The sequence below is a fragment of the Pseudopodoces humilis genome, chromosome 4 (genome assembly GCF_049639895.1).
Source record: "Pseudopodoces humilis isolate 2021_Gansu_Grassland_sample_001 chromosome 4, ASM4963989v1, whole genome shotgun sequence".
Lineage (NCBI taxonomy): Eukaryota > Metazoa > Chordata > Aves > Passeriformes > Paridae > Pseudopodoces > Pseudopodoces humilis.
Window position 1 is genome coordinate 12851521 of NC_142203.1, and position 72089 is coordinate 12923609.

A 72089-nucleotide genomic window follows, 5' to 3' on the forward strand; every position below is an offset into this window, starting at 1 on the left:
ATTCCTGCATCATATTCAGTAGGTTTGTGAGAAAAATTGATTCCCTTTCAGACAAGTTGTGTGACGCTACACTCTCTTTTTAAAGAGGGGATTTACAGAAGCAAATTGTCTCTTCAGCAGCTGTTTCTGTGGGAATTGCTGTGGGAACAAAGTAGTATCCCAAGACTGAGATGGGAGATTTTGTTGCTAAGGATCCCCTTAGCAACCTCCTTTTGCATACTCAGATCTGAATTGCCATCCGTCTGTCCATCCATCCATCCATCCATCCATCCATCCATCCATCCATCCATCCATTCATCCATCTATATGTCTGTTTATTCCCTGACTCCAGCAGAACTTCTCCCCCAGGGGATGTGTTGTGGCACACAGTGGAGTGCACTGAAGTGTGCCCATGCCCTGCTGAAGGCCAGTGCTGGAGGAAAAGGCTTCTGCATTCCTCACCTGATCCATGGAGTGATATCAGTCCTGGGCCACTTGGAAGCAGCTTTGATGCTGTAACTGGAGACTGAACTACTAAAGGCTTCTAAAATTCAAACTCTGCTCCTGGTGGATCTCCAGCTGTCTTTGCTGTGGTATACCACATGTCCTGCCCTCTCAGGGGCTGTATGCTGCCCTAGCAGGAAGGGAATTTTAATGGAGCAGGGGAAAACACAATACACCCTTTGATTTACCTGCTTTTGTTCTGTTTCTTTACTAATGTCTATGCCCTCCTGCCAACTGTCAGACTTTCTAAATAGCCTTTCTGCTGATGATGAAGACCCTACTTCTACATATTCCTCTCTCTCTATGCATAACTAATTTGCTAGAATGTAAGGTATATTAGTCTTAAAAAGTTCTAACGTTATTTTCTATATATCTATCTCTAAACATTTTGTCTAACTTATCTGTATTATAAAAAGTTTTAAAAGTATATATTATAAACTTGAGTAAAATATAGGATACACTATACTTAACTAAAAGGCTAAAAACTTATAAAATAGATACTGCAGTTTTTCATTAACAAACATAAGGCACATGCGATGACTAAGTGTTATTCTTAGAGCATCTACTGTCTTTCTACAAACAGGATGCTGACTCTTTCTAGGCAGCTCTTGAGAAAAGACACAAGCCTATTTAAAACACACGGTTTTTCAATTATCTGCAAGTCTTCATCAATTGTCATTTGTAGCTGAGACAGTCTCTGTTGTTGTGTCATGATGGCAGAGACACCTGTGGCAGCACCACAGGTGCTCCCAGGCTAAGCAGCATCGCTATGGTCACAGCTGTCACCAGTTCTTTTTCTGAAGTTGGGTGAGTCTCTCCGCTTGCAGACTCAACTCTTCATCCAGGTGGTACAGGACCCTGGGAACAATCACAACTTGCACACAAAAATCATTAGAAACACTGAAGTTATAAACTGATAGACATAGGGTAATCATTGCCTGTGCTTATCAGCTGTTGCAGGCTGGAGCCTTGCAGTTTAGGATTTATTGGTGAGTGAACTCTCTGTCTCCCCTCTGTTACCTGGACTGGGAGTGGTAGCACAGTTGAAGGAACCCAGCTGGCATATGCAGATTTTTTCTGTCCCCAGACTGTGAGTATCTTCTCTCAGTTCTTTTTTAATGTGGAGGGGGGTATTCTTGTTTATCTTTATTGTTTCCTCTTCTAAGGACTCAGCCTCTGACCGTTTGCCTTCACTAGTGTATCTGTCGGAGACAGAACTTGACTGGCTGGCCATTTCCTGTTTCCCATGCCTTTTTGTTGGGCTCTGGCCCTGCCTTCCACCCCTGTGGGCGGGCTGTTCCCTCCCTCCTGGCTCTCCCCACCTTTCAGTCCACCCTCCACTCCGCCTTTTACCCCACATTTCACTCCACCCTTCACCCCACCTTTCACTCCGCCCTTCACTCTGCCTTTTGTTCCTCCCTCTGCTCCCCCTCTCCCCCTGTCTCTTACATTCCTATCGTTCTCCCTCCGTACACTTCCCCCGCATCTTTCTTCTTCACATTCCTTATCTTTCCCAACCTCTCGACTGTGCTCATCTCTCAATGCCAGTGCTTGTTCTTTGTTTTCACTAAGGATATTTCTTTCCTGCCCCGTGTCTTTTTGCTCAGCGCCATTTTTAGGCACCAGGGAGGATGTTTCCCTCCGGGCTTTTCCCATGGTACCCCTGTTTTTTTCTGTTAAATTTCTCCAAAAATCTCCTGCTCTCTGTTGTTTCTCTGAGAGCAGATAAGGATTTGGGGATTGAGGGGACGTATCGCCCTCTTGTGTCCCCTTTGGCTCAGCTGAGTCTCTCCCATCTGGGGGCTGTGAAATCTGAGTGGCCACTCTGACCCCAAATTTCGGGGTGGCCAGCAGACAGTTTCTTGCCGCTCTCCAGGTCTCTTCAACAAGGGTTTTAGTACATCTCTCCCACACCTTAGGGTGGATAAACTTTACTAGCTGATTTATGACCCCAATATACAAAAGCCTTGCAATAGCAAGAGTAAAAGAATTAGGTTTACAACTTAATTGCAATCTGACCTTTATCAATGATTCCATCTTCACAGGGACGTCTCCCTCGCCAGGACTAGTCCAGCTGGTCCTGACCGCTGCTCCTGTATTCCAGGCAACCCTCGCTTTCTGGGTTTGAATCCCGCTTTTTGAATTCTCCTGGATTTCCAGCACCAAATGTTGTCTTTTAAGCAAGGCAGACACCCTGGTTCAGGAGCCAGCACGGTGACCAAAGCCCAGGCCACTCAGACTATTATCCACAAGACATCAATGTGATGGATGGCGAAAAATGGTGTTTATTGCTGGAGAATTTGACATTTTATAACCTAGGGTCACTGTGTTACTCCCATCTGCTTTCATCACAGCTAGGTGCTATTGGCTAATTGCAGAAGGCATTACCATACTAACAGAGGGGGGGGGTTACTAACTTTCCATTACATTCCCGATACCTTCTGAACGCAAGACCCTACTTTTACAATTATGTTAACAGCTTAAGCTCTCACACTATATTCACTGTCCTGTAAGGAAATGCTGTCAGAATTCTTTGCTTCCTCATTTAACTGGCTCATTCCAGCTCCACAGCCACTCACTCAGGCTTCTGCACACTTGGTGTCACTTCATTGAGATTCTCCTGCATGTTCCACTTCCTCAGGAGACATCAAGCCCCTGCACTTTCTCCTGCACTTTCTCCTGCTTTTCCCAAGATCCACTATCTCCTGGTCCCTTTCTCTCATGCCCATATGCTTTACTCTCCCTTTTGCTGTGTGAGCCGTTCCAGAGTGTGAAGAACTGCAAGCAGTCTTCCAAATGAGGCTTCTCCAGCTGGAGCAAGGCCAGTTTCCAAATCCCGTGGCTGATAAATGTGTATGTGCATCTTGGGATGCTGTTGGTTTTATCTGAGCAGATGTTAAGCATTGTGCCAGGGATCTCATACTTTTTCCACTGCTACCCCTCCTTCCTACCTGAAATTTAATAGCATATGGGAACAGTGCTAGATGTGTAATATGGATCAGTAAAAGGAAATAAGAAAAAGCTAGGAACACATGGTTATAATCCCATTTGGTTTAAAAAACAAAAAGAAAAATAACTACCCCAAATTTTCATTATACAGATGAGAAGTGTTTTGTGGACCATGCACAGTATCTGGCAGGGCTTTCACTCAGAATATATCACCATGAAGTGACTGAGAATTAATTCCTTCATGGAGTTTAAAAAACACTTATCCAAGGTTTGTATACAAAAGTCACATGCCATTCTTCTCATCCAGAGGATGCTTGAATTTTGTTGCAGGTTGTAGTGGTTTAGATTTGCTAATTTCGATTTCCCGGCCAACGCACCAAATAGATGTCGTGGTTTTAAAGCAGTAACTAAAAAAATTACTAGAAAAACTTACTTACTTCTTTCTGTGAGATATGGATTAGAACAAGAGCAAAACAGGCTTAAAACTTAAAAGGAATAAAGAAAGTTTATTAACAAAACTACAGGAATAAGAACACCAGAATAAACTTCCAGAAAACTCTTTTATCTCCCACTACTCAACCATTCCCTTGTACACGTGACCACATAGAGACAAAAACCTTTGGAACTTTGGTGTTTAAAGCAGTCCCAATTCCTGCTAGAGTCTTTTCATCAGCCTTTGTAGAGAAACAGAAGTCTTCTTCTGCTAATCTATGGAGTTTCTCACGAGAAAACTATTTCTGTTATAGTTTTCTATTTCTCTGATGCCAGCTGCCCGGAAATCTGTCATCAGTTTACTCTTCCCATTTCACATCACTCTGAGGTCTGTATGGGCCATGAGTCTAGGGATGTCATTTTTTAAGGATGAGTTATTCAAAGGCAAAAGTCCTCTTCATCTGTCTCTGTGAGCTTCGTTGGAAAACAGTTTTCTCATTGCCCTCAAGGCCTCAAATCTTCACTTCACTCTGTTCCAGCACCTCACTGTATCACAATTACTCTACTTTTTGCTCAAAATCCACACTTTGAACACTCCATTCCTCCCAATATACTCTGTCATGAATTAAAGGAGTTTTTTTCAGAACACTATTGTCCATGTAATAGAGTATGTTTGTTCATTAACTGTGATTATTGTAATAGAGTATGTTTGTTCATTAACTGTGGTTACTGTAATAGAGTATGTTTGTTCGTTAACTAGGATGTGGTTAGCTCTTTTCGCAAATATGAATACGTTTGTATGAGTGATATTTTCCCTGAAACCAAGAAGAACAGAAGTGAAGCAAGATAGTTAGATGCCCCAGCAACAGCCTTGAAGCATGCGCAGAGTACTCCGGAAGTATCGCAATGATAGGTTTGTGAGCAGTTTAAAAGGACCGACCGGAACCCCAGTTGGCGCGGCAGTTGGCAGGACGGAGATTCCCCTGTCGCCCAGCGCTGCATTGCCTCCTTGTTTTGCTTGCTGTAATTAATAAAATTCCTTGATTGGCTTTCTCGACTCTTGTCAATTAATGAAATCTATAACAGTCCATCTCCATAGCTTTAACAGAAAAATATTTCAGCTTATAAAGCATCTCCTCATTCTCTCTTCCCCATCTAAAACTTAACTCTTTTCTTCACTGTCTTCTTCATGTTGATTGTCTCTCTCTCTCTGTCTCTCTGGGAAAAGGAGTAATCTGTACATTTTATCCAGGTAGTAAAAGAATTAAAGTCTTAGAGAAGCTGCAGATGTTCATGGTGTCAGGTTTCAGTCCAGCAGCAGAAACTACAAACTAAGCCAAGCTGGCCGGCTCCGTTTCTCTTCCCCCCCCGCCCCGCTCTCTGCAGCCTTGTCTGGCCTGGAGGGGGGGAGGAGGCCAACACAGAGCCTTGTTACCTTGTCAGAAGCCAGAAACCAAAGAGCGCAAGAGAACTCTGGCTTTACATCTTAAGGTGGTGTTCACAAGTTGATCTCACTTTTCAATGGTCAAAACTGCTGTCAATTCTTAGAAGTGACCGATAATTGGTCAGGAGAAAAGACTCCCATCAGCCACCAGCAGCTTCAACTTCCTTAGCTCCCAAAACCATCTTAAAGGTAAAGTCACCCCATGACACAGGTATTTCAAAATATTTTAAATGTATAAATATAAGCACACGAAAGCTTTAATCAGACTGAGTTGGTAAAAAAGATGCAGTGCAGCAAGGGACATGGGCTTTTACAAATCCCAAATATCAGCTGAGAGCCTCTGAAACCACAGGCTTTCGCGGAATAATGGTGTAAAAACAGTTAATTGTAAACTGACACCCCCAGAGAGACTGTTCTGCTACATAAGAACCTCAAATTCTACATTGAGAATCTGGTTGTCTCAGGACAGCATTTGGGTAATTGGCTGATAGCCTTTCATTTGGATGGATGGGACGGTATTTAAACAGCAAAAATTTGAAGAAACAGAAATCTTGCAGACACACATTTAAAACTGAAAAAAAAAAAATAACCAAAACCCAAACAAAAACACCACATATATTTCTATTAACATAAATAATTTCATGTCCCAAGTAAAATGCAGATTATTCAGAGCAGGATTCCCTGTTTAACACATTACTTCACTGCCTAGGAATTCAAGGGATCACACCTTTCTGAAGCACCCTAAAGCACAGCTTCTTAGGTGTTCCCCCATCATTTAAACACATGGCAAGGGGAGCTATAATTGGGCATTAATGTTCTGTGGAGCATGGATGGGTGATACTGTGATTCCAAAGGAGAAAATAAAAGGTGGCTGGGACTGACCTTGACCCACTTAGACCTTTCAGAGAAGTAGGCTGCAACCCATAAAGTGGTGACCCTCATTTTGGAGTGATGACAGAGCTCCTTCCAATGATTACATTAGGTGATTTTTGGTAGTACTGAATATGACAGGCAAATGCAATTACCATGTGGTGGCTAAGTCCAAGACTGTGAGTGCAGGTCCTCACAGTTTATAAAGGGAAACAATTCTACAGTTCTAATTTCAGTGTGTGAGACACACAACATTAATTTCCTTAACAGGCCTTTGAACTATCTTACTATATGTCTTCTAATTTAAAACTTAGTAAAAAGAGTGGAGAAAGGGAAGAAAGTTACAAGGGAAAATAATACAATGCTTTCAGCACCTCCATCCTGTGACAAATATAATAAAACTGCATCAGTAAAATGACACTGATACAAACCGAGAGCACAGGAAGGTCAAACAGCATTTGCATTTTGAATGAAACAGTTTTAGACCTGACCTTGATATTTCACTTATTTTAGCAGGATTTAAATGTTTGATGAAAAAAATCTGACAATCTCTTTGAAAAAGTGTCCCAAATCAAACATTAACCATCTTGGTCTATTAACCATCTTATTTTTATGATTAATTTATTGAATAGCTTTGTTCCTCTTCCTATGCACTCCTCTGTTTTAAGGAGAGTAGCCTCTAGAGACCAATTTTATGCTGTGCAGAAAAAATTGAAACAAGAGCTCAGTTCCATAAGTAGTAATAAAATGTATCACTTATGATAAACCCCTAAAATACCATAAAACCCAAAAGAGATGCATGTGTACTTCTCTGTAGATATTTATGCATTACTGAGAACTGCACAGATCCACCCCTGCATGTGTACAGGCATATATATAGGCATTTAAAAAATAAATAGACACATTAAAGAAAAGCAATGTGAGTTCTAGTATCACCAGGGGCATATGCAGTGTGCTTCTTAGACCTGCATAAATAAAATTATGCTTTGCATATATTTATATTATATATTTTAATGCATACGTGTTCACCAATTTTTTAAAATCCATCTAAATTGTATTTTGTACTGTTTGATCTTGATTTGTTTTGCCCTTAACAGCAAAAGAATATCTAAGGAGGTTTGCTTGGGAAGTGAACATTCTTTTATGATTTCTTTCTCCTCTGGAAAAATAAAAAAGGAGAAGCAGCAAAAGGAAATTGCTCTGAATATTATTTGTCTTTTTGTTTTGTTAATTGGCAAAATAAGAACACAACAACAATAAAAAAGCAGTTGGGTGAAAGAAATACATTAATTTCTCTGAGAGTACCTGTGACCTGAGGTGTATGAACTCACCCACGTCAATCACACTGTCAAGTTGTGTGTCTTGCCAATAAGAGAGAAAAAAACCTGCTGTGCAGAATTCAGTGAGATCATTTCAGGTGTGTAATACAAGGTTGTTGGGGAAAAAAAAACAACACAACAACACTACAAGCTCAATGCTCTGGGGTATATTTCCCTGGCTGTTTTTCTGGGCCTGGATGATTTACTTGTGATGTTTTTTTCCCCAGGAACTGCAGTGCAAAGGCAATAACATATTTATTTAATCTCACATGCTTTTCCCAGGAGCTGCAGTGCAAGGAAATAACATATTTCTTTAATCTCACATGTTGTCCTGTGCAATTGGCAGCTTTTCTGGCGTCGACTCGGAACTCAGGGGAGCACCTAATTCCAGACAAAAGAGTCCTTTAAAAAAAGAAACTGAAAGCAGCTGCCAAATGCTTCCTTAGGGGTGGTATGGTTTTGGGAAGTATTTTATTTATGTTTTGTCATTACTCTTCCATCTGCTTGTTTTTGAACCAGTCCTTACGGTTGAATTCTGCTGCCAGATAACTCACAACATCCAACAGCAGCTGCACCAGGACAGCACACACAGCCAGCAGCAAAGAATCCTGCAGTTCCCTCTGCTCTACAGAAACTCTGCTCACACAGTAAGCTGGGGAGCACCAACCATGGTCCCAGCTCTGTCAGGATGCATGTGCCCACACAGGATCTCACCCCAGGTTCAATATCAAGTGCAGCATTTGTGGCCCCTGACAGGCTGAACCTGTTTCTGTAATGCGAATGTCTTACAGAAACTGACTGCAGGGCAACTGCAAAATGTGATGGTGGTGTTGCTCCCAACCAGAAGTTTGGGCTGAAAAGGTATGTGCTTAATGCAGTAGTTCAGTTTGGTCTCTGGAGGAAAATAATGTGCTAGTCCAGTTAGTCCAAGTGTTGGAGTTACCTTAGCACTGAAGTTTTTTGTCCCACTCTGTGCTGGCCGTGGACCACTTGCCCTCCACTGCTAACAGCTCAGCTCAGAGATTGTATTGGGTTTGGGTGGCCAGGGTTTGGAAGAAGGGGCTACAGAGGTGGGGCTTCTGTGAGAAGCTGCTGGAAGCTTCTCCAAGTCCAGGAGAGCCAATGCTGCTGGCTGCAGGGTATACCCAGCCCTGGACAAGGCTGGGCCCATCAGAGACGGTAGTGACAGCTCTAAGAAAATATATTAAGGAAGGAAAAAAGGGTTATTGTGCAGATGCAACTGCAGACACTGAAGACAGGAGTGAGAGTACGTGAGAGGAACAGCTCTGCAGACCCCAAGTTCAGTGGAGAAGGAGGGGCAGGAGGTGCTCCAGGCGCTGAGACTCCCCTGCAGCCCATGGTGAAGGCAATGATGAAGCAGCCATGCCCCTGCAGCCCAGGGAGGGCATGGGGGAGCAGAGATCCACAGGCAGCCTCTGGAGGAGCCCATGCTGGAGCAGAGGGATACTTCCTGTGAGAGAGGCTGTGATCCTGTGGGAGGCCATGCTGGAGCAGGGTCCCAGCAGGGATCTGTGACCCTGTGGAGAGAGCAGCCCACACTGGAGCAGGTTGTGCCTGAAGGACTGACCCCATGGAAGTGTGAACCAAATGGCAGCAGTCTATGAAGGGCTGTTGCTCTAGGGATTGACTCACCTTGGAGAAGTTCATGGAGAACTGTCTCCTGTGGGAGGGACTCCACAGTGCGACAGGAGAATGACTCCTCACACTGAGCAGCTGGACAAAAAAATGTGATTAACTGACCTAACCCCTATGCCCTATGTTTTTAAGATTTAATTTACTTCTCATTATCCTGCCCTGATTTATTTAGAAGTAAGTTCAGTTAATATCCCAAAGTTCAGCCTGTTTTTCCTGTGATGATATTTCCTGAGACATCTCTCCTAGTCCTTAACTCATGAACCCTTTGCTATATTTTCTCTTCCCTGACCATTTGAGGAGGAGAGTGAAAGAGAAGCTAGCCACTGCAGATGCATGGATGTTCTTGGCACCACAAAGCAAAGCATGTACCACCACAGGGCTTTGTCCCCAGAATGAGCTCAGTCCTCCAGTTCTGACACACAGTTTGGGAACTGACATCCAAAGATGGCTGCAACCACCCTAGGGTATGAGTGATATAATATGTGTTGGTATAATTTGCATTTTATTGTACACATATAAGATCAAACACAAAAGCATGTTTTATGTATAAAACACAAACAACTTGAGATTGCAAAAGCAGCTGCTGGAAAACCAGGAATTTGCAAGAGAACAACCCATCAATTAAGAAAACACTGAGAAGAGATGGGTTCACCCAAGCAAGAAGAGCCTACTAACAACCCAGCAATTAACACCTGATACTGATCTAGTCGAAATCCTCAGGACTGTAAGTCCCAATGTCCAATTCCCAAAAAACTACTTGATCTCTCTTCCCTTCTCAGGAAAACTCATCAACAGACCAGCAGCAGAAATATGAAAATGTAACAACACAAGAAAGAGCAAAAACTGAAGCTGCATAGCCAAGAGCAGAAAAAACTGTATAAAGCTCAGCTCTCCAAAAGACAGTTTGTGAACTTGGGGGAATCAGTGCGACAGAGGCTGATTCAGAGTTCACCCAGCGCCAACCCCGGGCTTGACACTGACCTTGATTGTGGCTGTTCCAAAATTCAATTTTACAAATTTTTCAATAAAATCCTTATTGATAAAATTTGTCTGATTTCATTTATAACAAGTGAAAACAAAGCAGACAGTCCCTGAGCCTAGATGTTCTTACCACCAAGCTAACCCAAGGTACATCATTCACTCTGTTTGTTTTTCCAGTAAGGAATCAGGTCTTTCCCTCCAAAAACAATATGCATTGCCATCTGCTTCTGGCTCTTCAAGTCCTGATTCACATTAATTCCCACTAATCAGAGACACTTTGGAACTTTTAAGAGTTTATTTCTACAGTGTGCCATCTTGCATGGCTGCCAGAGAGAGTAATGAAATGGATGATTAGCCAACTTCTTGGCAATTCAAGAGTGGTGAAGGAGTGGCTACAGCTCTAATGAATATGGGAGAAAAAGTTATGAGGTTTACTTTTAATGCAAATTATAAATAAATAGAGCCAGTTCTAAAGTGAATTTTAGCTTTTTCCTTTTTCAAAAAGAACAATATTAATTCTGTTCTTATCTGTAGCTGCATATATCTATCTATCTATCTATCTATCTATCTATCTATCTATCTATCTGTCTATATCTATATCTATATCTATATCTATATCTATATCTATATCTAATCTATATCTATACCTGTTATAAATTGGCATGACAAAATAGAAGGGACAATTTAAATAATCATTCATGAAAGCAAATCTCATTAATTCAGCAAGCAGTAAGCAAGCAAACACCAGATGGGGCAGGCCGGGGGACACTTCCTCTTAGTGTCCCGCACACGGCCCGTGCCTTGGCTGAGGAGGTTCCTCTTTTTATAGTCCCTGTATCAGTGTCTTCCTGAATCACGTCAGTGTCTGTTCCACCTGTTGCTAGGGGGTCTTGTTCTGCTTCTTGGTGGTCGTGAGTAGGGTATTCCCCAGTCTTGTGGTCAGGCGTTGGTTCTAAAATGATTAAGCAGCTCCCCTCTTCTTAAGCAACCCCCTCTTCTTACTTATGCGGCTGGATATTGTGGGTTTTAGCTTTTCTGCAGCTGCAGTAGTTTCTTGTTTTTGCAACAGGATGTTTGTGGTTAGGCATTTTTACAGTATTAGTTCTTAAAACACCTTCAACAATCATATTATATTTAACAATCATATTAAATTTGATTAACAAACAATAACAATTTATTACAATACCTATATCTCTATCTATCTTTATCTATATTCTCTGTAAAGTTTAATGCTGATGATACCTGGATTTAGTGGATTCTTTCCTTCCACCACCACTTCACCAGCTTGCTGTGAAAACAAGTAATGGTACTGTTGGGGGTTAGGTGTCCTTCCTTTTGCTCCTTCTCACCTATAGCGTTTTCTTCATTAGTTGCAGGGAAACCTGACTGCTCATACTTATTAGGTGTTTGAGAAGGCAAAGAGTTTGTCTGGGCCCAGGGGGAAGGGGGGCAAGAAAAAGGGATGGCAGGGGCAGCTGCACGGGGTGGGGGGATGGGAGGGTGGGAATGGTTTCTTCGGCTTCAGAGTGACACACACTGGGAGCTGTTTTTAGGGGACTTTGTCTTCTTCGTCCTTCATTGTCTTCTTCATCTTTTTCTTCATCTTATTCATCTTCATCTTCGTCTTCTTCAGGGAGGAAGGGAGGGAGTTCTTTTTTAATTACCACGAGGGAGCAGACAAACTGAAAGATAAGAGCATCCCAGAGCGAGCAGCAACATCAACCTTTGTCAGCAAGGTTTAATGCAAGGGCACTGGTCTTGCAAATGTTCTCTTGTTTGGGGGTAGTAGTGAATTCTAGCAAAGACAAGAGTGGTAAAAATAAATTCTCTCTCTGTGAGAGACAAAGAGAAAACCCACCTCAGCTTCTGTTTGCCCTTGACTCAAACCCAAATCAAAGAAATTTTGGAACAAGGTTTATGGCATTATGTGTCGAGAGAGTTATAGACATGCAGTACCTTCGGTATGAAGTGCCTGTGAGAGAACCTAAGTTTTCTTTCTAGAGCTGTAGAAGAAAAAATATTGACAATGGTTGCATAACAATCATGAGACATTTTCAGTTTATAAATTTGTGCTCTCGTCAGAAATAAAAGAATTAATGAAACTCAACTGCAAATATCATTTGAACTCTATTTTGGAATAATACATTACCTACATCTGAATTCCTTAACTTCAAAAATGCACCAGCAAATTTATAGATATGTACACACATATGAGTGTGCATTACTTTTTTTCATCTCACATAAATAAATCAAAAGCAGGGAAATTGTATATTTGTAAGCTTTTATCAATAAATTTGTTCTTAGTTTGAGACCTTGGTACACCAAATTGCAGCCTGAAGCAAAGTTTTGTGGTCTGGGAATAGTTACAAATCCCTAAAATTATTATTTTGTAATGGAAACCGTGACAGACCCTTAATTACAGAAGTAAGAACATGAGATTTAGCAATACATATTAATATATCTCCTTGGAAAATAAAATTGCAAAACAATTTGGCATTAGCCTGCCTGTCTACGAACTCTTTCTCTCCCTCAGGAGAAAGTTGAAAGTGTTACTAGTCTTAAATCACCTGGAAAGAATCATGCTGGGTCTGCAGCACAGCAGCACATCATGTGTCCTTGCAAGATTCCATTTGCTTTGGGGCACTGGGCTGCAGATAATGTCCCTGTCCATCTGAAGTGGGGAGGCTCACTCAGGGCTGCTCAGCTATGAGGTTTTTGGCTGCTGCTCATGGCATCTGGAGCATTTCCTCCCTGACACCAAGCTGTGGGGAACAGCACCAGTCACCTTGGCTGTTGGGGACCACCATGTACCTCTCAGGGTCAGACAAAGTTCTGTCCTTCCCCTAATGAAAACAGGTTACCCTGAACAGGCTACTGTGTCAAAAGTCAGGTGCCAGAGGTATTTCCTTGGGCATATGTTCCAGAATGTCATTCTTACTGCTGGTTTCAGCTGAGAGAATATGAACTCTACAAAGGTCACCTTAATCTGGATAAAATCCAGTCAGGAGATGAGATAACACACTTAGGAACTGAGTTTCAGTGGGTTCTGTGGATCCAGAAGTGAGGGAAGACTGTAACTCTCCTTCGATATGATTAGTTTTAATCCCTGGCATGTTTACATGCTATTTCTCAGCACCCCAAAAAGCCACCATGAGGGAAATTCTGGTTTTATCATCTGTTTTTTCCCTGGATGCTGGGCAGGATCCACACCCTGACTAATTGTGTGGAAAATCCCATGTCAGGGCTGGTGTCCTGCTCCATCCTGTGCAGCTGTCCTAAATCAACACTGTGCAGCTCTAGTTCCCTGACCAGTCCAGCCAAAGTTCCCTTCCCATTCACTTCTTGGATTGCTTTCAGATTCCATCAAGACAAAGACAGAATTCTGCCTACAGCTTTGCAGGACAGCATCATGAAGACACTGAACAGTGTCTGCCTGTTCTTCTTTTTATGTTGTTATTTAGGATGAGGTGGACAACATATCCACAGAGGACTAACTGGCAGTGCAGAGCTCTGTGCATTCCATCCTTTTGCTCTTTCTCCCTTCTTCTCCCCCTTCTGTTCACCCCCTGCTATTCCCATCACATATTTCCACACTGATCCTGAAACCTGACTTGGCCCAAGATGAGGATGTGGGATGACATTTCTGAGTATAGCTCCTATTGCCCTTTCTTCTTGTTTTGTCATAACCATTGAGCTTGGGGACATATCCACATTCCCTAAAAATCCTATTTCCCAGTTCCCTCAGAAGCTGTGGCAGGATTTGGGTTGGAACTCACCCCTGAGTATGGTCTGTTCATGGCACTGAACAGTGCAATGGCACTGAACAGTGCAAGGCGAGCTGTGCCAGATAGAGTTTAACCTGAGAATTTCTACAAATCACAGCTCTTGTGGTCCCCTGGGGAGTCTTGGTGTGGGTGGAAAGACTCAGAAGAGCACTCCCCTGGCAAAACCACTTTTGTTGCATAATGCAGTTTGAATCTGTGAAGTACCACTAGTAAGAGTAGTACTGTCCTTTTTAGTGAAATTGTGAGATTCTAGGAACTCTAACAGAAAATAAACTTTTGTTCCAGATTTCTTTATGCCTCCAGTTTCTGTAACTACAATAAAATGAGCCTTATGCTATTTAGCCTCAGATATGTTTATTTTTTCATAGGAAGTTCAAGATCTTGTGTTTAAGCAATGCTTATTTTTTAACTAGCTTATGAAAGATACAAATCTCCATTCTAGAGCACCTTTTCCTTATAAACATGTATATTTTGAGTAAGTGCCATTTCTCTTTGTGGGCTGTAAGTTGTCCCATGTCAGACTGAAAGTTAAAAGATGCATCTTTGCTGAACATCAAACAATCGCCTGTGGGTATCTCAGTCATGCCTTAGGAGTACAAGGTCAGATACCCCTTTCAAGGGCAGACTATTATCCAAAAGTTGTATCCTCCCAAACCAGCAGCAACACATGGTGGCAGGAACAAATCAGACACCACTGACTTTTCAATAATCAAGTTTTCAGGTGATGAGCTAATACCAGACAGAATCTGTCTCAGAGCTGACTGAATCTGGTGGAAAACTAAAAATGCAGTGTCTCAGGATGTCACTTGCAAAATCAGGACTTACGGAAATCACAGACGCATACAAAATTTTCAGAATTGTATCTCTTTTTTTAGTGCTAGTCTGGACACTTATAAAAAACATACATAAATAAATGCTTTTATTATTTTGTAGGGAATTTATATGTGCAAAAAAGCACATTTTCAGGTGCTGTATTGAAAAGGGACTGATGATGATGGGGGAAATGGGATTTTTTCCTGAGGCTGGATATGAAGTCACTCAGCAGAAGGCCAGTATTATTATTACAGATGTTGTGGAAGCTAAGGAAGATCATTGACCTTTTTTCCTCTAATTAATAGCTTAGCTTTTACATTTTAGGATTTGAAATGGATTTTATACCCCCTTTATGTTTTTGACATCCAAAACTATAATTCAATGAAAATATTTAATACCTTCAAGTGGAAATGCCCAACCCTAATTATATCCATGTAGTGAAAATGTTGTCTTGCAATAAAAAATTCTATTTTTATCATTTTCTCATAATTTCTGATAAAGAAACTGAGGAAATACTATGAGATTGGAGAATATGTTAGTAGTCAGTAGGAATTCTAATGCAGAGCACTGACAAGGACTTAGTCTGACAAGTTTAATCAATTTGAGTATTAATTAATCTATAGACTACTGGAAATGGCTAAAACCTTAGAATCTACTAAATTCAGTGGATTTAGACACGTACAACATTTTTACACACTTCATTACAAAAAAATTTACTAGTGAGAAGAATGAGATCTTAAAAAAGAATCAAAACAACACCCAACCCATGATTTTATATCAACTTTTTAAAAAGGAAAAATGAGAGGTTTTCCACACTGTGTTTCCACTAAGATACAGTTCCCTGTCAGCATGGGCTCTCTATGAAGCCTGCAAGAAAGATTAAACTGGCAGGGATGGTCACAGCAATAATACACCTTAAAACAATACTTTTATTATTTTGCATTATATCCTGAACAAGGTATTATGAATTTTGCTCATGCACATTAAAAAAAAAAAAAAAATCTTAAATTCATTAGCACATGCTTGGGAGCACCAATCTATAGGAATGTGGTTTTGTGTGAGTATTAATAGCTGGAACATCTGAGCATCTGTTCCTTTGCCATAATAAATGCAATCACTCCTCCTGGGCCCATAATCTTCCCTCCAGCTCCAGCCAGTGCATACAGAAGTATGAAAACATGATTGCTCTTCCCTCTGAAACCAGAGAACACTTCCATTTGGATTTAGAGTGCACAGTGAAATAGGAAAGGATGTCTGACCAAAGGAGAGGTAGTTCATCTGTAAATGCAAATCTGCCATTCTCTCAAGTGCAGCTTTTCCTGCTCGTATGAGGAGCAGCCTGGACACAAACTCACACATCATGTCCTGCCTGCCAAGGGCTGTACCTGTTGGGGCTGCACAGGCTTGTTGGAGACTACTCTGCTTTTTTTCTAAATTTACTCTGCAAGGCTTGAATAGAAGCTCAGCTGGAGGGGAGAATCTCGTTGCAGAAAGAAAAGGACATGCTCAGAGTGGAACAGCTGATGCCCCTATGTTATGTTGCCCCTCAGACAAGGCATGGATTTCTTCAGGATGGTGGAAAGGGTGAAATCAGAAGCATTAAGTACTGTTATATGAGAGAGTTGTGAGCAGTTTTGGCTTTTTTTAAGGAATAAAAAAAAGGTGATCACTTTGCCTCCAATGCTACATCTCCAACAACATTGTTTCCTATTGTTCCCATGTTCCAACTATCAAATGCAAGAGATCAAACTCACTTCTAGACCACCTTCAAACAGCAGCACCTGGCTCCTAGACACACTTTGAAAACAAGCAAACAAGGGTCTGTTTGCCTGTTCAGGAAGATGATGAGCACTATGACAACAGGAGCAAAGTTTGACCCTCTCTTGCCAGGAAAAAAGAGGACTTTAGACCGGTCATAGCATAGAGACAGGTGGGATTTGTGTAAGACAGAGTTAACGTCTGTTACTGGATGCTCAAATATGATCAGCTAAGTGTAGGGAGATTATTCTTATCATGAAGATAAAAAAAATAAACCAAACAAACCTGGGAAGTTTAAGAGTGACTCAGCCTGAAAAGTGAAACCTTCCCCACAAAAGAGTATGGCTGATGGGCTCATTTGTGGCTGCTGGCAGCAAGTGACACCCTGCTGCACAGGCAGAGGGAGAAAAATCAAAATGTAAGAAGGAAGATGCTTGGGTTGCTCCTGGAGCCTCTGTGCTGGCACAGAGACACTCAGATGAGAGGCAACATTCCCTGCATTTGGTCTTCTGCACCCCAAAATACCACACTGATGACCCCAGTCACAGGAAACATCACAGAAAGGAAATAAAAACCTGGGCACAATGAGAAGTCTGTTACAGATTTGTCTATAGCCCATCACTAATACCTTTTATAAGGTCAAATGTGGTTTTTAAGTATTGATGGATATGTTCTTCCTTTATGTTTTAAGCAAGACACAAGTTTCTTTGAGGAACTTAAATATGTTGCATTTGTAACACCATTAAGAGCAAAAAATTAGATAATCGCCTTCTCTGCCTCTTTTCACTAGCATTTGCTTAATTAAGGAAACAAGGAAATAACTAGCTACAGTATTGACTCTTCGAAGTTCTGTAGGTAATAACAAAGGCTTTATTACAGAAATAACAAAACCCACTATTGGAGAGTAAATCTCTTCATGAACAAAAGGTTTCAGCAAAACAGCTATTTGATTCTCTTTCAGAACACTTCAGTGAGAATATTTTAAATGCTTGTAGATTTGGTTTTCATTTAGGGATCCTTGAGAGTTTTCTTCTCTCAAGGCCCAGTATTTTCATATCATTTATAATTACTTCACACAGTTGTGATATATACTGCAAAAGAATTTCAGCCATAACTGACACCTGGAGCATTGTCAGTAATAAAAATGTGATACATATTAATCACAGATCTCAGGAATTAATTCAGCATCTCACAGAACAAGAGCATGTCATTTACAGTGAGGTTAACACCAGTCACCTGTTTGCAGGGACCTTGACTCAATTACATGATCAAACCCTTTTGCAGGTCTAAGCATCTTTGAGGCTATTGGGACCAAGCAAAGACTTTGGGTCATATCCACAATTATAGTATTATGTTGAAGAGATATTAAAAATGTGTGTTGGGGTGTTGTGCCAGCATTGTGACCTCAGAACCAGACCAACTGGGAGTGGCAAAATTAAATATAGGGAAATAGGGATGGGTATGATGGAGTAGCCCAGAAAAGAGCGTTAATAACAAGTACAACAACAAAAGAACCTAAGCCATGCATGGTAAAGGTCAAAATCCAAAGACCTGGTAATGGGTCAAACATCACAATATATATAACACAAACAATTAATCATGAACAAGAACCACAAACACTATCATATATGTCAAGCATACTTATCCAATCATTGACGGGAACTCAAAACATAACTATAACTATATTATTATAGAACTATATTATATAGAACTAACACATTAACATAACTAATACCCACAGTCCTGTTCTCTTCACCATAACCTAACTAGATGTTTCCCAAGGCCTTAAATCAATACTTAACTCTGGTTGGCCAACTCCCACATTGGTATTTTTCTGCTTGTTTGTTTGGGTTTTTTTTTGTCTAGTGAAAATTGGATGCACTCAATCTTTTTGCATAAAATAGCCAGAGTTTCAAGAAAATAAAATAATTTGCACTGTAATATTCAGATAAATTGCAGGTAAAGTTTTTTGATTTGCCAGCATGTTCCTCTGCCATTCCAGTTATAGAAAGGTGAAGTTTCTACCAACATTTGTTATAAATATTTAAAACTTCCTGACAATTGCCTAAAGAGACATTATGTTGTCAGTAACCATTCCTACCAAATCATATAGCTATGAATAAATCCCTATATTTTAAACAAGGAAACTAAAAGTCTCAAGAGACAAAAATGAATTTGTGGGGAAAAAAAAAAAAAAAAAAAGGCATGCATAACCAGAATGTCTCGAAAGAGAAATGAAAATATTGACACGTGCCAGGAATGAGACATATCCGTAAAACATCTCAGTGGAATTAAATTAAGCAAAGGAGAGAAAATCTCAAACAAAAAGAGTAAATTAACCTGAGAAGATTGGAAATTTCTACACAGCAACTTTAGTTCTGGCAGCAGACAGGACTCCTGGCCCCTGGAAGTGCTACTTAGGACAAATCAGTTTTTTTAACTAATTCTGCTGCTTGAGTTGTGTGTACACCAACTTTATATTTTGCATTTTATTGTTTGTGCTCAAGAGAATTTATTTTCATTTCTCAATTCAATAAAGAGAATTGGATTAAGACATATAATAAAAAAGAGCTTTTGAAACTGAAGATTTTATTGAATCTCATAAATAGTAACCCATTTACCCCCCTGACATATATAGTGGAAATAAAAAAGCAAAGTATTTACTTAGGCAGATATGGAAACCCTGTGTCCACACAGATTTTGTAAAAGTAGCAATTTCAAGAGCAGTGAATGAAAAAAAATTAGCTCGTTTCTATAATAATATCACTGATTTGATTTCCAGTTGAATTTTTTCCCTATTATTTGTTTATTAAAAAGGTCTCCCTCTGCTAAGCTGGTTCTAAAAGCACCAAAAATCGAAAGTGAGTGAGGGGGAGAGGTGAGATGAGACTAAAATACCTACAGACTAGTCTAACATCTTCCAAGAGTCTGATTTGCTTTTGAATTGTGTGAATTAAAATGTGTTGACAAAAATATCTGCTTTCTATTTCCATTTCCTTTGGTTATAGCTATTATAGCTATGTGGGGTGTGGCTAGTGTTTCAAATTCCAAAGTGGTTCCACTTTTCTGTTCTTACATCCAGATATGCAGAAGAAAACAAGAGACTAATTGCCTCAAGGAGCCAGAAGTAGGCAACATATCTCACCAAAAACACACTTTGAAACCTGTTTTGCTTTCCAACAGAGATTGAAACATCGAAGTGTTCCAAAGGGTGAAAACATTCCAGCTGAATAAACTGATGTTCCATGAAGTCTAAACCATGACATGGCCATCACCACCAAAGATTGCCAGAAGCTCAAAAATTCCGTACCTCTGTGATGAGGTCCTCAGGTACATTCAGACACTTTTGAAGTAACTGGTTCCAAGGAACTTTGCTCTGTGGAAATGGGATGGAGTGGAATCCTTCTATTCAGGTATAAACACTACTCCCAGATCTGCAAATTTCCATTTCCATTTGGATCCAGCATGGGCTCCAGCACTCACTGCTGTGAAGAGAAGGAAGAACCCGGCCTGGTGGCCTCTCCTCTGCCCTCCCCTCCTCCTGAGCCTCACTGTATTCTGTCTGCCCTTGTTCCTGCCAGCAAATGTCTCTCCAGCCCCTTCCTCAGGTACAGACCTGCTGGATCCTGCACTCTGCAATTTTAAATGTTTAAAATGGAAGGAATCACCCTGGGCTTACTGAGCTCACTGACAGCTCAAGGCCCTCCAGCAAGCAGCATGTCCCTTTGTGTCATACAGCAGAGGAGACACCTTCAGTAATTAGTATTTTCTCAGTAACTGGGATTTTCCCAGACTGATGTGAGCTCCATTTGCCCGTGTTCTGGTATGATTAATGCCACGTGCATCAGTCTGATGTTACACAACTCATCTCTCTGCAAGGCTTTGTGGCCCAGTGTTCTTCACTTGTGTCATCTGTGGCAGGCAAGGCTTCCCACCCCCAAAGACTCTTAACCACATATGAAAAGCCAAATACAGGCTATTTATTTATTCATATCCTTAGCATGCCCAGCAGCATTCTTCCTGTGTCCTACTTTAGCTGGAAATATATTATTAGGGGAGAAAAACTGACCATGCTACACACCTGTTTCATTAAATAATTAATTACTAGTAACTGATTCTTGAAATAATTAATGAACAATGTGGAAGAAAATTTAGTGTTCACAAACCAAGGTAAAACTGCTGCTCCATTTGGCATTACTTTTTCTTTGAAATATTCTTCAAACAAAAGGTTATCTCATTGTACCAGCAAATAACTTTTGACTGCAAATATTCTTAAATAGACATTTTTGGAGAAAAATGGTTCATTTAAAAAATGTCTGCAAGGAAGTTGATTAGCTACATGAAAAAATCTTAGGAAGTGTCACAAAAGTTTAGAGTGTCTGAGCAGGAAGGTAGGCACTGACAAAGGTGACCATGTGTGACATGGTGAGGACTTCAGATAGCGCTGAAACAAAACAAACCACCAAACTTTTGGCAGCAAAATTATTTTGTGTGATTTAAAGACAACACTGCAAAGTTAACTGAAGATCCCTGTGGAGATGCACCTGGTTTACAGTGGATGAACATAATTATTGTAAGGAGTCATTCACCCTACAACTGCTTCAGTGTTGCTTAACAATGACATCCTTATGTCTGTGAGCAAAATGGAGATGTGGGATTAAAAATGCAAGCAAGGGGAAAAAGATACAAGGTTCTTTCTACTGAAAAGAAGCTGCATGACAAAAAAAAAATTAATGGAATTTTTACTGAAAATAGCACCTTGTCTCTACCATCTTATCTCAAAAGATGATTTACATGATTTCACTAGAAAACCAGTGTTGGGAACACACAGAAAAGCAAAAGTCCAATGTCTGAATGTGTCACCACTGCATCAGTACAAAACAATTTTTTCATTGTGTCAGGCTTTTGTACTTTTGACAGTCAGATAGTAGAATCTGCTCTACTGTCTCATCTTCCTCCCTCTCACTGATCATATATCTCATAAAATTTCAGTGATAATTAATTTGGTGATTGCATATTCAGTGTCCAAGTTAGGTATAAAAAATAGTCAATTGAACAAAAAAGCATGACCTTTGCTCACTCCAAATTTCACTTCTTTTGGAAGCTGTTATGAGGCTGTGGGCTGAGTACAGCAGTGAAAGCAGTTAAATTGATGATCAGAGTCTTACTGTGAGAAAAAACACATACACACATAACAAACCACAATATCACACCACTGAAAGCTGAATATATCCAAATAGCCTTCTGTCTGAAGAGCTCTGGTTTGTTTTATCTTTCCAGTATGGAGAGATTCTGTGAATCATTGGAAGCGCTGCATTTTCACCTGGAAGTTGACTTTAACTTGGTAATATCCTGTGGCTGGATATATAAGACTTAGTCTTATACAAGACTAAGTGACTTCTAGTCATAATCTACTGTCTTGGATTGCAATGCAAGATGTAACCAAGAGTATGTAGTCTATTACCAACTGTTAAAACCAGGTGGGGCAGTGTTCTTTATCTCTTCCACAACCCACTCTCTCCAGGGGGATATTTTCCATTAATGGGCCATTAAGTCAGTCACTGCATGATTGATAAAATTATATCATCGCATTGTGAGATGCTCCACCAAGGGAGAGGAGACAAGCGTTCTTATCTGGATATAATCTGAGACTTGGAACACCTCAGGCAGCTTTTCTCCATTAAATTTCCAGAGTAAGACCAGACCCACCTACACTATCACTAGATCTTCAGAAAAAAACTACATCCTTCTATGGGATCATTGCTTCAACAGAACCACATCTGTCACTCCAGAAGGACTGCAGCAACAATTTAATAGGACTGCTATCAACACCCTGACTATCAGTGTCTGTATTATGTAGACTGTATCATGACTCTATCAGTGGGTTGTTTTTTTTCTTTTTTTTTTTCTTTTTTTTGTTACTACTGCATTTTTATTTTAATTTTCGTAGTAAAGAACTCATTCCTATTCCCTTATATTTGACTGACATTTCCCTTAATTTCAAGATTGCAATAATTCAGGGGGTGGGGGGGAGGGTTACATTTTTCCATTTCAAGGGAGGTTCCTGCCTTCCTTAGCAGACACCTGTTTTTTTAAACTAAGACATCTACCAACAGAAACAGAGAAAAAATCCTAAATTTCTGTCCTCCTGGTCATCTAGCATGCAGTACAGACTGATTAAAGACTGTGCCAGATGATGCCTGTCCTAATTTGAAGTGCCAAGAATAAGATGCTGTGGTATGACAGACAGATGGGAAGAGTCCACTCAGGTGTGAGAGCTGCAAGCTCAGCATCTGTGATTCTCCTGATCTGACAGGGCAGGTCTTCCAGATACTCAGAAATGTAGGAAGCATGTCTGCTTAAGGCATCACTCACGTGGAGTGATGACTTGTGGTTTCAAAGTGATTTCAGCAGTGTGTGAACAGCCTCCTCCCCCGAGGAGATGCACTGAGGTAAATCCAGTGCTCTGGAGACTCTGCCTGGACACGTACCAGGACTCCAGAGGAAGGCAACCATTGAAATCCTGCTTGACCACTCCATTTCAGAGCTAGTAAAGAACTGTACTGATAGCAGGCTGTGTTTAATTATTGCCCTAATCACATACTGTTGACTTTTTTTTACTGGAAAAAAAAATCTGGCACCCCAGTCAAAGCTGAGATTAGAGAGAAATATACTAATCCTATAGAAAATGTCCAAAATTAAGTATTTTTAAACCAAGCACAGCACCTTTGATCAATCATAGGCACTGCATTTATTAAATCCCCCAAAAGAAATGGACTTAGACATATCTTAATCTCCTTCATCAAAGCATAGCAGCAATCAGGGAAAAAACCTGAACAACAACCAAACAACAGAAAACCCCACAAATCCCATCAAAAAAACCCAACCAAAACAATAAATTAAAACAATCCAAAAGAAAGGAATAACAATGTCCCACTCAACAAAAGTGATCCCAGTATGTTCTAGAGTTTTTTAATTATATTGTATTATGTTATGTTACGTTACGTCATGTCATGTCATATCATATCATATCAATTATATTATTCCAATATATATTCTGTATATTTACTTATTATTTAAATCCAGAGTATTTTTATGGAACCAAGATTTAGTGAAAATGAATGGCACGATCCATGAGCTTGCATAGTAATATGAGGATGTTGTACTGATTTGCTTAGAAGGAGTCATGGAAAAAATCCCTACGCACATCAAATCTGACTAATGCCCAGTAACATTTATTCAGCACTGTTTTTCTGTAGGAACAAAATTTGACAAGCCCTATAGAAGGGATTGCACAGCCTCTAAAATGTTGACATGCTGAAAATATTCCTAGGTACGCAAACCATTCAGTTAAAAAATATTTTTTTCCCTTTTCTTATGACATTTAATATAATGGCATCCTGATAGTGTCGTTGGGGTAAAAATAGACTCCATTAATTTATTCCTTTAAAAGATGTTGACAAGCCTAAGATGTTTGAGAAAAGATGTTCTGTAAGATTTTCTGAAGGAAGCATCTGCATGGATTGCAGAGGTCTGGCAGCTCTTGAGGCACTGTAATATGTTAATAAGAAATTATTTGTTGATTTTGGTTTTTTTTTTTTTTTCTTTTTTAATTCTGCCCTGCCTGTCTGCTAGGAAAGCAGGAAGATCCCTCCCAGCTGAAAAAACCAGATAATTCCAGCTCTTCAGGGTGAACAAGCAGCTGTGATATAGAAGAGCTGTTTGTTGCTTGTGCTATTTCATGTGTGACTCCATGAAACACTTCAGGGTCACACATTCCATAATGGTTTTTTGGGGGAAAGTCCTGGTTAACAGTGTAAAATCGAAGAAAAATACCTTAACTCTGGCATGATGGCTAGGCAGCTGAGGGTGCTGGTGGGGTATGAGGATTCCTGTGGACAGAGCATCCACTCCATTGAACTTGCTGGTGCCATGATCTGGAACAGCACAAAGTCATGACAAAAATTTCAGCAGTGGAGCTTTTTCCTAATAAGAAAGCAGAAAAGTCTGACTAACAGTACAGTTGAAAGTGTTTTAGGGATGATTATAACTATCCTTCATTTATAAAAAGGCTGTTCAGTTATTACTAAGATTCAATTTACACAAGAAATACCCTCATTTCCTGGCTCTCTGCAGTACAATTTATCTCCAAAGCAGGCAAAAATTTGCAATGAATTCTGAAGGGTTCCGCTCACCATGTTCTTTTGTCAGCCATTTTTCTGTTTAATAAAATAAAGGAAAAGGAAGATTTTCACACACTTTAGGCAGTGGGTCTAGAAATGAGGAAGAAAAGACTGAAGCGAGTAAAACCATATATGGGCTCAGAGTTCTCTGGTATATATTTTGGAAGAAGATCCAGTGTGTAGTATAAACATTTGCACTAAGCAGTTTTTGAACATAAACCAGTATAAATTTTTCATTAAGTAATCCTGCAGTGTGTGTGTTGATGCTTGTAGCAGGTGAATGTTTTCATTTCTCCAGTATTAAAAAAAAAAAAAAAAAAAAAAGGCAAAAGATGTGTCTCCTTTTATGGTTTCTGTGGCTCTTCCACTGACTGTAAATTACTCCGGGAGCAATGGACAGAGACCATAATAAAATGCTGCTCACACTTATTCTCTCTTTTGGGGCATCCAAAGTATTGACACAGTGCCACAGACCATCAGCAGAAGCCAGTTCCGCCATTCTTCTCTGGCTAAATCCAAATACATCCTCATTACAGACACCTCTGGGCTCTCTGGTTTTGCTTCCTGGAGAAAGAACAGCTGGCTTAGACTCTCTGAAGAGAAACAAAAGATGAGAACAAGAGGAGAGCTGATTCCAGGAGCTCCCTTCCACAGAGATGCGCCCTCTCTCCATGATCAGGGTGCTGTGTCACTTTGGTCCAGGCCCATTGTTTTTTGCGGCATGTATGAAAACTTTCTTTCACCTTGCACACATTAGAAATGTTTTCCTTTTGTCCTGGTGGAACAAATGACACTCCCACTGATGTCTTGTCATCTGTGGCTTTTTACATCCATGCTGTAGACTGAAAAGACATTTAAACACTTGAAAAATAATCACTGTTATTGTAGTGGTTTCACATTGATTGACATTTGGGGAAAAAGTAAGAAACCACCATGGAAGTGATTTCTCTGAGAGAAGCTGCTGAGAGCTTTCTCTGTGCCTAGGACAGGCCAACAGCTGGCTAGTTCTGAGAACTGATAGCATTTTGCACCATTTAGAAATTAGATCCACCTCTGTGAATTCCACATCTTAAAAACCACAAGCCTGGGAACTCTCTCTTTCTTCCAAGCCTCAAAAGGTACCGGAGCTCTGGTGAGGCCGGCTCTGCTCACCCACAGCCTGTGCGGCCTGGGGGATGCCGGGCCAGACCCCAGCAGCTCCCAGGCAGGAGATGGAGGCTGTGGGCCCGACCCCAGGCTGGGCCTGGCCACAGCTGCTGACATCTTGCCGACGCTAAACCCTCTCCCTGGCACGCACCAATGGCTCCAGGCTGAGCCTCCCCTCCCAGTGGCTGCTGGGCAGAGAGAGGGGCCCAATGTAGCCTGAAATCCATATTCATAATTGCTGCGACCACTGCCCACGACCATCTGCAGGCCTGGCAAGATTTAACCCTTTCATTTAACCCTATCACTGCACAGATGAAACGTGTAGACCACAATTCTCCCCTCAAGAGAAAAGGACAAAGTGGGGACACATAGAAGACAACGTGAAGACACTGAGATCAGTAAAGAAAGAGTCCTAGATGGAAGGTGAATGAGGAGATGCCTTAGTGTTGGGCTGAAAAATTCCTTTGATAAGGCCATGGTGATGGACAATGATACACTGAAATATCTCCTTTAATTCATGAGAGAGTATGGGGGTGTTAGCGTTCAGTAACACACATAATCACAAATGATTATATGAAGGTGCTTTATTGAAGAGCTCTGGGTGTCAGGGGTACACATACCCAAATCTGACCCGATTTGGTTTTGAGTTGAACGTGTTTTATATTCTATCGTTATACAACTTACATATTAATTATTAAACTTACATTGTTCTATTGTATGCATGGTTTTTACCCAAGCATGGATTTCTCATGATCTCCCCTAGCCCCCTAACATTGTTCTTCATGTTCTCTAAACAATAATTATATCTAATCACATCTAACAATTGTATCATTTATCATATACTGACTACACAGGTACAGTTTGACCTGATCTTTAGCAAGCACAAGGCCTAACATTTCCCAGGGCCTACTTTTCCCAGGGCTTGGCAAACCTAACTTTCTTTCTAAGTCTGCGAATGTTCTAAGATTTTAGAACCTTTTACTATCAGGAGAATGAAGCATTCAAACTGTAGATGTGAGCAGAGGCATCTTTTGATAAAGCCAAGCAGGTGTTGATGTAGCTGCGATCCCATGAGAAGCTTGAAGAAAGAGAGAGATGATAGTGATGAAGACCCTTTGCCCCCGGGAGAGAAGAAGAAAACCTCTTGATAACAAAGACAGATGAAGAGAACCTTTGCCTTTGAACAACTCATTCTTAAAAAAAAACCCCATGAGCTCATGGCCCATGGACACACCTCTAGAAGGGCTGGAAATGGGAAGCCCATTCTGCCCACGATGCAGAATTTTTGCCCAGGCAGCTGTTATTTGTGGAAATGAAAAGCCACGAGAAAACTGTTTCTTGTGGAGAAGACTCCATTGCATGACAAGAGAAAACTGCTCTCCCTACAAGAACTGATGAAAGACTATTGTATAGCTGGTACTCATTAAACATCCCAAGTTTTGTTTCTACGCTGTCAGTTGGGAAAGGAAAAGAAGTTGGGCAGCGGGAGGAAAGGTGTTCTGGAAGTTTTATTCTGATGCTTCTTATTCTTGTAGTCCTGCTAATACAGTTTTTTTATACCTTTTAAGTTTTAAGCCTGTTTTGCCTTTCTCCTAATCCATATCTCCCAGCAAGAAATAAGTAAGTGCACTGGTGATTTTAGCCAGTGCTAAACCCACCACACTATTTGGTGCATTGACCAGGAAACTGAAATTGGCAAATCTAAGCCACTACTGTTATGTAGCCAACAAGTCCTCTACCCCCACAACCATGCATGGCCTGACAGAACTCAGCTAAACTGTGCATGTTCAGTGGCTTTTCCTTTAAATCCTGAGACACTGGTGTGGGATACCCCCAGCTCATGGATTATCTGCTCAGTGTTGAATGTCTGTAGCTCAGAGAGGATGTGATCTGGTCCACTGACAGTCACATCAGTGATTTGGTAGTAAGGACCTCACTTATTTCCAATTGGTCAAATGCAGTCAAGACAACTATGTTTTAAAATGTTCAAAAGAGCCAGTGTTACCAAATCACCTAGGAGGAATATCAGAGTGAAGGATATCCTTTCTCCTGAAAGGGAACTAACTAAGTCAATGTGCTGTTGTAATATCCAGGGGTTTAGAGCTGTACACATGCTTCATATTTCAAATTTCTTCTGAAATAATTCAAATAAACTGAGGAAAAGAGATCCAATCTTAGAAACAGAGATATGTATTACTGACCCTGCAAATAGTACAGAAGAAAGACCATTCTGATTTTCAGCTAGTTCCCAAATATGATGCAGGGATGCCAGGAAAATTAGACACAATCTGGGACACAAACCCTAGGAGGCTGTGGAGAATCAGTCCATTGATAAAAAGGAAGTAATAATGATGGGTTGAATATATATGTGAAGAACAGCTAAAAGTCAATATGATCTTCGATGCCAGGAAAACTGAAAGCCTCCAGATTGGTGAACATCTAAAAGAGGAGAAAAAAGCCAAATCTGCTGAGGATGGACTTAAATATTTGTTGTCCTCAGCACTGTTAAAAGATTTGATCACATTAATTATGTGTAGGAAAGGACTGACAGAGGACAATTATCTTGAGAATTGTTAATTTTTATCTGAATCCATTCTCCAAGGTTGATTGGTTTTACTAAAGACAATTGCTTTCATTTGTTGATTTATGATATATAAAGGTGATTTATGATAAATGCACCTGTTAGAAAGCCTCTTTGAAAAGGCAGAACATAAGAAATTGATCATTTGATATGAAACAATGCAATAACTGAGGAGTTAAAATACGGTCTCATGAACATTATAATTAAATGCATTTCATTTTTTGTCATTTACTGATTTTGATAAGCTATATAAATAGCACAAAGATTTACAAGGTCCAGTACCACAAAAAGGCTGCAGATACATTACAGAGTCCACTAAGAGGAAATAAAGCAGACACCTCTCATATTTTTACCCTGACAGATACCTGACCAACAAACCAGCATTGGCAAGGGTCCTTTGGTGAAGATTGCTCTCAGTGTGGAAATGGTACTTTGAATTTAGAAACCCAGGAAACAGAGTTACCAATGGTGATGCTCTAAGCTCTCCCACAAAGACAAATGAGCTCCTGAAATTGTTGGTTTAATACTCCTTAGTATTTATTGTCTTGATTTATCACAAAACTGATTAAAAAAATAAAATTAACATTTTTCCCTTGTTTAGATCTTGTTCTGGGCAAAATAGTGTGTGTGTGTGTGTGAAGTTCTCTCACCATCTCTCTTGGGAAGAATTTCTTCCATCACACTCAAACTTTCCTGGAAGCTGAGCAGCCTCTGCGTGCCAGTTAAGGAGCTGGAGCTTAAACCATCACCAAAGTCATTATCTGCTAATAAAGGACAATAAAAATGACCTTAGATAATTTAATTAGCAAAGCATGACTTAGTACTAGTTGATTCCCAGAAGAGAGCAATAGAGAGGCAGCAGTTCTGGTTACTTTTCCAGTTCTTCCAGAGAGCAGTAATTTCCCTTCTGCTGCTCTCAGTCAGCACAGGGATCAGCACAGTCAGCTGTCTATTTACATCTGTGCCTAAAGAGGACATGCTGTCCAGGTGAGAGCCCAAACATGCAAAGTAGTGAAAGTCTGGTTTTACTCTGATTATCACTTGGCAGAGGCGCAGACACACCCAAATATTGGTTGAAGGTTGTTAACCCAGATACTGAAACTACAGAGCTGAATGCAAGGCAGGAATTGGCTCATTCCTATTTTCCTTAACAGAATGCATCTCTCTAGGTGACCCAAGAGAAATATCTATCATCTCTCCTGCTTCCTCAAGGCCAGCTTTCTGCGCTTGAAAACTTCAAAATTATTCAGCCCGTCCTCGTTCTGATAATGACTACAGACATTACAGTGGTGAGGCTGTAATGGAAGCGGTGGTGAGAATAATATATTGCAGGAAGAGCAATCTTAGTTAAAATTATCCTGGCCTGCTTTGTTGGGGAAGTTCTTGGAACTTGAACTACCCAGTTATATTTTTTTTCCTTTATCCAGGTGTTTGAAACGTGACATTAAAAAGCCACTCAATCTTTTGCATGCTTTCTCACCACAGGTTTGTGTGGATGTCTGAAAATCCTTGATATCATTTTAAGGGCATTTGGCTTTAATCCTAGAGGCAGGCTCTTACTGGGGCTCTCTTTAAGGCCAGAGTTCATTAATAACCTGAAAATTCTTCCTGTACAGTGCTTACAACACAGCTTATCTGTTGATTCTCCTTTTAATAAGCAGATCTTGCTCCTTCACCATGTGCTGCAAAATATTTTGAGAATCCATTAGGAATTTCAAGACTTTCTCAATAGCCAGTCAAGGCTTGAAACTTTCATTACAAAATGTTGACATTAGTCATTGGATCACAGGCATATAGTAAAACTGTATGGACGTTTCCTACCTTATGCTGCCATCTTTTTGGGCTAGACCAGTAAAAATAAAAAAAAATAAAAATCAAAAATTAAAAAGTATTTTCAATATGCTTCAGATTTTCCCTTAAAATCAAATCAAGACTGTATTATGTGTAAATTCCTAAATGAATTATTTATTTTCTATTTTTTAACCAAAGCTTAAAATCCTCTTCAAAAGTGTCTTTTGAACCACCACTAAATTGTGGGGCATTTTGCCCTTTCTTTCAGAAACACTGAAACCAGTTTCAGGGACAACATGTCATCAACACCTGCAAAACAAATCCTGGCACTTCCTCTTCTATTTCTTTAAATAAATGTTAATTGGCAGGACTTACATACAGCTCAGCTAAGCAATGACAATAACTTAATCAGTGTCTGCAGATAAGACAAAAGACAGATGTTTAGTTTGGTTGAGTTATTGATTTTATTTTCTCTGGATAATTTCAGATGGCATTACAAGGAACATTACAGTCTTATTTAAAGGAATCTAGTTAGAGGACTGGTGAACTACATAGCATTTTACTTTGCAGTGAATATCCTCAAAGAGGCACACAGCTCCACAATAATTTTTTGGCTTGCATTGACTTTATGGGTTACAATAAATGGACATCAGTCTATTTGGCTTCACAACCACTGTTTTCTTATACATGTATTTCTACTATAATTAATCCATTTAGTTCCAGAAAAAAGCTAGCCAGCAATAAAAAGCAAAGCAAAAACCATTTAGTCAGGCATTTTTATCTGAGAACAAGAAATCAGACAATTCTTTTGGCATGGGATAAACCACAAAAGACTGTCTATCTTTTATCTTCAGCCTTCATAACACTCCCTGCTCTGAGAAACAGAGGGAGAAGTGGAGCACAGGAAATGGCACCTGTAGATGTGGAAACAAATAAATTATAGCAAGAGAAGTAACACATGGGGACAGATACTCAGAGAGAGGCTGTGGGATCTACACCCTCAGGGACACTCAAAACTCACCTGGAGGCATTTCCAGGCAACTTGCTCTGTTTGAGACTTGTCTGAGAGACATCTCAGGCTGGAGGCAGCCTCATAGACATATCCACACCCTTGATTTTATCATTCTGTAAAGTATCTTTTTTATCAATTTAAAAAGGGAAAATAGTTGGGGCATGGGTGGGTGGGTGAGGTTTGCTTGTTTTCTGTTTGGTTGTCTTCTTTGTTTTGATGGGTATTTTTTCATTAGTTTCATTATTTGGTTTGGTTTTTGGGTTTTTTGGTTGGTTGATTTTTGATTTTGCTTGTTTGGGGTTTTGGGGAGGTTATTTTTGTTTCTTTGTTTTGTTTTTCTTTGTTTTTTTTCTTTTTTAAAGCCACTATGTTGTATTTTAGAGGCATTTCCATGTTAAATTGCATTGCAAATGGGTGCTCAGATCTGGAACCCAAACACAAATTCCTGCTGGTGGCTTGTTGAAGAGTCGGATCTGGAAAAACAATTACATGGAGCAGTCACCAATCTGTCAGTAGTTATATTTCAAACACATAAAGACATAATAGCAAATACATACTAATAAATGCTAAGCTAAGAACATGCTACCAAATTATACAACATCAATGTAATCAAAGGTATCTTTAAGGAAAAGAATGAAAAAAAGCCCCAAAACCAAAGAAAAGAAAAATAATCAATGGTCCAATATTTTTTCTCAAAACATCTTTATGTTTTCAGCCAAAGGAGCACAATTAAAAATCCCCTGCCATGGAAGTGTGTCCCTCTGTCTCCAAGAGATGGGGCGGTGATTTTGGATGTGCTTTTTCCAACAGCTGGAGCCCTCCAGAACTGACAGAATAGTTGCTTTAAGCCTCCACCTTTGAACAGATCCTTGAGCAGGGTCTGGAGAAAGACACAGAGAGCTCATGTCTGGCAGTAACAGAACTGTGAAAGGACACAGAGTCCTACTCAATTAATGGGGAACTGACAGTTTTACAAAGGGTATAGCACTAAAATATAATCTGTAAAATAAGCGTGTATATTAAAAAAGGACTACATTACAGTTGACTACAAATACTTGTCTATAACATTATTATAAATGATAAATTCTGCACAATTATAGTAATAAACTAATAATTTTATCACATTGAGGTTTTATTTTAATACACATATAGTCCATATAGTGTTGCCTTTTTCTCAACCTGGAAATAAAACTCAAGATACTTTCAGTAAAGAGATAATATAAAAATGGATCTTTATTCGAAGATTTTCAGGGGCAGCTATGGAAAGATGTCTACAAAAGCCCACCCCCTCAGGGGTGAGTACATATTTATAGTTTTTAGGAAATCAGCGTAATTGATGAAAAGAGCCAATTAGGAGGACAAGCGATGATGCAATTTCCCCGCCAAGTCAAGCTCCTCGTCTGGAGTCCTGTCCCCCCTGTCCCCCATCAGCACTGGCTGTACTTTCTCTATCAAAATGTGTCTCAAAGAGTTCTTGGCCCTGGTTCCCAGGAATAAACAAGATAGCACTGGGGCCTTGTACCCCCTCGGGCTTGGAGCTCTGGAATTTATTTCGTCTTTCTGCTTAGGGAAAGGCCATGGAGAATGGCCTGGGAAAACTAGTCACTAATACAATATGCTACAGAGCTACAAATATATGTGTGAAGAGTACTGAGAATTTATAAAAGGAAAAAGGCAAAAACCAATACAGCATCAGTGTGTGCATAAATGCCTTTTAACTCACAGCTCTCAAAGAAAGCTTTGAGGCTCTCAGCTGGACAGAGATGATCCAGCTCAGACCTCTGCTGAAATAGGAGTAACACACTCTGCTGCAGCAGTTTGGGCTGGTCTCTGCAGACCTGAGCAGATGCCAAAGCTGCTCCTCACAGACTTCTCCCTTCCTCTGCCCCTCTGCCAAGTGCAGCGGGCCTCAAGGACTGCAAGGACCACTGGGAGCCAAAGGGAGACATTTGCACCTGCCTCACTGGAACTCCTGGGGAAGCACTTTCCTTGAGAAGCAAGCCTTTTCTACTCCAAAGGCATCTCCCCAAATGTGTAGATTTCCTGGGGAACACCAACACAGACTTAAGAAACCCTGGCAAGGCTGAATTACTTTTTCAAATTGCTTACTTTGGTCCTTTCAGCACAGGCAGTCCAGCTCAAGCTCATCTTTCCCCAAATGTGTTTCCACATGTTAGCTCAGGTGCGACCCCTGAAATTACTGTACTCCTTAAGCGGTCCTTACTAAAACCTTACCCTCTGTATGTATGGATTTTTAAGAACACTATTTTACAATAGATACAGTAGAATTTTCATTAAATCACTTCAGCAGGAACAAGTGCATAGAAATAGGAAGGTTGTGTAAACCACTTTTTTAAATTAATTTTTAATAAAATAGAACTGCTTATTATTTATATTAAATGGAAACATACTTATCTATTATTTCTTCCTTACAAGTCCAGCGAATGTTCTATTATCACTCATTTGACATTGTCCACATGGAACAAGCTTTTTCCTGGGTCTTGCACATTTCAAGCAAGCCCCACACACCAGAACAGAAGAAACTTCTGTGATGGAACCTGCTGGCTTCTGTGAAGAAGAATCTTAGGAGGTCTAAATGTGATGTACTCCTCTGAGGGATAAGCCCATGCTTGCGGATAGTTTTAACCTCACAATGTTTCTGTATAGGCAATAAATAAACATTTTCTGAAATACACAATACTGCTTGCAGCTGTCTGCAGGTCAGGGCTGAAGTATTGGGGGCTGAAGTATTTTTTGCTAATACAAAATTTAATGTAATGCTGGCATAAATACTTGCCCTACATCCCAGTGCCTCCTTGCCACCATGTGTAACTGGGCATCTCTACCTTCAAGTATTTCAAAAATTAAAATATTGTTTAAGTATATAGCGGAACTTCTTTATATTCCTCTGATAAAGAATACTAAAATTACTTCTGGCCATCATATGCATTGATTCTTTACAGGAAGACTGCTCCATTTTTGACCGTTTTTTTGAACAGAGTTTTAGAATAAAGAGGTCCAGGCTGGCACAAGTAATTGTATACAATGTGTACTTAGAGGTAAATTTATGCTAACTAAAGCTGACAGCCCAGTGACATCAGGGAAGCATTTAGTAGCACACAGTTATGTATAAACTAATATTTAGTTGCACATTTTGCCAACAACCTGTGAAATCTGTGAAAGAAATGTCTTCATTTCCAAGGTCTTGCATGCAAAACCTTTGCAGGCTTATCGAGGTGCTTCCAGTAAGTGTTGTACCATTGCTTTGTGATTTGAACAGGAATCATTGCTACTCTGCTGTGGGGAAGGAATACCAGCACCATTCTATCTCAATTCTCTGATTACTCCATTGACAGGGAAAAAAAAAAAATCTTCTGAAGGGTTTTTCCAATGAAAACACCCAGTGAAAATCTCTTTTCCCTGCTGACACACAGCTCACCATTGGGTTGTGATCAGATTCTGTTGTTGGAAAAAAATTAAAACCAGAACAACTATTCTGCACTCAAAGGAACAAAAGGGGTTTTTTGGCTTTGCATGAATTCTGGCCACAATCTAGTAATTTTGTCTGTTCTCCAGAACCTGACAGTCCTGCCCGACAGTCCTGTCTGACAACACATGTTCTGTACAGCTTCCTGTGTTTTCCAAATGGAATCATACTGCAATAATTTGAACACTGCAGATGGGCACTTTAATTTTTATATTTTCAGTTATACTGGGTTTCAAATCCAATATCCATTGCAAATAGTCACGTTAAAGAAAAACTCTGAATAGAGATATTTTTCTAGTTTTGTTCAGGTTGTTTTTAAGTAATTTTGTAATTCAACCTGGCGAAGTCTCCTATTCTATGCCAATCACTCCAGTTGCTCACCAAGTAATGCTCCTGACACATCCATTCGGTTGTTTTTCCCCTTTTTGGTGCATATGATCTTCTGTTCTCCTTTGCCAAGTGCTGCAACAATGGAACCGTCACTTTATTCACAATCCCCTTATTCCCAGATAGGCAATCAACCTTCCTGAAATATCTATATTTACAGGAAAACAGTGAGTTCATCAGAGAATTAGATCTAGTTTCTCATTGCCTGTTTAAATGAGAATTAGTCACAAGGAGTGTGCTGCTCCATTCTTAATCACTTTTACGTTCCTAAACACTCACAGAATTAGGTATTTAGGGTGCAATGGCACAGAATGGGCATTAAGAAGTATTACTGCCACCAGCCCTGACTGAGATTAGTTAGAAAGGCAGACTCTTTCTGCAGATGAAGAAGCTGGCACTTAAATAACCTGAGTTTAGCAGTCATTTGCCTCAGATGAGGTCATGGCAGGATGGTTTGGTTCCTGATGAAGCATCCTTCCCAACTGCTGCCCTGGGTGGGTAGCAGCAGCTACATCTCAAGGCAGCTTTATTTCTGAGCAAATCTTCAACATTATTCTCAGACAGCAAACAGACATCCTCTCTCTGTTACATTTGTGTCACTTCTTCATCCTTCAATAAGCACAAGAACACTGCTTTGGCAGGGTGTCTACATCCATCTCTGAGTATGTGAGCATGAAGGAGACTGCAGCAATTGAATACCTGCTGGAGTTTGTTGTAGGAAACTACAGCCAAAAGCCTTTGTTTTCCTTCACACTCAAACTTGAAACTCTGTCTAGATCACTTCTCTCTTTTCCCCCATTTTCTGTTTTTAAAATGGATTTCTCATATTTAATGTAATGTCTCCAGAGCAAAGTGAAATATTTGCATTTCTGAGAAGGAGCAGAGAGATCAAGGTATTGGTTTATCATCTGTGGAGGTCAGTGCAGTCTCAGAATGTGAGGGTTGTATGACTTCTAGCATTTCCTTTCCTAGACGCTGGAGAGTAGAGGCATCAAAAATAATCTCAGAGAAACACTGCTGGCCAAGACATCTCCATAGTGAAGTGTCTCTGCGTCAGAAAACACTTCTACACCATCATGATTTTTATTTCTTCCATATTTATGGATTTTTACCTTCCCCCAAAAGCAGTAGATTTGACGCTCAAGATCTTTTTATTAGTGATCTTGGTCCATTAGGAGTTAAACACTTAAACAATGCTTCTATATAGGGATCCAGCCACAAAAGATGAATCTGTGTGAGCTTAGCATGTTGTAGCTGTTTTCTGTTAATGTATTTTCTCACTGTCACTGCACTTCTTATTTTGTCCCTGACACCTTTTTCATCTTTGGCTGTTCTTATATTAAAAGAGATGTCAGTGACACATACAAAAAAATCTGAATTTAGCATCAAATCTCTACTTACTGCAGGTGCTCTTTTAGTTTTCCTGCATCTTTCAGCAGACAAAAACCTGTTTTGTCTAAATGTTCTCTTCCAGGCTTCATAAAGTCTTCATAACCATCAAGAATTTCTTGTGATCCTCACCCTCATCCTGCCCTTCTGTTCCACTTGGAAAGGGGAAGGTTGCCCAGGAGTATAAAGTGCATTTAGTTTCAGCCCACCTCTCTGGAGATCACTGCCCTTTTGGGTGCTCTGTCCAGGGCCTCATAAATACCCTACCCCTATGGATAGTATTTTCCCAGCACTAAGTTAATGAGACCTCAGCAGCAGCCTTGGAGCCAAACAGGCTGGAACTGATTCCAAAGGGCACAGGCTGCACTTTCCCAGAGCAGCTTCTGGGGTTTTTTTGTACTGGTGGTCTGTGATTCGCAGGCCTCTGCTGCTGTTGGAATAGCAAGCACCAGAACAAAGCTGCCTTCTTTCCTCTTTCTACTTGATAAGGTGTACCTGCCCAGAAATCACCAGTTCCTATCCCTGTAAGAGTTAATCTTGTCTCAAAGAGCTCATACCCCTGTAAAAATGAGCATTCAGTGCTTTAATGAAACAAAGCTATTAAACCCTCTCTACCACTGCCTGAAGGGAGTTCAGCTTTTGTTGTTCCCCTCCTCTCTGTCGTGCTGAAGCAGTAATCGGTAGTGAAGGCTTGCCTGCCTTTCTTTTCTTCTAGCAGAAGCTAGCCTAATGGTTCCGTAAACTACCTAGGATCTGAAAATAAAACTTAACGGAAACACCTCCCAGGTAGGAACAGCTGTACACCATCCCACCCAGTGTCTCACAGCCCTTAAATTCTGAAAACAAACCCAAGTAAGGCTTATCTAGATGATTTTCTGTGCAGTCCAGGCAGGAAACAGAATTTCATTAAACCTGTTTGATGACAGGACACCTTCTTCCAAATCCCTGGCAGCTGTGCTGCTCTGGAAAGAGCTGCATTCACACTGGGGCTAGAGTGCATTGGAAAATTGGGAAGGGGGGCAGCTTAACCTGAAGAAGGTTCTTCTCTTCTTCTTAGCCAAATACACAGCAGTGTGATGAATAACAGATCTGTGGATCAGTTATTGGCCTGTGGATAAAAGAACACCTGAACAGCTTTTGCAGAATGATAAAAAAAAGCTCAGGCAAGGAATCAGCTCCCTTCCATTTTCCTGTCCCTGCTAAGCCCCCTACAATCAGCATTTCCAAGTGATATCAACTTTAAAGCCAATTTGGTTTATGTCATAGATGAGCTTAAAGGGAAATAACCCCACAGAGAATATAAGGAGTACAGAAGACACAAGGTGTCTTTAACTCAGGAAAGAAGCAAGAAAATTTTCCCTGTCTAGAGAAAAAATATTTTAACATAATAGGAAATAGATAACGAAGCTTTGCTTAGTTTTTTGATGGGTTTTTTTATTATTATTATTTTTTGGAAAAAATCAGAAACCTTATTTATTATTTTTCCAGTACAAGTGTGTATTCCTCAAACATTTCCAAACCAGAGCTAGGTCAGCTTTCTCCTGTTCATTATGGAACAGCAGAGAAAGCTACCTATGAGCCAGGAGCATTGGGGAACCGCTGCCTGCATAAAATACAAAAGGATGACTTTGAGGCACAGGTGACAGTATAGCTGAACCAGGAATCTTTTTCTAGAAGAAAATCTGCACATGAAGCACCAGAATTACACCTCTTAAAGGAAACATGGACAAACTGCTCATCACAAAGTATGTCAGCATTGGCTCTTGGAACAAGGTTCAAATATGTAAACATTCCCCATGGAAGAAGAACACACTCTACTGTGTTTATTTTCTCCAGTCTTTTGTTACAAAATGTTCAGCTGGAAATTCCTGAACCATTTTTTTGGTAAGGCTCTCAGAGAAGAAATTAAGCACTTGAACATTTGATGATTACTGAAAATAAATCCTCTTCCATAGGTGAAAGTAGAAAGTGTCTGCTTATCAATTCCTGGAAACATGTTCAAGTAGGTAAATTAATTAATGAGAATGGGGGATACAGTTTGTTGGTCAGCTCTTCAGGTGAAATGGAGGAAGAAAAGCCCTCTACAACAGTCAGACCATCCCTTCCTCTAAATTCCAAACTCAATCCAATTTCAAGACTTGGTTCTTAGACAAACTCATCTTACCTTGCATACTGCTGCTCCTAGACTACTTCAGTAATGTGTTGCTTTGTGAATTGTTCTTTTTTACCTTCATTCTAGCTTCCTTCCCCCTTAAATCTTACTTCCTATTTTCCTTCCTCCATTTGTCACACTCATCTTCATGCTGCTGTTGCAGCACATTTGACATCTCATTCTGTTCACCTGGAGACCAATGAAAATTTCACTGAACTGCAGTGGCACTCAAGGGAGGTGTTGGAGCATTCTCACAAGGCCATATCAACAATGGAGCATGACAGAGTTCAGTCACCCACTAAAGCAAGGCTCTTTGACGCTGCTCTTGGCCGCACTGGAGCTCTGGGCTAGCTCTATGGTGCCACTCCGGCACGGGCAGTTGCCAGGAGTGGGGAACTGCAGGGGAAAGGCGATCCCGCTGCAGAACCTTCAGAGCGCCGAATCCTGCCAGGCTCTGCCAAATCAGGCATTGTGGGTGATGGCAAAAGGAAGGAGGAGACTCACTCGGCTCTACTTCCCAGGAACAGGTTTATTCAGGAGAAGGGATGAGCACAAGGGTCTGGGCTCGGAGAATTCAGGACCGAAGAGAGCCCAGAGCACCACTGTGCACTGGGCTTTATCTCAGGGGTGGGCACAGTCCAGGGTCCAATCAGAGCTCACAGAGGGAGGGGTAAGGGGAGGAGGTTACAATATCAGGGACCAATGGAGATACAAAGGCGGGAACATAACAACCAATAACATGTCAAGGAAGGGATGATATACATGGAAGGAGCTGGAAGGAGAGGTGGGGTTTATGATGATGGATGGGGAGATGGGGCAGGGTAAAGGTGATTGACGGGGAACATTCAGGAAAACTGGGAGGGGTTTACATAACAGACAACTGGGGCTAAACCAATACAATCAACAGGGGGAAACAAGAACGTACTAACAAGTTTTTAACAAATCCTTAACAAAATTAAATAAACTAACTACAACAGCTCTTCAGGGACTTCTGAGCACTTCAGGAAGGAATAACGATTTTCCCTTTCTGAAACCCTGTGTCATAGCCATTCATGCTAGAGCCTAAGGATGAAAAAATATTTGCCTCATAATATAAATCAGTTTTTTCCTTGAGAGTAAAACATGTCTCAGCCCCTCCTTGGCTGTTCTGGAGAAGTGGGAGCTCTTTCCAAAGTCAGATGACAAGTGCACTCTGTTTCCCAGAGAGGCCAGTGCCAAGAAATGCTGTGGTACTTACCTGTGTGAGCTTCTACTGTCATCCTTCCCTGCCAAGCTGCTGGTGGTACAGTTAATTACTTGACAGCTGAGGTGTGGTTTGTTTAGAGCTGAACAATTCTTTTAGCAGTGGCTACAAAGCATAAAATTTTTGGCACACTTAGCACAGCTTTTTATCAGCTTTGTTTTCTAGCAGCCATCATTCAGAGGTGTGCAGGCTATTTTCTAAACGACCTCTTAGGACAGATCTCCAGGCCGCTCTGAAACAACTGACTCTAAGCAGCAGGTTTTCAGCCAGAAGTTTCATTGCCCCCTACTAATGTAGGATCTACTTTTGGGAAGGAGACAGGCAGTAGAATATGAGGTGTGCATTGGAGTGCCATTTTCCTGAGACCTGGAGCTTGTTTTTTGTCATGAACTGCAGCATTAATCTCACAGAGGCGGTTTATAAAATAGAATGCAACTTCACACCAGCAGGACCAAGGCACATGTAAATTTGGTGCTAAATGCTGCTAGTCTGCAAACTGTTTATAAGGTGAATTAAGGCTAGACCTACAGTGGCATATGGGAAAACACTCCTGTAAGGGAAAAGTAGGAACACAACAATCCAATAGGAACAACAACAGCCCTGTAAGGTACTCCCAGAGTGAGATGGTCTGTGCTGAGTGGAGCAGGCTGGCTGTCCCTGCAATGCCACAGTCTGTCTCATCCCAGCAGCCAACTGTTTCTTTGAACCCCTGGCACTCACAAATTCTGCTCTGTCCCCAGTCTGTTCCATAACAGCCCCCTTGTTCCAGTCTCACCACACCTGAAATTTCCCTTGTTATGTTAAACTGATTGCTCCCTATCACACCCATGAGGCACAAAGGACAATCACCTTCACCCTCATTTTTACCAGCCTTCTAAATATTTGAATGCTTTCTTGCCTCCACCAGGCTGTTTTGTTGATTAGGCAATCCCTACTTTTTGTGCAGCCACAGACTCTGAAACTGCTCCCCCATCCTCCTTTAAATCCTTTGCCCCTGCTCACTCAGCTGAGGCCTCCAGATGAATGGTTTCTCTCTTTCCCTTCTAAGGTGCTGGAGTGATGCTGCTGGCTCAGCAGGCCAGTTCAAAGTTCGCTATACATGCCAGGTTTTTTCCACCTAAATAATGCACTTTCCTGATGAATCTCTGGCTAGCGATCACCTAGGTTGAAAATAGTTGTTCCTATACTTCTGCAATATAAAGAGGGTCTAGGAAAGAACCTCAATTATGTTCTTGCTCTATATCACATAGCAAGAGTGAACAAGGAGACATCATCAGCATTTAAAATGCAAGAATAGAACATTCCTTCAGAAGCCTCCAGCTTCCTGCAAATCAGTGACTGAGGATTTAACTAATCCACTTAAGCTAAGTTGAGGCTGCCTACAAATCAAAGTCATGAAATCCCTCCCTTTCCCATCCTTCAATTTCTGCCTTGGCATCTGCTTCTATCATGGTCATCCTTGAGGTGCTGAAACACAAACAATCTGAGTAATACAGGAAGTAATTTTGTGGAAGCATGTCTTCCATCCTTCACATGGCTATCTAAGTTAAAACCACCTCACTCTGCAAGCAAGGGCCAGCATTAAATGTGGGTTCAAAAGGACAAGCCCTTGAATGCATGCAGAGACTGCAGCTGAAGTAACCTATGGCAGAGAAAGTTCGTGATCCAAAAAGGCTTGCTGACTGACTCTTAAGAAGGCAATTATGTAGTTTTCATCATGAGGGACAAAACTCCCTCCCAGTTATTATGTTGGGGTTTTTTTTTGTTGTTTTTTTTTTAATGAAAATCTAAATTAACACAGTGAGTGGAGGTCATCAATAATACAAACACATCCAGGGCACTATTATTAACCCTAATTCCTATTTAAACAGAGACCCAGTGCAAAGTTGCCTACCTTGAAAGATTTGCAGAGCTGTGGGCCTCAGCTCTTGCTCCTCCATCATTCATTTTCTCCCATTACTTCCTCCCAGACCACAGGGAGACATGTCTGATGTGCAGAACTTTGCCTAATTACAGCATTTCATGAATACAAACACAATTCTGCAAGTCATTTACACACAACTGCAATGAGACTCACCTTAAATAATTTTCCCTGATGAAGTGCATGTGCTAAATGTGGTTCTATGCAAAGTACAAGAAAGTCTTCAGTTTCCAGAGCTTCTCTTTCCCCTGTAATTGAACAGCTGCTGTAAACTCCCTTCTACCTATTTCAGGAGGCTTTGGGTCAGGCCATTTCTGGCTTAAGGTTATTTTAGGTACAAGATCAAGGCTGAAACTAAAGCTAGAAGTGGAAATGAGAGGTTACTACTTGAAGATCTGTCAGCTAGTTAACCTCTGGGATGATTTAATAAATCACTCCATTACTCGATATTTAGATCAGAATAAATTAATGAAGCCTTTTTCTTGTCACTAAACAGCCATTAAACCTTTAATGAACTTCTGATTGCTGATTATTGCCTGGAGGAAAAGTGCTGCAAATAGATAAATAACCACAGTGTAAACCTTTATCTCACTGAAGAAAATGAAGAATGAATGAAGAACAAATTATGGAATCAATTTGTGCTAACTAAATTGTAGCTATTTGGAAAGTTATTATTAGAAGCAATCAAAAGAATCAGTGTTACAAGGCAGATGTACCCCTTTACAAATGGTACATGTTAAAACTGAGGTACAGGATGTAGTCTGGGTGATGCCCCCAAGATGAAAATGGCCTTGAGATGGACAAAATTAGAACCACTTTAGGCATTGGGCCTAAAAATCAGTAAATATCAGACTAATGAGTAGACTTACGTAACACAGCGCTTAGTACGCACGAGCAAACCTGTAAGGTTATCCAAAGGACAAGGAGGAAGAGGAGAAGCCTTCACCAAAAGACCACCAAAAGAAGACTGAAGACCCCCTAACAACAACTGAAGCGTGTGCTGTGAAGAATAGTGATGTAAAGTCAGAACAATCGAAAATAGGAAACTTACAGGAATCATTCATGAATATGTGTAAGCATACAGCATGTAAGGTTAGCTTGAAGTGCTTTGTTTTGTACGTGAGGCAGGGTGGGAAGCCTCCATACCCCGGTCGGTTTTGAACGTGAGGTGGAGTGAGAAGCCTTCCCCATACCCCAGTTGGTTTTGCTTATGCTTTAATTATACTTAATTACTGGAAAATTATATATATAAATTGTATTTTTTGCTAAATTTTATTCTTCTACTAAACTGTATTCTTTTATACCAAATTACCATTCAATTAATTAAATGGTATTAATTTTTAATTAAACTGTTATTTACTCAAGGGACCTAGTTGTCAAAATTCCAATTTCATTTATAACAATTGCATACCCATGGTCTCAAGGAGACAACCATTTCCTACAGCCTGTATTATAAGTGACCAAAATTTCAATGTGGTAAGCAACATACTGATTATTGTCTTTGATCTAGCTGAAAACCTACCAGATTTGTAAATAAGTATTTGTAAATAAATTTATTTGCAAATAAAACACAACAGTTTTGGCATGAGGAAGCTTTGACATAGTTTACCCATTTTTTTTTATTTTCTGGGCATTCTTCTGAAGAGACAGTTCTATTTAATACAGTCTTCAATTCAGTTTGATGGAGCAGTTTCTATTAAAAGTGTAGGTAATTTGAAACTAAAAATGTCCTCTGCAGGAATGCATCACCTGAATTGACCAGTTTTAAAATGGGGGAAAGTAATCACAACTTCAATAGTTTTTAATTATTGCATAAGAATCTTTTAATATTAGATTGAAACAATGTATATATTTAGTCGATAATCCTAGCATTTTATATATACCATGCAAACTTATTAAAGAAAAACAGTTAGACCTTGCAATGCTCTTTTTAAAATATTTGTTTCAGTTTTGATATTGGTCTAGGCAGAGGCTTTGTTAGTTATTCTAAACTAAACAACACTGAAAGAAAACTCTGGTGAAAGGCCTGTCATATGCTGGATTCTGTAACTTCCTGTACAGAAGGTTTTCAGTGTGCTGCAACCCAGACAAAACATGTTTGTGTGAAAAAAATCACACTTTACCAGAAAACATATTTGATGTCTGTAGTGGGTTTAGCGCTGGCTAAAATTGCCAGTGCACCTACCAGAATTATTTACTCATTTCCTGCTGTGAGATATGAATTAGGAGGAAGGAAAAACAGATTCAAAGCTCAAAAGGTATGAAGAAAACTTTATTAACAGAACTAAAAGAATAATAAGAATCAGAATAAAACCTTCAGAACACTTCTTCCCTCCCACAACCTCTTTTCTTTCCCTCTGACAATGTAGAGACAAAACCTGGGATTTTCAATCAGTTACCACCTCTATAACAGTCTTTCATCAGTTCTTGTAGGGAGGAGAGTTTGTCTTGCCATGCCATGGAGACTTCTCCACAAGAAACAGTTCTCTTGTGGCTTCAGTGTCACAGTGAATCAGCCACCTGGGAAAGGAAAATCTGTTCACAGTGTGAAAATCCCTCCCATGCCTTGCAGCTTTCCCAAAGCTACTTTCATAGGCCATGTCAACTTATGGTGTGCTATTTTAACGATGAGCTGTTCTAGCATAAAAACCCAGAAGATCTCTTCTTTTATCTCTGGGAACAGAGGTTTTTCTTCTTCTGTCCCTGGGCAAAGTTTCTCATCTTTCTCTGTTCAAGCTTCTCATAGGATTACAGCTTTTCAGCATCCACACACTCCTGCACAAGTGCCCTTTTCTCATGGTCTCCAGGTGAATGCTGCATCCCCCCCATGTGATTCATGAATCAGAGGGGAAAAAACAAAGTCTGATAGATCAAAAATATATCTTTGCCATGGCATTACAAAGAGAATTTCAGCCCAAGACTAAGGCATCTCCTCAATGCCCTTCTAACTAGAATTTGACAACACCTTCTTTACTGACCTCAGTGTCCCATGTTTTCCTTATGTGTCTTCACCCTTCCCTTTTTCCTGATTTGGGAGAGAACTGGTGTTTGTAGTTTCATTTGTTCTCAAGCTTTATCATCTGAAACAGTTTTCATGGAGTTCTGCAGCAATGAAAGGTTGATCTCCTCCAGGCTGTGCCTGAGGGAGATTGCTCGTCATGCCTCTCAGGCTGGCATGGCCCAGTGGTGCCTGGAAGAAGGACTGGCAGGCTCTGCAGGGAAGGGGCTCCAGCTGTCCGCTGGGACGGGCCTGGTGGACTCCCCGGTAAGGGGCTCGGCAGCCCCGCTCACCACCCCTCAGGGACAGAAAATCCCGGCTGGGGCCAGCCTGGCCATTTACGTCTTCAAATGCTGGAAGCCAAGAAAGGAATTTCCCAGGCTTGCATGTCTTTAAAATGTGAGTCTCACAGAGGCGGACCTAGCTTGTAAATGATAAAATAGGTTGTCAACTCTCAGAGCTAGCCAGCTATTGTTTTTTTGCTAGGCACAGAGGAAGCTCCTAGCAGTTTCTCTCAGAAAAAATAATTTCCGTGGCTGGCTTCTTCCCTCCTCACCAAATATCAATTAATGCAAAACCAGCACAATGTGCTCCCCTCGCTTATTTTCTGTGGGATAAAAAAGCAGTAAAATAAGAAGATAAAACATGAAGGCTGGAAAAAGCATCTCTCTTTTTTGCTCTGGCATGCTGCTGACCTGAGTCAAGAGTCCTTGCATATTTACGCAAAGAAGATGGTGCATGAATTTATGTGACACTGTTTCAGTTCAGACAGAACCTCATCTGGAAAGGCTGGTGATGAAGCATTCTACCAGCAGATATAATGAGGAAAATCAGCTGAAGTGGAATGGCTGGTCTCCTAGTGACCACGCATAATGCGTTTTGCTCTAATCACATATTGCAAACTAATGTGTTGGTAAGACATAACTGTAATTCCATCTGCTTGCTGCTGATTTTGAAACTCATCGAAGCTCACCACTAGAGCTGCAGTCAGGGATCTCATTGGAAATTTGTGGCAATTATTTAGACTGATACATGGGAGAGATGAAAAATGCATTTAGAAAAACACATCTGGATAAGCAGATTGCCCAGAGAAGCTGTGGCTGCTCTGTCTGCGGAAGTGTTCAGGACCAGGTTGGATGAGATTTGGATCAACCTGGGATAGTGGAAGGTGTCCCTGCTCATGGCATGGGGTGGAACAAGATGATATTTAAGGTCCCTTCCTGTGGGGAGCTAGAGCCCGGCAGTCAGAAGATATCGGTATGTAACAGAAAGATAGAGTCACTCCCCTCCTCTATAGTTTATGGTAATGACCCCCGTAATTAGCCAATAGCACCTAGCTGTGATGAAAGCAGATGGGAGCGACACTGTGAACCTAGGTTATAAAGTGTCCAGTTCTTCACCAATAAACACCATTTTGCCATCCATCACATTGGTGTTGTGTACAAATGGACCGAGTGACCTGGGATTGGTCACCGTGTTGTTCTTGAACCAGGTCCTCTGCCTCGCAGAAGGCAACAAAATGGTGCCGAAACCCGGGAGTCAAATTCAAAAAGTGGGAACCAAATCCAGAGAGTGAGGATTGCCTGGCAAGGGGAATTGGCGCCTGGCCAATAGTCCTGGTGGGGAAGACGTTCCTGGACCCACAAGGACTATGGAGGCACTTGGGAAGGTTGTATCACAATTACATAAGCAGGGTGGTATCAATTGTAAACCTAAGGATTTTACTCTCGCAGTTGTGAGGCTTTTGCATATCGGGGTCATAGACCAACCAGTAGATATTCTCCACCCTGAGGTGTGGGACAAATATACCAGAGCCCTTGCTGATGAAACCATGGATTCGGGCAGTGGGAAACATCTTAAGTCATGAGGGAAGGTTGTTAAAGCTCTGTGAAAAGCTATGCAAGAGCAGGAAACCTGGAGGGTGGCAAAAAACTGTCTGTTGGCCACCCCGAAACTAGGAGTTGGGGCTGCCACCCAGATATTACAGCTCCCAGATGAGAGCGGCTCTGCTGAGCCAAAAGGGCCACAAGAGTGTGATACGTCCTCTCAATTCCCAAATCCCAATCTGCTAATAGAGAAACAGCAGAGAGCAGAAACTTTTTGGAGAGAGTTAACAAGGGAAGCAAGGGGTGCCGCAGGGAAAGCCCGGTGGGGACCACCACCCTATGTACCCCAAGATGGCACCGAGCAGGAAGACAAAGAGCAAGGGGAAAATGTCCTTGGTAGGAGCAGGGACAAACTCTGGCATTGATGAGCATACATGGTTGGGAGGATGAGAAAAATAAAGTACGTGAGAAAGAAAGAGAATGTGAAGCAAAAGAGATAAGATGCGAGGGTAGTGAACAGAGAAAGCAGGAAAGGAATGTGAAAGAGAGGGGAGGGGGAGGGAGCCGAGAGGGGAAAAGGAGTGAAGGGCGGAGCAGAGGGAGGAACAGAGGGCAGAGAGAAGGGCGGGGCGAACCTGGAGGGAGGGAACAGCCCACCCACAAGGGACGTAGGTGGGGCTGGAGCCCAACAAAAAGGCACGGGAAACCGGAAATGATGAGTCAGTCGAGTTCCAACTCTGACCGAGACACTAGCGGGGATGAGTGGTCCGAGACTGACTCCTTAGAGGAGGAAACAACAAAGATAAACAATAATATCCCCCTCCACGTTAAAAAAGAACTGAGAGAGGATACTCCTCTCACGGACTGGGGAGAGATAAAACCTGCATGTGCCACCTGGGTCCCCCCAGCTGCGCTAGCATTCCCAGTCCGAGTGACAGAGGGGGGACAGAGAGTTCACTCACCAATAAACCCCAAAGATGTTCAAATGATTGTTAAAGCAATTGCAGAAAAAGGGCTTAACTCTGCCATGGTCACCTCCCTTATCGATGGTCTTTTTGGAGGTGACAATCTGCTCCCTTTTGATATAAAACACACTAGCAGACTGATTTTTGATGGGGCAGGGATGATTGTTTTTAAACAAGATTGGGAAGACAACTGTGCCAGACAATTAGCCCAGGTAACCAGGGCAGATCAGCCGCTACATGGCTCCAGCCTGCAGCGGCTGATGGGCACAGACCCAACAATGATTACACCTCAGGTGCAGGCCCAGGGTCTGCGGGCCCATGAAGTTATGACAACCACTTATGCGGCCAGAGAAGCTATTTGCTCGGCTTCTAGAGTTATTGCTAAGCCATCACCATGGTCTACCATAAAGCAAAACAAAAGTGAGAGCTTTGCACAGTTTGTAGACTGCCTCCAGGCAGCTGTTGACTCCTCGACCCTGCCCTCAGAGGCAAAAGGCCCAGTCATAGCAGACTGCTTGTGTCAACAATGCAATTCGACAACCAAGGAAATCCTCCAATCATTACCGGCAGGGTCAAATATCACAGACATGATTAAGCATGTCACGAGGGAGGAACATGTGGCCCCAATCCAAGCTGCAGTTTGCACAGCAATCACTAATGTAATGGCATGCTTTAAATGCAGCCAGGCAGGTCATGTTGTTGCAAATTGCCCTAAAGGGAGGGGCCCCCTAGCAGCGCCCACCCCACAGCAAAACTGATTTAGAGGACCATGTTGGGCTTGCGGAAAAAAGGGGCACTTTGCCAGAGAATGCAGATCCAAGGCTCAGGGAAACGGGAGGGGGAGAGGACAGCAGGGTCGCACACAGTCCTCTCCCACTTGGGATGTGAGGCAGCCCAGCTATGCCAATCCTGCAAGGAGCGAGGTGCTCCCAAATCCATTACCTCCCCGAGAGGTGACCATCTTCATGACTCAGCCGGTTACTCAGCCAACCCTGCCTTACCTGCCTCACGGGCAGCAGGGATTACACTCCGGGGACATGACCCCAGGGTGGCCCTGGCAGTAAGGTGTGACAACCCGCCAGTGGTATGGGGAATCTGTACCGTTTATGACACCCCGAGTGATCAAAGTATCCCCTCTGGGTCCATCAGTGTTCCTTTTCTAATTGATACAGGGGCAGATGTCACAGTCATTCCAGAGACAAATTGGCCTCCGCCCTGGAAACTAGAGGATGCCCCCATGGTAGGTGGGGTTGAAGGGCTGTCACAAGCTCGGAGAAGCACACAACTAATAGCCATTACACTCCACACAGAAAAAGGGCCAGAGAAAACTATTGCCCTCTTCCCATATGTCATGACAGGAATCCCAGCCCTATTAGGGAGAGATGCCCTAGCTTTGCTAAAAGCCAGGGTGACAAATTTACCGTAAGGGCCACTGCCATGTACCCACTGCCACCAATCAGGCTTTCTTGGAAATCATCCAGCCCAGTGTGGGTTGAGCAGTGGCCCCTGTCCAAGCCTTGATTAGATGCCCTTCTTGAGTTAGTTAACCGTGAATTACAACAAGGTCACATAGAGCCATCTACTAGCCTGTGGAATACTCCTGTTTTCGTAATCCCTAAGCGATCCGGAGAAGGGTTTCGCCTCCTCCACGATTTATGTGAAGTAAATAAGAAAATTCAACCCATGGGGCCTGTCCAAACACTGTTGCCTATGAACTCTATGGTGCCAGAGGGCCTGTGCTGTTCTTGATATCAAAGACTGTTTCTTTTCTATACCCTTACATGAAGAAGACAAAGAGCGGTTTGCTTTCTTGGTGGTGTTTCCGAACAGCCAGCGCCCCAACCTACGCTTCCAGTGAAAAGTGCTGCCTCAGGGGATGGTCAACTCACCTACAATCTGCCAAATCACAGTCGATCGAGCACTAGCACCGATCCATCATAGCAACTCAGTTGCAACCATCATCCAGTACAGTATATGGACGACATCCTGATTGCCACACCCTCGGGAGGTCAGGTAGACCAGTTAGTGTCAACAATCACGGAGACTCTAAAAACAAATGGCTTTGAAATCGCGAGTGCAAAAATAAAAAAGGGGCCATGTGTAACCTTTTTGGGGGTGGGGATCACAGGCTCTTACATATCCCCTCCCCAGACAAAGATCCGTGGAGACATCAAAACGCTCCATGACGTACAGCAGCTGGTGGAATCCCTGCAATGGCTCCTGTTGAGGGTTAGGTGTCCTTTTTTTTTTTTTGTTTGTTTTTTATTTTGTTGTTCTGGCCTGCCCATGGGATTTTTACCCATTAGCTGCGGAGACAACCTAACTGTGGGTATTTAGTGGTGTCGTGGTTTTAAACCAATAACTAAGAAAATTACTTATTTCTTGCTGTGAGATATGGATTAGAACAAGAGCAAAACAGGCATAAAACTTAAAAGGGAAAAAAAAAGAAAGTTTATTGACAAACTACAATAAGAACACCAGAATAAACTTCCAGAAAAACCTTTTCATCCCCTGTCTACCCACTATTCCCTTGTTCACATGACAAAAGAGACAAAACCTTTGGAACTTTGATGGTTAAAACAGTCCCAATTCTTGCTACAGTCTTTTCACCAGTCTTTATAGAGAAACAGAAGTTTCTTCCTGTTAATTTATGGAGTTTCTCACAAGAAAAACTATTTTTCTTATAGTTTTCCATTGCTCTAATGTTAGCTGCCCAGAGCTGCTGTTATTAGAGCCCACTCCTCCCATTTTCACATCCCAAGTGTGTATGGGCCATGAGTCTAGGGATGGGATTTTTAAGGATAAGTTATTCAAAGGCAAAAAGTCTTCTTCATCTGTTTCCGTGAGCTTCACCAGAAAACAGTTTTCTCATTGCCTCTCAAGGCTTCAAATCTTCCAGCACTTCACTGTACCATAATTACTCTACTTTTTACTCAAAATTTACACTTTGAACACTCTATTCCTCCCTATATACTGTCATGAATTAAAGGAGCGTTTTCAAGACCTTATTGTCCATTTCCATAGTTTTAACAGAAAGATATTTCAGCTTAATTAAAGCATCTTCTTAATTCTCTACCTTTTCTTTTCTTTCCTGTCACTAGTAGTTTATAAAGTCTCTTTTCATGTTGATCACTCTCTTTTCTCTCTCTGGATAAAAAGATTAATCCGCAAGTCTCATCTGGGAAATGAAAGAGTTAAAATCTTGCCCAGGCTGTTGTAGGTAGTTCTGTGGCCTCGGCCGGTGCAGGAGCTGGAGCCGTCTGCGATGGAAAGTTCCTCATGGCTGCTCTGGAGAGTGTAGGCGCCGCGCCCAGCCCGCTGCAGGCCCAGAGCCCTTGTCCTTCTTCACTCAGCAGTCTCCAGTGAATCCAGCCACAGCAAAAAACCTGCAGCCGAGCCGGAGATCGGCTCGGCCCGGCCCGGCCGGAGCCCGGAGAAAACCTTCCGCAGGGCCCGCATCCCCCGGCCGGGAGACGCTGGGCCCAGCCCAGTCCCCGCCCGGCCGCATGGCCTGGGCAGGGAGCGGGAAGCCTGGGGCTCTGCCGCCCTTCCCAGCCAGGAAACAAAGAGAGCCAAGAGAGCTCTGGTTTTACACTTTAAGGTAGGGTTCACAAGTTGATCCCACTTTTCAATGGCCTAAACTGCTGTCAATTCTCAGCAATGACCGATAATTGGTCAGGAGAAAAGACGCCAGGCAGATCCCAGCAACTTAAACTTTCTTAAAGGTAAAGTAACTCCATGACAAGTGGGTGCTCAATAAAGGACAAAGAGTGGCTGTGCCCAGGGGGGGAAGGGGGCAGGAAAGGAGGGTGGGGACAGGTTTTGGCTGGTTTTTCTTCGGCTTCAGGGAAAGACATTCGTTTGCTGGGTTGCTAAGCTGCTGGGTTAGAGAGAAGGGAATTTCGCCATCACCCAGATGGAGCTGCTGCTTCTTCTCCTTCTTCCCTCTTTGTTGGTGGCCTCACACCCCCTTTCCTGCCGGGACACACGACAGTGCCAGGCACCGCCGCGGAGCTGCTGATACACCTCAGCCACCAGCCCAGGATCTCAGCTCATCCCTGCTGTTCCAGCTGACTGTTCCTCGGAGCCCTGCAGGAGCACCGGGACTGCCCACCCGAGGGGTTTGTGAAAACAAAGCCTCTCCTCCATTCTGTCTCAGCTGAGAAAGCTGTCCCGGGGTCCCTGTTTCTGTTTTCTTGCTAATGCTGTAGTTATTGTTGTTTGTTTGCCTGGTTATACTAGTAAAGAACTGTTATTCCTATCCCCAGATCTCTGCCTGAAAGCCCCTTGATTTCAAAATTATAATAATTCGAAGGGAGGGGTGTCTACATTCTTTCATCCCAAGGGAAGCTCCTGCTCTCCCTAGCAGACACCTGTCTTCTAGAACCAAGACAGCTCCGCAACATCATCTTAATCCCACCTGACAAGATGCCCCCCCTGTATGATCTCCTAAGAGAGAAGAATCCATGAGAACACAAAGCCCTGACAGCGGAAGCAATGGACTCTCTTGACTTTATCGAACAACAGGTAGCTTTAAATTCCCTCACCAGATGGAAGAACCAGGTACCACGCGATCTGTACGTGCATTTCACAAAGGGAGAGGGAGTAGGAGCACTGGCTCAAGGCCCCCCAGAGAAAGCTCAGCCTATACAGTGGGTAGTCCTGGGAAAACAGAAACTTGCATTCTCCCCAGGAGCTGAGTACCTCAGCAGCCTCATTATGAAGGGCAGAAAACTTGCCTTGAGACACCTAGGCATTGAGCCAGCCAAGATATACCTGCCTTTCTGCAAGCAACTCTCGACATAGTCAACAGTGATGTCGGAATACCTGGTGACAGCCCTGGTCGGATTCAGCGGAGAGATTCAGTATTCTGCAAAGCCTCCTTGGACTCAGATGTTGGCTGTTGTCGACATGGACCTCCCACAAAAGGTCATAGACCAGCCCCAGCCAGGACCAACAGTCTTCACAGATGCATCCTCAACAACCTCCACTGCGGCTGTGGTGTGGCAATCGGACAACAAGTGGCACTGCGTCAAAGTGACTGATCGTGCACTCTCAGTCCAGCAACTGGAAATAGCAGCCGTGGTACTGGCATGCGGACTGTTCCCAACAGAGCATCTTAACATTGTAACTGATTCAATGTTTGTAGCCAAGCTTTGCCTGGCTATGTCAGGACCCGGCATATTGACATCTACAGCAGCTCTAATGCTAGAAGAAGCGCTCTCCTCTCGAAAAGGTACCATATCGGTCATCCACATCAACAGCCACAACCCAGTCAAAGGGTTCTTGCAGGCTGGCAACGATAAAGCAGATGCTGCCGCAAAAGGATTGTGGACTCTACAAGAAGCTCATCAGCTACATGAAACCCTGCACATCGGAGCCAAAGCACTAGAAAAGAGATGCAAAATCTCAGTTGCTGATGCGAAACATGTAGTAAGTTCATGCCCCCACTGCCAAAAGGCACGGCTGTGGTCCTGTGGAATCAACCCCAGAGGCCTTAAAGCCTCAGAGATATGGCAAACAGACTTTACATCATGCCAGCTGTTGAAACCCCAAGCATGGCTTGCAGTAACAGTGGATATGTACAGCGGAATAATTGTAGCCACGCAGCACCTGAAAACCAACTCCAAAGCAACTATCCAGCATTGGTTAACAGCCATGGCTTGGCTCAGCATCCCTAAGCAAATCAAAACGGACAATGGTGCAAATTTTATCTCAAAGCTGAGCCGAGAATTCGCCTTAAGATGGTATATCACTCTGGTGCAAGGCATCCCGTACAATAGTACAGAACAAGCCATCGTCAAGCGGGCAAACCAGACCTTAAAAGCCAAATTAGAGGTGTTAGCAAAAACAGAGGGCTTTACCAATTCCATTCCCCAAGCAGACCAGGTGTGCTTGCTAGCAACTGCACTGTTAGCACTGAACCAATTCCCTAGAGGAGATGAAACAAACAGTCCCTCCCAAAAACACTGGGCCACTCGAGCTCTAGAAGAGGGCCTGCAGGTCATAATAAAAAATTAATTAGGAGAGTGGGAGCAAGGTTGGAGATTAGAGCTCACAGGGCGAGGGTACGCAGCAGTTAAAAAAAGATGGTAAAGTGGTGCCCACTTAAGTCAATAAAACTGGACCTTCAAAATAAGACTAACAAAAACTCTGAGGTTTTGTTTACAGGACTGGATCATTGGGCACCCGCATATGATGATGCATATGCTCCAGTGCCAGAAGGAGGCAATGAACCACTGGATAACCCGAAGACGCCCAAAACTCCTGCGCCAGTGAAACCCAGGTGACAACGATTTCTGTGTGTGATCTTGCTTTTAGGGTTTGTTAGCAGTGAGGAGGTTAGTGCAGAACACAACCCTCATCAACCATTCAGGTGGATTTTACGCCGTGTCTCCGGCGAGTTGATTAAAGAAATAGTCACAGCAGGCACCCCGTCCTTTGTAGTCAAAGAGAAAGAGCTTCTTCCCCTGTGCCTAGGCTTACGATATATGCTGCAATGGCGCACTCAACGGCAAAACATATGGTGCCCCGCTTCTAATCCTGGCAAAGAGTACTGCAAATACAAGGGATATGGATACTGTGGGTACTGGGGATGCAAAACCATTGTGATGAGCAATAGATGGCAACCACAGAAGTCCAATGAGTTTTTAAAGGTTGAGTATGCACCCCCGAGTTGTACCACACCGAGGTTTAATGCGATGGCGGAGACGCTAAGGTGGGGCAATTGTGGGGGTATAGAATAACAGTGTTGCAGCCAACTCATGTGAATTGGGTAGTGGGTAAGATATGGACAGTGTGTGTCTACTGTAAAAGGTATTTTGAGAGCTGCTCAGTTTTGACAAATGTACAAATTACCAAAGAGCCACTATCACCGTCCCAATCAAATGAGCTTAATTTGGCTCCCATGGCGAACAAGCCCATTAAAACTACCAAGGCTCAAAGGTCATACCCCCCTCTCGGCCCATTACACTATGTGCCTGACTCAGCTCCTTACAAAATGCTTCTTAATGTACTAAATGCCACCTTCACGTTGCTTAACTACACAGCCCCAAATCTCACTGATTCCTGCTGGTTGTGCTATGATGAAAATCCCCCTTTCTATGAGGGCATTGCTCTTGATGGTTCTGTTACTTATTCCACCTCAGACAACCCGAGCCAGTGTAGGTGGGACAATCCCCAGAGAGGAGTCTCTCTAGACCAAATTACAGGCAGAGGGAAGTGCATAGGTGACATAGCCCAGCAGAACAGAAGCAATCTCTGCACTGAGATTGTCAACCTGAAGAGAGGAGCCAATAAGTGGGCCATTCCTTCTGACCCTGGGATGTGGGTGTGTCAGCAGTCTGGAGTTAGCCCCTGTGTGTTCCTTGAAAAACTCGATGATGTGACTGACTTTTGTGTTCAAGTTTTGATTGTTCCTAGAGTGATGTACCACCAAGAAAATTAAGTGTACAGTTCCTTTGAAGAATCTAATCAGCTCCAGAAAAGAGAGATAAGAACAGACAAAACGATTGGGATGCTACTTGGACTAGGAGCAACTGGTGCAGCCACAGGGGTCACTGCCATTGCGACCCAACAGCAAGGGTTCTCTCAGCTGCAGATGACGATCGATGAGGACCTGCAGAGAATCAAAAGATTCATCTCTCTTTTAGAAAAGTCATTGTCTTCACTCTCTGAGGTTGTCTTACAAAATAGACATGGGCTAGATCTGCTAATGCAGCAAGAAGGCCTCTATGCCGCCTTAAAGGAAGAGTGTTGCTTTTATGCCAATCACACCGGCGTGGTCAGAGATTCTATGGCCGAATTGAGGGAAAGACTAGCCCAGAGAAAGAGAGATAGAGAGGCTCAACAAGGGTGGTTCGAATCGCTGTTTAACCAGTCTCCGTGGCTGACCACCCTGGTGTCCACCCTGATCGGGCTAATCGTAATGATCTTACTAGGGTTAATCTTTGGACCGTGTGTTTTAAATAAGCTTGTGTCTTTTGTCAAGGGCTGACTAGAGAGGGTCAACATCCTGTTTGTAGAAAGACAGCAGATGCTCTAAGAATGCACTTGGTCACCGCGTGTGCCTTATGTTTGTTAAAGAAAAACTGCGGTGTCTATTTTATAAGTTTTAGTCTTTTTAGTTAAGTATAGTGCACCTTATATTTTTACTCAAATCTATTATATCTACTTTTAAAACTTTTCATATTATAGATAAGTTAGATAAAATGTTTAAAAACAGATATACATAAAATAACGTTAGAACTTTCAAGACTAATACACCTCATATTCTAGCAAATTTAGTTAATCATAAGGAGGGGGGGAAATGTGGGGAGCTAGGGCCCGGCGGTCGGAAGATATCGGTATGTAACGGAAAGATAGAGTCACTCCCCTCCTCTATAGTTTATGGTAACGACCCCCGTAATTAGCCAATAGCACCTAGCTGTGATGAAAGCAGATGGGAGTGACACTGTGAACCTAGGTTATAAAGTGTCCAGTTCTTCACCAATAAACACCATTTTGCCATCCATCACATTGGTGTTGTGTACAAATGGACCGAGTGACCTGGGATTGGTCACCGTGTTGTTCTTGAACCAGGTCCTCTGCCTCACAGAAGGCAACACCTTCCAACCCAAACCATTCGGAGATTCTGTGTTTCAGTGATTCTATTAAAATGGCCTCCTATGTTTGAAATACTGCTGGAAGCCTGTCCAGGCTGGAAAGGTGTAATCCTTAACCTTTTAAAGTCTTTCCTTCTAATAAATAATGCCATTATGCTGACAGAAATGGCAAATTCTCTATGAAACTAACACTGTAAGCAGGATGCATTGTTCACATGCAGGGGATATGGATAGGGGTGGGAATTAGGTAGAACAGATGTCACATTAATATCTTGCTGATGAGGGGACAGATGAGTGATTGCAGCATGGAAGCATTAGAGAAATCCATAAAGGGCTTCCCAACATCTGCTGTAGTTCTTTCACTCTTCTGGACTGGATATAGCAGTGACATAGAGAGAAAAGGTGTATTACAGTTCATAGTGCTCAGTAATAGTCAAAAATAGTCATGTTCAGCAATTTATACATCTACCTATTGGCCCATTCATCATGCACCAGTATACAATAACCAAACCCAAGAAATCATTAAGTTTCTGGGAAAAAAAAAAAATAAAAAAAAATTAAGGAAGCCTGCAGAGCAATAAATTATTCTTTTTTGCTGGAGGGAAGCTCATCCAAACCCAAATGATTTGCAGCAATGAAAAACCCAAGTGACTTTTAAAATAATTCTTTTTCCCCAGACCTAAGTCAGCGGTCTTGCTTCCCCTGTGGGCTTGGCCCAAAGAGGAGGTTCAGTGTCAGCCACTTGCCCCAGACCCTGCTTAACATGTGGCCTCAGGTTCACACCTGCATGGCAAAGAAAAATTATTGGGGCATCATAAGCATTACTATGGCTTCTGCTATGTTACTGCCAGTGAAAGTGGGGTTTTTAAATAAGGGAAATGAAGTCAGACTTGTTAAAGAATCGTTTCTTGTATCTGCAATGACTCTGACAACACAAATTCCAGTTCCAAAGCCCCAGATGGAAACTGTTCATTGCAGTTGAGACAAGAGAATGAGCTCTCAAAATATTAACTTTTCCTGGTCCAGTTTTACCATTTTCCCCTTTTACTTTCAACCAATCTCTTGGTTGTTTTTCCTTGCCACAGAGCACACACCGGTTTTCATTAATCAAGGAGATTAAGGGTGATTAAAACATCAGGTAACATGAACTTTGTGTGTAAAGAGAAGGAGCCTGGGCTGGGCTGAACAGCTGCAGAGGACACACCAGACATAATGTGGGTCCCACCTGTGCACACCCCAGCTTTTATCTCACATTGCAGCAGAATGTTCAAGGGTTAATAATTCATGATGTCTCAGGCAATGACAGTTACTCATCAATTGCAGAAGTAAAAACCTTCTGCTGAGGTTCTTGTCACTGCAGATGGGCCACTGAAAAATGTTTCCTGAATGATGATGTTGGAGATGATAAGCATGTCCCTCATCAGTGATCTTCTAATTGACAGGAACTTGACACATGAGGTCATTTGTCTAGTAAAGTAACGGGAATGCTACTGGGACGAAGGAGCTTTAGAACCCTGCAGCAAAGTGGAAAATTGTTATGTTAGGGATTGGTAGAGTTCTGCAACTGACTTTCCCCATGATCTTGAGCACGTCCTAGTCACCACTTGTTTTTTCAGTCCCCTCATCTGCCCACATCCATCCCAACAATTCTGTGTGCAGGTGCACAAAGATTACTTCTGCAAGCTAACTCCAAATTCTCACCCTGTTCCAGGACTCCAGAAACTGCCATAATAGTAAGGATTTGCATTCTTTTACGACAATCTGAAGGTGTATGAAAAAAGGCAATCATGCCCTTCTGCACATCTTCCCAGTTACCTCTCTGTCTTACATTTATTTGTCTTTCCAGCCTAGCAGATATTGTACTCAGTGTTACTGCAGATATTTTTAAACTATGTTCAAGAACTCCCCAGGCCTGCAAACACAGTGAGCACAGCTAAGCTATGTCATATAAATCAAAATTTCTTAGAGACCTCTAGCAAAGAACTTGATCCTCAGAGTTCTGCCCAATTCCCATAGTACAAAGGCCAGGCAGGTCTTTCTGCTGGTACAAAGTGGTACAAAGGCAATGGAGAGCTTTTATTCCTTCTCTTTTAACCATGGAAAAGCATGTGCTTCACTAAGACCAGTGGTAGGTCCATGCACTAATAAAAACCTATCTAGGTAGATGTTCAACCTATCCCAAAGTAAACACTCACTTTGTAACAAAAGGGATGAGCTCCAGACAGCTCCTCTTCAGCTTTCTGCCTGGGTCCTGTCCTGACAGGCAAAGTGAACATTCCCAGTGTTAGGGAACATTCCCAGGAATGCTTAGCATTTGGAGGAAAAACACACAAATGGGTCTTGGAAAGACGCAAATAAACCCTGCTCAAGGCAAAACCATAACACCTTGCTCCTTCTTCTGATCTCTGACCAGCAATAGCAGAGTTTTATCAGCACTGCCTTCTCTTTTCAGCAGCTCAGACTCTGGTATGGTGGTGAGAGGCAACTCTGAAACAACTCTGCAGAACAGAGGTCCTGGAACACCTGCTTGTTTGGGTGGCCCTGTATCTTTTTTATGAAGAGTTTAAAAGGTTGCAATCCCAGTTCAAGATGGGGATCTGCAGCAGAGGTATCAACAGCTGAGGCTCCAGGGAAGAGCCAGCTGAAGGAACACTTCCCCTTCATTGCTTGGCACTGATACCTCTAAGAGGCTCTTTATGCAAAGTAAAACAACAGTGATGCTGCAGGGCACAGCCACCAGGGCACTGCCCATTCTGCCATTTAGTTTGGCAGAGTAGTGCCTAACAATTCAAAATTTCACAATAAATGCTGTAAGTAGCTTTTTACAATGGCCAATCTCCCAGGCATTCGTATTCCTAAAGTGGGTTCAGTTTCATTGAATGAAAATAAATAAATTTAATAAATTTAATCTTACGGTCTTCCAAAGATTATGTTTAAGTGCCCTTTTTTTGCCTTACTCTCAGAGTGTACAATATAAAGGAAATGTAGAATTAATTTGTATTCTACTGTATAGGACTCTCACAGAAACAATGAAGCCTGCACTGACGAAACCAATCTCCTGTACTTACAGGTGTTACAGGCAACCTAATCCCATGGAAAACCTATTCAAGGAGCCTCAAGTCACTTAGTAATTCAAGTTGTCCCTACCAAATTTAGGATTTCCAGTAAAATAGCAAACAATACATACAATTCTGTGTTTTTCTGGTGTTCAAAAGCTTTAGTTCCCTCTGGCACTTGTAGATGCAGAAAGGCCAATTGTTTTAGAAACAAATTTTGGAAGTGTGCAGCTCCAGGAGCCAGAAGATTATAAACCCTCAATCTGCAAAGTTCTGTAAGACCTACAGTGGTAAGGTAAAGGTTTTCACTGGTTGATTGATAGTACAGAGAAGGCAAATCTTGGTGCGCCATCCAGTTGTAAAGGTATAGTAAAAAAGCACTCCTTTAAATCAATAATGATTAATTTCCAGTCTTTTGGTAACATTGTAGGGGAAGGTAAGCCAGGTTATAGGGAGCCTATCTCGATAACCTCATTTATTTTTCTTACATCTCGGAGAAGATGCCACTTCTCACTATGGGGTTTCTTGATTACAAAAACTGGGATATTCCACGGGCTAGTGGTTTGGACAAGGTGGCCTTTGTCCAGTTGTTCCATCACTAATTTTTCTAGCACGACCAGTTTTTCATAAGGTAAGGGCCACTGATCAACCCACATGGGTTTATTTGATGTCCATGTTAATCTCAAGGTTGCGTCCATCAGTAGCCCGTATCAAAAATTTGTCTCCAGCCTCATGCCCCGTTGTGATAAAATGTTCCTCCCCCACAGGACTACTTTTGCACTTACTACAAAAGATTTTGTAGTATCAATGCAACCCTTGGGTGTTGTTCTAATTAGTAACGGCAAAAAGAACGACACAGACTCTCAAGGGAGTCAGAACAGGAGAATTCCTTAGTTTATTGCTTTAGGCTTGTCTTATAGACTAGTCCGTGGAAAAGTACAGAAAAGAAACTCTTATTGGTTATTTAACCGCTACATCACCACCATTGGCCGGTACACCACCTCCTGACCCCCTCCTGCAAGGAAAACAAGAGGACAGACAAACAGCACCTGGCAGCTGTTTTCTGTCTCTGAGGATTGTTTTGAAATCCTCCTATGAATTTCTCAGGCTAGCTCTCAGGCAGGGAGCAGTTTCTGCAGGCTCCCTGCAGCTTGCTCCAAAGCTAGCATCCATAATTCACCCTTTATGTTTAGGAAAAATAAAAATTGTACGGTGTTTGTAATTTCCTGTTGAGCTCTTTACAGGAAAGAGAACAAACACAGCACAAGAGGTTTTTTCCACTAGAAATTGGAATGGATGCTGATTTAGAATGTTGGTTTTGATGTTTAAGAATTGCTTTCCTTGCAAGGACTCGATGGTTGATTCTAATATAACTAATTCAGTGAATCAACACACACACTACACAAAATACTGTTAGTCTGTCTAAACTGACAGTCTAGCATGTCAATAGAAAAGTTTTAAAGAGCACTTAGATTTAAATTCAGTTAAAGTTCACTTAATTCTTACAATGTAAAATCTACTTTGAAAATTTCTGCAGCGCACTCTGTAAGGAGGCACTGTTGGTCAGACTCCATCTATAAACTTTTACATGGCTGCTGTTGTAAGTTTTTGTTTTGCGGTTGCCGCTTCTAGCACTGGTTGCTGTGGTAACAAGGTTGCAGTAGTTGCTCTGGGCAGCGGCTCTGCTCGCGGCTTGCTGCTCCTCCCCTGCGCCGGCCGGGCACGGGGAGGCGGCGCGGCTGCCGCGAGGGAACGTTTCCGATGAGGGTAGCAGCGACGGGGCTGGTAGAACTCGGCCCAGCGCTCGCAGTACGGTTCGCACATGCGCAGGTCGCGCGGGGGAGCGCAGGCGGGCCTGGGCTCTCTCTCCCCCTTCCCCCCCCCCGCCGCTTTTCGGCTGGAGCGCGGGTTTGCGCGAAGTGAGCGCGGCCGAGGGCGGAGGGAGCGAGGTGGGCGCGGGGCTAGTGCGGCCCGCGCACGCGCGGGGCGAGCGAGGTTGCTGCCCCCCCCCGCCGCCTTCCCGCCGGCATTTCGGATGCGGGGGGGGCGACTTCCCCCCGCGGCGCTGGCAGGCTCCGCGGGTGGCTGCGAGGGCTCTGCTCCCCGTGCCGCGTCACGGGGGGGCCCACTGCTTTTGCCGCGGGTTCGGCCCCAGCTCCAGCTCCAGAGCTGGGCCCGGACTCGGCTCTCGCGGCCGGCGGCGGCGGGCAGTGGTGTCCCGGACTCGCTTTTTCCTCCTTCTTTTCCAGCCCCTTTCTTGTTTTCTCTTCTCTGCTGCACCTGCCGCCGCTATGGCGGCAGCGCGTCTGCGGCGGCGGCCGGCGGCACCCCGGAATCGGCGGCGCCCCCCGCGCTGGGTGCAGGGGGGGCCGAAGAGAGGACTTTTTGCGGCCGTGCTGGCGGGTTTCGCTGATGGGCGCAGAGCGGTCTCTCCCCCCGTCGCTGCAGCGGGTCACGCCGCGAAGGGCGCGAGCAGAGGCATCTCTCACGGTGCCGGTGGCGGCGGTGCCTGCGAGACCGATGAAGGCGGAGCTGCACGATCTCCCCTCTCCTGTTGCTTTTCTGTTGGCAAAGCCCGCGCGCCCAGCTCCGCGGATGGCGGGTGCTCAGACTTTTCTGGAGAGGGAGATCTCTGGCTCACAGACTGCTCCTGCCCGCGGTTAAAGTTCTCCAAGGGTTCGGGCAGAGCTGAGGGAGCGCTACGCTGCTCATTTACCGTCCCATCTCCCAGTTTCTCATCTTGTACTAAGGAGGCACTCCCGGCATCTAGGTTTTCCATCTCGGCCTCACTGTCCTCAGGCTGGCACTGTTCCAGCACCTTAAAAATTACTCCCCATGTTGCTGCCAAGCCGCATGCACTGGTATTTCCTGTGGCTAGCTCAGTCCACAGGTGGTCTCCCAGTGATAGCCAGATTTCAAGGTTAAATGCATTATTCAAAGTTACAGTAAACTCCTGCGCTTTCACCCAGTGGAACAAAGCACGTATATCTTCCTCAGGAATACAGAGTCCCATGCTCAGCAAGGCATCCTGCCATGCAAGGCAGATAAGCTGCTCGTTAGCTGAATTACAGTTCTCCATTATGAAAATTTTATCTTAACGGCTCGCGAATGCAGTAACACAAACTCTATCGGCTCAGACCCGGGATTTTGAGCTCTGCTTGGTTAAGATAAGCCGTTCCAAGCCTGCTCACTGGGAGGGCTCCACTATCCCATTGGTTCCAGACCAGCTTTCTCTGTAGGAAAGCCCGGGAGAATTCCACTTACCCGTCTGGGGGGGAAGGGCTGGTGCTTTTTTTCTCGCTCGCTGCTTACCCTCAGGGGTTTAGCAGATGTCATCACGTTGGTTGCTTTCAGACCTCAGGGGTCAGTAGATGCACTTCATGTCGGGTCACCAGACCTCAGGGGGTTGGTTGCACATCATGTCGGCGGTCACCAGATGTCGTTCTAATTAGGAACGGTGAAAAGAACGACACAGACTCTCAAGGGAGTCAGAACAGGAGAATTCCTTAGTTTATTGCTTTAGGCTTGTCTTATAGACTAGTCCGTGGAAAAGTACAGAAAATAAACTCTTATTGGTTATTTAACCGCTACATCACCACCATTGGCCAGTGGTGTACACCACCTTCTGACCCACTCCTGCAAGGAAAACAAGAGGACAGACAAACAGCACCTGGCAGTTGTTTTCTGTCTCTGAGGATTGTTTTGAAATCCTCCTATGAATTTCTCAGGCTAGCTCTCAGGCAGGGAGCAGTTTCTGCAGGCTCCCTGCAGCTTGCTCCAAAGCTCCAAAGCATCCATACTTGGGCCCTTCAAATGGGATTGGATGTAAACTACGAAAGCTGTTGTTGTGGACTCCAAAACCTGTTAGGACATCCAAAGATGGTATGAGAGTCCATTCTGGAGGCCAGTAGGACCAGGAAATCACTGTTACATCAGCTCCAGTGTTAATGAGCCCAGTGAGGGTGATGTTCTTACCCAAATGTCCCAAGGTGCATGTGAGCTCGGGTTGTCCGCAACTGATCTTTCTTGCCCATGCAATGAAGTAATTGTCTGAGCTTTCAGTGGTGGAATCTGATAACAAGAATGCTTGTTCAAAAATTAGCCATTTCTGAATAAAGCATGGGGGGTCAGGACACAAAGTAAGTACAGTTATTTCTTGAGATGATGTCAGAGTAAGTTCAGTAGGCACAACATAAAATCCTTCAGCCCTGGCTTGTTTTTTACCCACAATTAGAAACTCACATGGCTGTTGTTCTGGATCTAATTTTCCAGTGGAGATTGCATGGTATATGCAGTCTGTGAGAATTACTGGATGGGCTGTTGTCAGCTCCAAGCAGGTACCTGATGGCATGGTGGTGGGCAGATTGGAGAGGATGTGCTGTAGCTGTGAGCCTGCAGGCTGCTGATGATTTCTGGCACAAGTGACAGAGCTGTTTTTGTCATCACATGCCACTGCCTCATGCTCAGTTGGGAGTTTCCCAGCTGATGGCATGCACACTCCTGCACTAGGCGGAAACTATTAGTCTTTTGGTAATTTCCCTTGCACCCACAGGGCTTAAAAGGCAACTTCTGTCTGAGTTTATCGCAGTTCTTTGCATAATGTCCTTCCTTGCCACAAGTGTGGCAGAGTCCCGGTCCTTTGCTCTGCTGCTCTTTGATGGTATCTTTAAAGGCAGCTAGAGCTTCTGTCAGAATTTGAGTTTGTAAAGTGGTGGTTTGTTCTTGGTGCTTTCTTGCCTTCTCCTGAGCTGATGTTAAAGCCTCAGAGAGGACCTGTGCTTGCAGCACATCAGTGTGTTCAGGGGAGTCTAAACGGTTGCAGGCATCTGTCATCTGAGTGATGGCTGGCTCAGACTCGGGAGGAAGAAAACACAGTATTTTTTTACATTGGGGATTTGCACTAGCCACTGCTAGCCTTTTCAGTAATTCCTGCCATACCTGGTCCAACACCACCTGTTTGTGTAGGGCCAGTTTAAGTCTGTCAAGGAACTTCATATAAGGCTCATCTGGGCCTTGTCTTACATCAGCAAAGTCTAGGTTTGGTTAATTACCTTCAGGAACCTGAAGTAACACCTTCCTGGCCACATCCTTTATGTCACTGTGGACAGGTCTAGGGAGGTCCTCCACTTGCCAGTCAGGGTCAGTGTGGGCTCCCTCTCCTGCCAGTTGTTCCATATTAAGGCACTGCCCTTGCTGGATCCCCTGCATAGTCTCTCCAAAGTGGTGTTACAGTACACTTCCATATTAATTCCCATAGGGAGTACTCCATAGGGGATAATAAAATTGTCATTAAATAACATGTGTCGTGCGGTGTTAGCACATGAGTAGCAAGGGTGGCTTGAATTAAATTACCAAAATACGTCAAGTCCCTTCCATATTCCCTGGCAGCCTTGCATGATTCCTTAATTTCTCCAAAGGCCAGAGGCTCCCATCAGGGATTAGCACTCCCTGTGCATACTGGACTGGCATTACTTTTAGCTTAGATATTACCTCCCACTCCCCTTCCTTTACTGCCTCCTTTCTTATTTCCTCCCATGGGATCCAAACTATGGTTTTAAAGCTGAAGGTCTTCCTCCAAAGACAAGGAGGAAGAGGAGGAAGAGGAGCATGAGGAGGGATTGCTAGACACCATAAACATTTCCTTACAGCCCTTTAACTTTAAAATAGGCCCCAAAGTAGGCCTCAGTGCTGGTGACCAGGGTGCTGCCATCTTAGAGGTGTGCCTTCCGGAACCCAGGTGGGCAAGGTTCTGGCCTCCTTGGAAGAGGTGTAGCCTTTTTGTCTGATAGAGTCAGGTGAGGAGTGGCCCAAGGAGAAGGGGGAACACTGCAGGGTAGAAAAGGCAGAGTTGGAGGAGGGTTTGCCCACATCAATTCGACCAGAGAGTGGGGTGTTAGTATAGCCAGCCTTTAAAATGGCCGTCAGTTTTAGAATGGTAGTTAATATTTGGACAGCAGTTGATGTCAAAGGTGACTGACCACTTGGTGTTAGATAGAGAGGATCAAAGAGAGTGCAAAGAGAGACAAGGAGAACGTGTAGGTTTGGTGCTATTTGTCATGCCTAGGGACCACAACTTCGAGGCCAGACCAACCGGAGACAAAGTGGTAAAATAAATGAAGGATGGGCTAAATTTGATGACCAAAAAGAAAAGGCTTTAATAGTAAAACAATAAACATGTTATCCATGCAAGGGAGAGGGTGCATCAAAAGGGCAGGGTTCAGAGTGTTAGAGTAACTTTTATAAATTACGATAGGGGAGGAGTCTGAGGGTGAAGGTCCAGTGAAGAGGGGTGGTTAGGAATATTTAAAACACTGCAGCAAAAATAAACCAATGACAACAGGGGAAACAAGGAACTTTCTAGTAACATTTACACAACTACAAGCAAGGAGAAGGGTGGGTACAGAAATGAATGGGCAGGACACCTGAGTCCTTTTTGTGCCTTTATTGAGTTACCGTCTCCGGGGTGGGGGCTCAGGAGGCTGCGCATGCTGCTGCTGCTCCCACAAGGTCACCAGGAAGGAGGTGTTTCAGTCCTGTCAATTGTCTTGTCAGCAGGCCTGGGCTTCCGTCTTGAAGGGAGTACCATGGAAGACCTCTCATGGCTCATTTGTGTAGGGGTGTCATCCCAGTCAAGCACTTTCGTGGTGATGGCGAGGATTCTGAGTCAAGGCTAGGAACATCCTGGTCTCTCTGACAGTTAGGCTATGAGGCTCTTTTGTCTCTCCTCCACCTGGTTTGCTTGATCTAGGGGGTCTCTCAGCACTCATAACCGTTTTTGCCTCATTTGCATACCGAGGTTGGTGGTGCGCCACGTTGTGGAGCAGGGGCAGTGACCTGACTGGAAGGGATTACAACACTTGGGTAAGAGATGAACTCAGTATAATTAACATGGGGTAGAAACATCAACAATATTATTAACTCTGTGGTAGACGTTGTAACTAGCATCACACTCCAACACCAACATTACATCGTACCTTGCTTGAAAATGGCTTTTCGTCATTACAATTCCCCTCTCTATTTATTTAATCGAGCATAGGCCCGCATGAACTGGTAGTCTAATTGGCTGTCTCTACTTCCTGCGGGTACTTCTTAACTTTTGGTATTGGTTGTACATTTCTTTAGCACTTTCTTTCTATTGTCTTTCTAATATCATAATTTTACTATTCTCTTTTGGATTTATAGCTTCTGGAATTAACATACCAACTTCAACTGTGAAAGTGACTAGACAAATTACACGAGGCAAAGGACAAGGAAGGAATAGGAGTCCTGTTAGAACACAGATGATAATAAACACAACTTTCTTCCACCATTTACCTTTAAAAGACCAAAATCCATCCCACCAATCAGAATCCGTAAGAGGGGTCCGCTCTTGAGTCCCAACATATGCTATTTTCCTAATTCCTTTTGAGATATTCTTTATTACCTCACTTCTGTCATTGATTTCTAAACAACATTCTGAAAAATTTAATTTTCCACATATTCCCCCTTCGTCGACTAGCAGATAATCCACATAATCCACAGCTAACTTAATTTCATATATAGCTTGATGAGTATGAAATAATTGTTCACTGCTATGTTCTGATGCTATGGCAGTCTGATTAGATATTATTTCTAATATGGTCTGAAGCCTGATTATACAATTTAACATATAAAAGGGGGTTCAACACCCCCATGACCCATCTTGGGTCCATGTAGCTGGTCCATATGTTTTTATCATTTCCTCGGGAGTCCAGACTTTATTTTTCCATATTTGTGTACTGCTCATTTCAATGATGTCTCTTTTCTTATGGTTACCCTTTTTTAAATCATCATATAGCAGAACCCCCAGAGTGGATCCAGATTCTTTTGGTAATAAAAAGAAATCCGGTTTAATTATTCCTATAGTACAACTCCCTAGCCAATCTTTAGGCAACTGGGTATTGGCTTTATTTCCACAAATCCAAAGCAGATGCTCTGGAGCTTCCCATAACTCTTCATTTAGTGACATTGGAAATTCCCAGTACTTTGAAATTTCCTTTATTCCCCAAAATGGATTAATTTTCTTTGCAGACTCATGCAACTGATGTCCTTCATGAAAAATGCACCCAGTTTCTTTCTTTTTTGATGTCCAATATTAATTTGTTTCTCCTGGGATCCATCTCATAGCAGTATTTTTGACTACTAAGTATCTTTTACAAGCTATCTTCCCCACTATTGTTTGATCTCTGTGGCCTTTTCTCATAATACACAAAAATCTACACATGGAATTTCCAATCAGAAGAAATAATACCTGAACATCAAACCTTTGACAGCACCACCACTCTGCTAATATTTCAGGTTTTTATCATCTAATTTTCATTACCCAAATTTGCACAGTCTATTGCTAATGTCATTCTGGTTAATCATCACCCTGGGGAGATCTTCAATAATTTGAATTCTTCATAAGTGTGGTCTCAACTCGTCATTGCACTTAAGTATCTAAAATCCCAAAGCAGTCAAACATATTAGGGGTATCAGGAGTTACAAACGCAGACCAATTCCCTTATGTGAAGACAGCATATTTTTTCTCTTAGTCCTGAATGTATGGGTGGATAGGAAAGGGCTTTACTCTTCAAGCAGCACTTTGGCATCACAGAAAAATACCTCTGCTAGAAAAATTCACCAGATAAAACTAAGTGTAGCTCTGAGATTCACAGTTACTGAAATAGTGGAGCTGAAACATGGCTTGCCATGCTAAACCAAATTTGCTGTAATTATCCCCTACTTCTCTGATCCCTGAGCTCCAGAATTCATCAGGAATTCAGCATGGGAAAACAAGGCATAAAGCAAATGTGTACTGAACAAAAATCTCTGATTTTTAAGAGCTAAGCCTAGACACTGAGGCACAAAAACACGACCGACAAGCTTGTTAGTGTTTTAAAAGACCCAGAGAGGAAACAGGTTTCTTGATTGTGACATTAAATGAAAAGATTCCCCGTAAATCCTGTTATATATGGAAGAATGAGAAGTGTGTGACAGAGTTGTACTATACACAAAGGGAGTAATATGTAATTTAAGCCACGTTGCAGTATTTGATGAACTGCTACAAAGCCGTGAAACTTCTGCACTATTTGTGGGGAGTCAGGAGGAAAAGAAAAATTCTCCTTTGCCTTGACTTCTCACCTAAGACTTCCATAATGCAAGTCTCATGCCCAAATTGCACCCTGCTTCTTGAAAAGAGAGCTTGAAAAATAAATTTTTCAAGCAAGTCAGACAGGCCACTGATTTTGAGTGTTGTCTATGAGTCACACTCTCGCTGCCCTTATAATACATAATGAACATTTTTCTTTCAATGTGCTTCTTCTAGAATCAAAAACATGTCAATGGTCTCCTGTTTTTCTATCAAAGCACTGGTTTGGAGACAAGAAAGATTGATTTACCAACAGAGTCCTGGACCAGCAGAAATTTTTTCATGAGCAATTATTTTGCCAGCATTTGTTTTGTGAGTTTTACATCTCTTAATGTAAAGAAGAAATAATTGTTTCTATCTTACCATTTGTGGCTTCACCTTAGCAAAGGGGCCTTGGAAAAAATGAGTGATGTGCTGCAATTAATTGCTAATAATGATTTCAGGTTTTTAATATATGCTTAATATTTTCTATAAACAGAAAAGTTACGATTTTGGGATACAAGTGTCAAAAATCAGCTCAAGACACAGGAACGTGTACATGACACCCAAAATTTGCCAGAATCATGCTGATCCTTGTTTAATTTGGGATCAAGAGACCAGTGACTAAAGTGTCACATAATTCCTCAAAATAGCCTTCTCTGGTAATTTTTGTAATTTGTGACTGGAGGAAAGATGGAGTCTGAGTAGACAGAGACAGCACAAAGCACAATGTAAATGTTACACTGTAATTACTCCTGTCTGGACAGGCCTGTTTTAAGCATCTACTTCTAGTGCTGCTTCACTTTACATCATATCATCCTGTGTTTTTCATCACAAAAAATTTCACTGCAAGGCATGTATCAAGTTAGAAACCTTGAAAAATCACTTCTACTTTAAATTCATGTGTCTTCTGCCATGATGCAAGGAAGAAGAGGAATCATATTTAATTGCCTATGACATCTTCTTGTGGCATTTCTGGCTCACTTACCTGCTACACTCCTCTTCAATGAAGACATAAGTGAGAGACTGGAGTATGTTACAGGAAAGCTGAAGTCCAAGAGATCCTCTTTTAATTTGTGCATTATCATCTGTTATGCTCACAGAGAAAGGGTCATAAAAACAGGTGTTTCTGTTATGATCATCAGTGGCATAAAGCCAAGCTATGGAAGGAGGAACTCAGTCCTACAAAGGAGTGATGTTTATGTGTGTTAAATATTTCTCTCATGTACCTGAGCATCTCCTGTAATCAATACATTTATGCTAAGAGTGTTAATGAAATACAGATTATTTATCCCTGGATGAGTGGTGTCCAAGACAACTAATGATTTGTTGAAGGTCACATGTGTTAGTCGTGGTAAAGAACAAAATCCTCATGCCCTCAATGTCCCAAGTTCACATCTTAACCATAGCTGTACTGGGACAGAGGGAGAAAATCACCAAAGACATATCCTGGTCTATCCTCCAGGGAAATCACCACCTTCCCACTAAAGAACCACCTACTGAAGGGATGTCATGCAAAATCAACCCCAAGCCACTTAAATTACATCAGGTTTTGTTTATTTTTTTGTTGTTTGCAGTTAATAGTACTTGCCAGTGACATTATATTTTGCTTGCTTTAACTTTTTCTGATTTTATGGACTGTATTTATTTCCTAATACTCTTACCCAAATGTGCTGTACATGAAGGTGATAGGACAAGACTGGCCCTCTGTGACCAGTTTCTGTTCCTGGCAATGAGGGAATGAGAGCTCCTGCAATGATGGTATCTCAGCACTTCTCTTTTGGCCACTGAACCCCACTGATGCTCCCTTATACTGGCAGGAATTTTGAGCCTTCAGCCCAATGAATATGCTTTAATTTTTGTTGTCGCTAAATATTCTGCTTAGAGAGAATATTTCAGGGAGTGTTTTATTTGCTGAATCTCAAACAGCAGAGAGATCAGGCACTGAATTTAGAGAAACTAACTCTATAACCTTGGATCCCGGTGTTATCTTCTCCATCCTCAGCAAATGCAGCAGCTGAGACTCCAGCATGCTATGGGAGAGTCCCTGTCAAATAGAAAGCCAGTAGCTTATGACTGCACTGTGCATTTGGAGAAACATCCCTCACTGACAGTCCTTCGTCCAACAACAGAATACTTATCTTCACGTCCTGAGCAGTTTGGCAAACAGCCTTTTGTGCAGTGCTGTCATCCAGGAGTTACCAGTGTTTGACTTGAAGATGTGGTGGACAATCTGTTCCACATGTCAGAATGCCAAAGAGGAGGGATCCTGCCTCCTGCACCTCAACAGCTGACACCCAAGTACTCCTTAAATCCTGAAAACAAACACCAAACTTCTACATATTTATGCACTGAGAGACTAAATTAACTCAATGGGATCACTGTACACTGCATTAAATAAAGCACACATTTAATTCCTAGTTAATTAATGGTTGTTGTAAAGAAGAAGCCTGGATTAATGTAGTGATTAAGGTACACAGACATTGGGTAGAGAAATTATAAACTTAAGTCTCTATAGTTATAAGTAAGAATATGTCTTAAGTAGGTAAGAAATTATATTAGGTAAAAGAGCTTGAAGTTTGAACTGTAATAGTGTGGCTTATGGAGTAGGTTAGAGATCCAGAAACTATAACAGAGAGATGCATGAGTATGTAACCTGTCAGCTTAGTGGCTGAGAGAGAGACGCAGTGCAGCAAAACTAAGTAAAGGTGATAAGAAGTGAAAACAAACTTCGTGTCAACTGCCTGTTGGGCTAGAATATTATATATAGCTGTGCAAAGAAGAAACTCCTTGACTTCCTCGAGCTATGGTTGACTTGTTGCTCCTACAAATCTCATGCCTCGAGGCTGGTATCTTATCAGGCTACTTGAGCAATAAATCATCTCAAAGCATGGTATCCCATCCCTTGTATTTCATCTCAACAAATGGTTACACTACAGAACAGACGCTGGAATGTCCCCTCAGAGCACAATGAGCCACAGGTCAAATGACAGGCACATTTTCCTAATCATCCCAGTCTGACTGGCACTGCCATTGAGCCTATGAGATGGCTCAAATATCCTTCCTCATTTACAAGGCAGATCAGTGCATTTGTGTGAATAAATGTCTGTTAAATGCATTAAACTCTTTCTTCAGCTTGGGTGAATATCAATCACATTGTAAGATTCAGTGTTAGGGAAAGCTGTATTTATTTATGTCTTGATCAGGTAGTTGTCAAATACACTGACAATGCGAATAGTCCTCCAAGAAATCATTAAACTTGAGAAATTAAAACTATAACAGGTCATGCTACAGTTCAAGGCAATATCTTACTAGTTTAAGGTAATATCTCCCCAAGACCACCTATAACCAAAAGAGAAAGGTCTGTTTGCTTGCAAACAAAGAAAAAAAGCTTAGCAAATTATGCTAAGAATTAATCAGACAATGTAGGAGCATTTATCTTCAGTATGTAAAAATAAATCCTGAAGTATATGAATTTGAGTTTGTTGTTCCTAAATAATTAGCCACAAAGACTTTTTTGTTGTTGTTGTTCTTAAAGAAATGAAAACAAATGTGAAAATTTTAACTTGCGTAGATTTCAACTCCAAATAAGGCTGCTGTGGTATTACACAGAATGTGGAGAAAGCTGCACCATAAGTGGCTTAAAAGATCCAACTTCCAGAGGAAAGAAAAACAATTTGAGCAGTTTATGTGACCAGTTACAAAATTTGATCGTGGAGAAATTATACTCAT

General features: G+C 42.2%; 1 long non-coding RNA gene across 1 annotated transcript; it reads right to left on the reverse strand.

Annotated features, from left to right (window-relative positions):
• Positions 1-37452: 37452 nt before the first annotated feature.
• On the reverse strand, positions 37453-39193 carry LOC148184439 (uncharacterized). Its single transcript, XR_015772377.1, has 3 exons — positions 39123-39193; positions 38631-38807; positions 37453-37574 (listed from the first exon to the last, which is right to left on the reverse strand). It is a non-coding gene; the product is annotated as an uncharacterized LOC148184439 (long non-coding RNA).
• Between the last annotated feature and the right edge of the window lie 32896 nt (positions 39194-72089).